Source organism: Antrostomus carolinensis, unplaced genomic scaffold (assembly GCF_000700745.2).
Source record: "Antrostomus carolinensis isolate BGI_N321 unplaced genomic scaffold, ASM70074v2 scaffold23212, whole genome shotgun sequence".
NCBI classification, from domain to species: Eukaryota; Metazoa; Chordata; class Aves; order Caprimulgiformes; family Caprimulgidae; genus Antrostomus; species Antrostomus carolinensis.
In genome coordinates this window covers 5,368-76,959 of record NW_010297894.1, presented here as the reverse complement: position 1 = coordinate 76,959, position 71,592 = coordinate 5,368, and the positions used below count along the sequence as shown (strand labels likewise).

General features: G+C 44.0%; 1 protein-coding gene across 2 annotated transcripts; it reads left to right on the top strand.

Moving 5' to 3' along the window:
* The first annotated feature begins 33,202 nt into the window (after nt 1-33,202).
* Nucleotides 33,203-60,846, top strand: HTR4 (5-hydroxytryptamine receptor 4). 2 transcript variants are annotated; one of them, XM_010162281.1, is made up of 6 exons: nt 33,203-33,216; nt 39,248-39,259; nt 42,804-42,929; nt 43,954-44,154; nt 58,364-58,517; nt 60,274-60,846. In XM_010162281.1, the coding sequence occupies exons 1-6, from the start codon at nt 33,203-33,205 to the stop codon at nt 60,844-60,846; spliced, it is 1,080 nt and encodes a 359-aa protein (XP_010160583.1). The 2 variants fall into 2 exon arrangements, with proteins under 2 accessions (XP_010160583.1, XP_010160584.1); XM_010162282.1 differs by lacking the exons at nt 33,203-33,216; nt 39,248-39,259 and adding an exon at nt 37,396-37,421.
* Nucleotides 60,847-71,592: the final 10,746 nt, after the last annotated feature.

Genomic DNA, 71,592 nt, shown 5'->3' with positions numbered 1-71,592 from the left:
TTCATAATGGGAATGGGATGTGGTGAAGCAGTAGAAGGACTGGCTGAGGCAGGGGAAGCAGCAGATTGATGGAGAGGGCGAAGCGAGCGGTTGTCTGCTGTATTGACCTGTATCTCCCTCTTTAAACAGAGCCTTGAACATCACTGCTTCAGGAATAAAGTACTGTCTGCTGTGAGCACAGACATCAAAACCTGGCCTCACAGAAAAGGGATCTCAGAGATCTCACTGACATTTCCTTTTGATGCTCTGCACAGTCAAACAAGCAGTTCACAGTCTGTGAAGTCGCAGAATTACACCTGAGGGAGCACCTTCCCCTGCTTTCAGAAAACAAAGAGGGGATGGGGAGGAAGATGCCTGTGTTGCTGAAAAGCTTTAAGCCAGTTCTGGACAACTGAAAGGCTCAGAGGGCTCTTCCCTTCCTGGCTTTCAGCCTGCCCTCCTTCCCCTCTACCACCTTCTCTCCTCAGCAGGAGCCCAGGCTGGAGCAGGAGGAGGAGGATGAGCAGTAGGAAGGCTGCAGCATGCACAGCGCTGCACCAGAGCAGGGCTTCAGGCTGGCACTGCTGGCTTCCCCAGGGCTTCTTGGGGAAAAACTGGGACTGTGCTTGTAATTCAGAAAGGCACCTCTGGCTGGCTGTGCTGAACAGAGGAGAGCATCAGCTCAAAATGTCTTGTCTCTGTTGGACTTGGAGGTATATAGATTTTTTTTTTTTTTTTTTAAAAAAAGCTATTACAGCATGATACTCTGCCTGGGGTACAACTCACCGGTGCTTCTGCCCATTACTGGAGTCATCTTCACCTCCTTCCCCCATTCCTTGCTCATTTGAAATTTGCCTTTAGACATGAAGAAGGCTAGGTCCTTATTCCCAAGGCAGGGAGGGAGGAAAAAGTTTTTCTGAATGAAATACACAATTTGGAATTAAGCAGCTGTAGTTCATCCTCACAGCTCTGCCTCAGCCTCCATCTCTGAAACACTTCTGGCTGTTTGGCCGGCCTGGCAGAGTGCTCTGAACTGCACGCTGACAGTTAGGATTTGCTGTTGTCACTTACAGCTGACTAAAACCCTGCCAAAATAATATTGCCCTTGTTAGAGAGATGCAAATTGGTAGGCATTTTGATTAGGTGTTCTCTTGTCACTGGTGGCTGTTTAACAGGGTTGTCTTGCTAGAGCTTCGTCTTCATTCTGACCTGTGTAACAGGTCCAGGTGGCACCTCATGAGGAGGCTGTTATTCACCAGGCATGTTCCGAACGCTCCACCAAATCAGCAATTTGTATTCTTTTAATTGGAGTAGCTGAGAGAACTATATGGAAAAAGATATAAGTGGGTTTAAAAAAAGGCAACCCAGACTGCCAAAGCTCAGACCATTCGTGCTTTTGAAAGCCTTTGGTCTGCAGCTATAAAATAGCCATATTGCTGGATAATTTATATGTGTATGAATGCTTTATGGGTCTTATGTTCTCTGTCTTGTGGTCCTGATGTAAATATTGGAGAAGTAATTACCTAAACCTTGTTACCTGTGTGGCTTTTGCATGTGACCAGGAGCCACACGCACATCCAGAGAGGATGCAGAAATAAAACTGGTTTGGGGAAATTAGTTCAAATGGTGCCAACACATTTGTGATCTTCAAGGTCAAGAGTAGAAAGCATGTGGGCTAAGGTTCAAAATCCCAATGAGACACAAACGCAGATTGTGATATTCATAAATTTACAGTCTGTGTGGCTCGTAGTCACATACAGAAGCCCTACCTGTAACAAGCTGCACTGCAAGTGATGTAATAACCTTGACCCATTATAGTAAGTTTTAACAAATCCTGCAAAAATACTTTCTTGCATCGGTAGGGATGTTGGTAAAGATCTCAAGGAAGTCAGGTGTGCAGGAAGGTTTATTACAGAAGATCCAAACAGTTATAAATCCACATCTAACAGCGAACTGCAGACAACCTCCCTTGTGACCTTCCCTTCCCAGCCTCTGCTGTAGACCATATGCTCTTCAGTCTTTTTTGTTGTTATTTGTTTTTTATCACAGTTGTTTTAAATCATGTTGTGTCCACTGGAGTTTCCTGAGCTAGATGAAAGTGGTGTGTTTGTCTAAAGGCAGCTCCACGGTGCAGTGAAGTGCCAGGAGGGGTGGTTTGCTGTACCCTGGGCAGGAGATGACTGGTGGGCAGGCCAGGCAGTGCTTCCTCTGTGGGGGCAAAGGGCTAATGGCTGCATTGGAGAGATGTCCCTAATGCAGCTGAGAACAACATTCCTGTCTTTCCCTTGTGCTGAAAGTCAGTGAAGAACAATTTTGCTAGTAGAATGAACTGAAGCACCTGATTCACTTCGCTGTAGCTTAAGGGGGCTGTTATTCATGAGCATCTTCCAAAAATCTGGAAGTTCCATGCGTTACTATGAACTCATTATGCATCTGAAAAAATAATTTGGGAAAAAAACAATATTTATGCATTCTGTCCAGTTTACCTGTATTTCTGGAAATAAAAAAAACCCCAAACAAACAACAACAACAACAAAACCCAGCAAAAACCCCACAACTTTGAGGCAACCAGCTTACTTACTGTTAAACTGTTTTAAGCTCCTGAGCACTTGTGGCTTGTTAGGATTCATGGATTCTTTTGTCTTTACCCCTCCATGCTGCTGAGCACAGAGAACAAACACAACTCAACCTGAGAAACTAATAAATGAAAAATGATGAATGTTGATGTTAAAGTGACTATGTAGTGCTTTGTATTCATATAAACTCTTTGTGATGAATACATAGTCTATTAACGTCCAAAAGTATGGTAAAAATCAATAACTTGAATAACTTGATACCAGCACTCAAAGATCTATGAGCTACAATTAATTTCTAAAGGGTTTAGAGAGAGGTCATGGCCATAGTACTGTTAGCTGGATCTCTTGTGCTGGTGGAAATCACATTTAATTCTAATGAAGGAAATAGAATTAACTGATGTAGTGGGAGAATCAACTCTGTCGGTAAGATTTTTTTTTTTTTTCCCCAAAGGAATAATTTCTTGAACAGGCATGTTAAGACCCATTGAGAAAGTGCAGTATTGCTGGAGCAAAAAGATTTTAGGGTAAAATAAACTATTAAGCAGAAAAGTATGTGACAATATATGTGTTCTGAAGGATCTTAAAGGATTGCTGAGAGCAAAGAGCTTGTGTGCTTCTCAGGGACAGAGGTGATAGGAGAAGATTCCAGAGAAGCATAAATCACACTTTCCTTAGATCCATCTGGAGAAAATGACAAGTCTCATCCTGAAGAGTTTTCTTAGGAATGACAAATAGGAAGGAAAAAAAGACCAAAATGACAAATAACTAGTTTTGAGTGACTGTAAAGGCTTGCTTGGCTTGGAAGTCATTCTTACACATGATTATTTTGTCTGTGTTTCCCCTTGAGAGACCATAAACTTGTGTCCTGAACATGTAACAAGCCTTACATGACCTTCTCCTATTTTTTTGACTTTGTAGAGTAGGGAAGAGGTGGCAGTTTTGGAACTAGTGTCTGGTAGTAAGGTGTGAGATGAGCAAGAGCATGGTCATTGGAGGACTGCCATCTCCTGCTGCACCTGGCAAATCCTCTGTAGAGGGTACGTATTTCTTGACCCTCATTCAACCCATCTGCGAGATCTGGTGTTTTATATTCTCTAACAGAGACCAAGCAAACTTGTGGAAGCTGATGGCATGTTCCCACCAGCGGGGCTGGGAAGAGAGTGTGGCTGTTCTTGCTGACTTTGCAATGGATGATACAACACAAGTTGAAGCTGTCTTTTGAACTTAGACTCTGGGAAACAGCTAGTGAATCCCAAGAAGGATCTGGTGACATACTGCAAATGAGCAGTACAAGGGTTTATCAGCTTTTCAGGTGAGTTAAGCTTGTTGTTGCATCAGAACACAAAATGTGCAGCAGAAGAGACTGAGCAAGCTTTTTAGCTGTGAAATATAAAAATGAACCATATTCGATAATCTATGCTGGAAGGAATTGCTCATGAAGGCAGTCTCATTGAGGCTTTTTATCCAGTCTCATGTCTTAGAAATACAGTGTGATTCCTTCCACCATGGCACAGAATTACCACTGAGAGCTCATTAGCCCGTGTTTGTAGGGGAGGTACTGGAAGTATGGTGAACTTCAAGAAAATTATGGGGTTTGTTACAGCAGGAGAGGATGAAACTTTTTCCCCTTTACACATGCTGTCCTGAGGAAACACCTTTTTTCTGCATTTTCTGGTTTCTTCATCCATGAGTTTTGGCAGGTCTTTAGGGCACAGGAAGCTGAGGGCACTGCCAAGTGCATAAGAACTTAATTTATTGTGCTGCCACTCACACACATGTCCACCAGGCTGCAGGTGTGTAGGAATGCACACACAGGAGCACACTTATGGTACCTCTGAACTGAGACCAACAAATGCAGTTAGCGTACACTGCTGAGGCACTCTCCTGATAGGAATCGTGCTTCTGGCTCCGTGGTCTGCTGCCCTGTTTGGACTGATGGTGAGAGACTTGGTCCTACCTGAAGCTCACCTGAAATTCAGGTGAAGTTCTAAGCTGCTGTAGCTTTTAAGTTCAAGTATTTTCTTGGTGGTTTTGTTTCCCGTAAGATTTCCCAATGAACACAAGAAAAGTCAGAAGAGGTTTATACTTTTCTCCCCTCCTCGTTTTGGACAAATACAATTCGATTGCTTAGTGTCGTGATTTACTTTTGCATAAACAGGAAGTAAATCTTAGTTAAAAGCCTGCCATGCAGTTGTTTTAGAACAATCCTCCTCCTCCAAAGAAGTGTCGCTGTCCAGAAGATAGAAGTTATATTATATTTAATAACAGAATATTACAAAGTCTTATAAAAGCTTCTTAAAGTTACACAAGTGTTAGTAGCCAAAGTTCCAAAGCACAAGTTCATTTGCTCACAGAGTGAGTAAACATTTTAACAGTTATAGCCATCAAGAGCTGTGCTGGTATTTAGTTTATTTATAGTTGTTTGATCGGATGAATTTGGAAAGACTTTGCTGGGTGCAGCAGGGAAAGTTATGGCCACCACGTGGCTGGAGGGACTGAGCTGAATGGCAATCAGACAGCAAACCAAGAATTACAAGTTCCAGTTGTGCAGTGTGAAAAGGCTCTGGTAGTTGATTCTGGCACCCCATGCGCTGACACTGAGATTTACTGCCACAGCTCCGCATTGCAGGAGAAGAAGGTCCTGATCTTTTGTTATTTTGGGTCAGTGGCAGACCCATGTGCAACCTGCCAAGTTTATCATTTTGGGGGACCAAAAATATCTTCAGCCTTCAAGTATCTGCCAGTTGGGTCAACGGAGATGAAGCTCTGGGCAGGTGAGCTGCACCAGGGACCACCTTTTGATGGCTGGCATGGGCTGGCTCCAGGGCAGTTGGGCATGAGATGTGTGTGGTCCCAAAGCTGCCTCGCTGTACTGGCACGAGCATACCTGGGAGGGTGGTCTTGGGTGAGCGCTTCCAAAAGCTTCAAGATGGGATTGATGTAAACCCCTGAGCTTGAAGCAATGTCAGAGCTAACAGAGTCATGCTAGTGCTTTGCTTTCTGCTCTTAGCTGTGTGGGTGGTGAAACAGTCATTGGGGGAGACATGGGGAGCTGGAGGTGCAGCTGGAGTAGATGCTGTGCCAGGTCATGCCCAGATGTACAAATTGGAGCAAACAGAGCACAGCCAGGGCAGCTGAGTGTGCCCCAGGACAGCCCTGGGCTCACCCAAAGCAGCTCAGCTGCACCCAGGGAGCTGAACATGGACCCAGGGAGGGTCAGAGCACAGCCAGGGCAGCTGAGTGTGCCCCAGGACAGCCCTGGGCTCACCCAAAGCAGCTCAGCTGCACCCAGGGAGCTGAACATGGACCCAGGGAGGGTCAGAGCACAGCCAGGGCAGCTGAGTGTGCCCCAGGACAGCCCTGGGCTCACCCAAAGCAGCTCAGCTGCACCCAGGGAGCTGAATGTGGACCCAGGGAGGGTCAGAGCACAGCCAGGGCAGCGCGTGCAGATGCTTCTCTTGCACTGGCATCACTGGGCTTTTCATGCTGTAAACCACACTTTTCCTTGCAGACACATCTGTAACTTTCCCGTCTTGTACATTATACAAAATAAGGACATAGGGTTTTAAAATTCACTTTACGATAATGCTTGTTTAAGCTCTCTGTATTGAAGCTGACTGAAGGCTGAATGAATGGTGCTAAGGATGTAGTCACTTCAGGGTCGTGCTCCACAGATGCTCATCTGCAAACAAGCTCACAGAACCACAGGAATGAGTTATCTCCAGGATAACAGGGGATACCTCCAGGCTGCACATCTTAAGGAATTGCCCAGGTGGTGATTTAGCCACCTTTTGGCAGCAGCAGTTCTTGGCCGTGCGTTATGAAGGTGCACGTGCAAAGCCTCCATTTTCATACTTTCCCTGTGGCTCTTCCTGTGATGTCCCAATTCGGCTCTCACCCATGTCCTGAGGAAGCCCTGGCAGGGACTTGAGATTTCCCATTAGCATCATGTGAACCAAGCCCCTGCTGACTTTCCCTTCCAGCTCTGGGAAACACGTCCAGGGAGTGTGGATGGAAATGCCCCTCAGGCAATTATCTGTCTTTGTTTCAACAACAGTGAAATTTCTTTCCTCATCTCTGGGCTGTGTTGTGGACCCTTAAATACTGCAGCTTTGGATGGAAGGAGTCTGGCAGACACATCTGGAACTTGTTTCAAAACAAGAGCATTTATTTTTGGCTAATTTAGTACTTTGCAACTTCTTAGGACAAGTAGGTTTTTTTATTTACTTTATGATAGACTGTGTAAGTATGAGTAAAAGTTGGTTGTTTCAGCAGCAGTGAGGAAAATATATATAAAAAAAGATCCTTTGGCAAACACCCACACAGAAGTTTTTAAAAGCAGTCTCAAAATACTAAACTGCATCTGTAGGCTGCAGCTTCTCCTTCTCCAGCACCATGTATCTCTGTACTCCATAAAGGGAGTACAAAATGACAGAAAATCACAATAGCAACTTTTAAAGCCACATTTGGTGTTTTTATAAATAGCTACACAATTTGGAGAGCGGTGCTGTGTTGTCCCTGTGTTGCTATACTTGCTGTACTGCCATGTACGTGCCTGGAAACAAGAAGGAGGAAACCATGTTGGCTGGAGCATCCTACAGGTGTGCTGGGCAAGGTGTGAATTCCCCTCTGCACCTTCTTAAGGGAAACTTGCCAACTTCTGCCTTCCTGTTCCTATATGGCACAATTCATATTCTCTGCTGTTGTTTAGAGCTGGTCAGGCTCAGACTCCAGCTGATGCATTTTCAATACAACAAGAGTTTGGCATGAGTACTGAGACCTGGTACCAATATCTGGTATTTAATGATATTGGTACATTGCCTCAAAGACATCATGTTCAGAAGCCCCCAGCCTGCTCCCAGAGCTCCAGGGCACTTGGGATCCTCAGCACCTGCCTCGCGGCCACCTCAGTCCATGCTTCCAGCTCTGAGGACCTCCGCTGAGCTGGCAGTTTGCTGGCCAAGGTGGTGGCTGTCACATTTGCTCAGCGCTCGTGTCCGTCACTCGCCATGAATGCGTGAGGCATGGCTCCGAACCCGCAGGATCTGGCGGAGCAGCTGGTGTCACTAGGGACTGTTTGCAGCTTTGAGTCGAGGCTGAATGGGAAATCAGCTCTGTAAACACTGCCAGAGCAGAGCGGGTATTATTTATTTAGTGCGATAATGCAACAGCAGTGGGTTAGTCAAACAGTAATTAGCAACAGGTCATGCTATAATTGGATTCTGTTGCACTTGCCTACCTCTTACTGAATGCCACCAGTAAGTCATCAAGTATCTGGGGTACGTAGGGGATTAGTTTGGGAAGCCAGTGCTTTCAGGCACAGTTAGGACTGTTTGGGAACATGCAGATCTTTTTCTTTGCCTTCTTGCTTTATCCTAGCAATTATCGTAACACAAGGCTCTGAAGTGGCACTTGCTTCTCTCTTAGTTGCGTGAAATCTTGAACAAAAGCTCCAAACAGCTCTCTTGAGTGATTAAATCTCATCTGAAAGAGCTTGAAGTCTCAGAGGGTACAAAGGAGTAATTCTTTTCTCTCCTTTTAGAAAAGGGGGGAAAGGAAAGTTCTACTCCTCAAGCACAGGTTTCTATTTTACTTTTTTTTTTTTTCCTTGCTTTTTTAAGAATCAAGTTTCCACATTTCTATTGTCTGAACATCAGAAGTTTCTCTTGCTTAGACAAGTGGTGAGATTTTGGTGCTTCAAATGTGAAAAGAAAGAAAATACCTCAATCAGTTAACTGCGTTGATGGGGTTTTTGCTGAATCTTCCTTCCACTGAACAATTTGCTGTGTTTAAAGAATGAAGGACTGAAATCAATGACTAGAGATGGCAAATAGCTACTAGGTAAATGCCACTCACATTAGTGGATACATTACTCAATATTCATGCCCTTGGATGCTCCTGCAATGCCTTCACATTGCAATTTCATCTTTTCAGTCATAGTTTTCCTCTCGATTAGCTAGACTGTCCAGAGTGGCTCCCAGTTCTGCTCTCCATTCATCGGATCAGCTCACACATTTTGCCTTGCCATTATCTGCAGAGATTTGCCTCCTGATAGTAGGAGTGTGTTTAGTCGTGCTGCACAGCTTGACTGCGGTCATAAGTCAGAATCAGTACAAGTAAAATATGTACAATTGTCTTCTTACTTGCCTGAATTCACCTGGTTTCACCTTTCAGCCCCCAGAATGTCTTCTGCTATTGAGATTGCCCCATCGCTAGGGTCCTGTTTCTTGAGTACCTCCTTGCAGGGCATACTCAAGTCCTTCTTTAGCCTCTCCTGGTATCAACTAAGTAGTTTACTCTCCAGAAGTACCCTATGGTAAAAACATCTCTTACAGTTCTTTCATAAGGCTCATGGCTTTTCTCCTATGCATTTCCAGCTATCCAACATCTTTCTTACATGTCAGTATCAGCACAGAGTAAGGTACTATAGCAGCCCCATACCTACTTTCTCATTTCAAGGTCCTCCTGATGATTATATTAGCCACAGCAAATGGCAGCAAGTGCTTGCACTGAGCTGACAATGAGCAGGGACCTCATGTCCTTTTCAGAGTCATCTTTTTCCAAGGCCAAATTGCCCCCATCCTGTAAATACTGCTTTTATTTTGGCTTCCAAATATGTTGCCTCACTTGGCTATTGTACGCGGGCAATCCAGATACTCTACCATTTTCCAGCTGATCAGCCTATCTTTTAATACTTTTTCTTCCCAATATACTAAAAATCAACCTCTTCTGCAGCCTACAAATTTGGCTACAACTTTTTCTGCTTTCTGACAATTTCCAAGCTTTTACTATGTATCCACAGTTACCTGCTTTCCCTTTCTTCTCAGCACAGAATTTTTTGAAAATACTGCACAGCTGTGACACCAGCCTGTGCCTCCCTGCAGGGTTGTTGGCATGGAGGCTTCTCTGTGCTGCAGGACTGACCTGGTGGTTATCTCTGTCTTCTGTTTACATCCTTCCTTTGGTTTTAGCTCACTGTTTTCAACTGTGTTAAAAACATCAGATAGCGTCCAAACTGTTTAATGCACATGCCCGTCTCTTCATATATTCCTGCTTACATGAAGCAGGAATAAACATAAAGAGCTTTCACGATCACTGTTTCTTACTCCAATTAATGTTTTCTTTTAGTGTAGCACCATAGTGTCCCTTGTAGAAGTCTTGGCCAAATGCAATCGCGCTCATCCTTTCTTCTAGATGGTGCAACAGGAGGAGAGAATAACCCACATACCAGCTGATGCCTCGTCCAGGGTAACTGCGGCTTCAGTACATCGTATCTTCAGTGGGCTACACATCCAAGAGTCCCGCTGGTATCACCAGGAATGAGGGCTGAAGCCTTCTGCATTCAAGTTCTGCCAAATTTTCAGTTCCCTCCTTTGAGGATCTCCTGATTCCCTGAAGAGCTGAAGGAAGCAGGAGGATTAGGAAGCCTGCACTTGACTAGCAGTGCAAAGCCAGACACTATTACCACGCTTCTCCCAAGGGAAAGCAATGGCACAAGGTACCTCAGAGGGAAGCTGACAGAAACCAGCCTGAGGACGTTATTCAGAGAGTAGCAGCCTGAAATGAGCAGAATTTGAAAAATGCACTTGTTCAAAGTATGTGTGCTGGAAGAAATAACTGTTCTCTGTGAAACCACTGAAAATGAGCTGCATGACATCTCGTAGCTGCCAGGTGTCTGGTGCCAGGCACAATTAGTGTCTGGACAGCTTATTTTACCTGGAAAATCTGGCTGATGAGAACTCACAGCCCACCTAAAGCATGTCTGTCATTCTTGCTTTGGAAATAACCATTTGAAAGAAGTTTTTCCTGCGTGCTCATTTATCCTTCTTCTTCCCATCAGGAGTGCCACAAGGCTCACAGCTTTAGCCCACCAAAGAACAACCTCCAGGGTCAACCCTCAAGGTCTATAGCTCTAAGTTTATTGTTTTCTTTACTTTTAATGACCTGAACAAGATTTAATAATTTTGTAATTTAGTTCAAAAGAAGTTGAAAACATCAGCAACATCTTGGAAGGTGCTGAACTCAGCATAGTTTAGCAGGGAAAGACACATCCTCCACACACATGCTTCCTAAATAAGGCTCACCAGACCAAGCTTCAGCTGAACACCTAACCAGCACTGCTCCTGGCCCCAGCCTGCCCTTTATAGCCTAGGAGGGCTGAGCCTGGCTTGCAAATACCTGCTCTGTGATGGGATAGCCTATTGCTTCCACCTGGAGTGATGAGCTGGTAGAGCCTGCAGTTGGGCTACAGGCTGTTGTTTGAGTGCCAGTGCAAGGGCAGTTGCATGCATGGCTGCTGGCACAGCATAGTTAGACACTGGGCTCACAGTGATTGCTTTAACTGCTTTCTCTCAAGAAAAAAATGCATACTCTGGTTATTTCCCTCTGACTGCCACCAGAGAAGGTCACTGCTGTGTTGCTGCAGTATGTAAGTACCTACAATCACCTCAAAATAGTTATGTTACTGCTATGAAATATTTGGAGCAAACTCTTCTGTAGGTAACATCAGAACCTGTGTGCTGAGAATGTATTGTAGAGCATTACCTCTTGCATCATCTCCATCTTTTTAAAAAGTAATTAATTAATTAACCCCTTGACTTTCCCTGATGGTACCAGCTTCTTAGCCAGAAAGATGATGGCTGTGCACTTTATATATTTTCTACAGATCTGGAGAATCACATGGTCTCTTGGGGACTGTAATCATTTTAGCTTGCTGTTCAACTCACTAATTTTTTGAAGTGAGCCAGGGGCAGATCAGGTTTAAGATGAACATACTCATCCAGTTTTCTCTCTAGAAGCTGTCATCCTTTAATGGAGCATGAAGAAATGGCAGCAGAGGCATGAGTCAGTGGTTTAGTTACATATATCTGCAGCTCAGAGCTCTGGGGATTTTGTCTCTCCTTCATTTTCTAAAATGTCCCGTGGAGCTGTGGTGTTTCCACCCCAGTGCAGGGGCAGCAGAAACTTTCTGGCTCTGGTCTGCCTGTGGCAACCAAGAAAGTTGATGAGAAAGTGTGAATATGATGCAGTGAGTTAACTGTGGGATCAGCACCCTCACTCAGAGGGATGTGTCTGTTGGCAACAGCTTCACACTTGCATTAGTTATTTGTCTTAACCCCCCACGCGTAGAGAATTTTGGGGTTTGTTTGTTTGGGTTTTTTTTTTTAGCAAGTGCTTGTATCAGAGCAGGTCTGTTGGCACCCTTGGGCAGGAGGGGATAAGGTGTGTGCTTGTAGGCTTTCATGCCATGGGTTATAAATTTTCAGCTAAGCCTCTGTGAGATGTCTTCTGCTGCAAAGTTATTCAGACAGATGCACCCCAAAACTGCCAATCAATAGTCACTTTGGTCAGACAGACAGAAGTAACAGGGGATCTCTGATGCCTGAAATCTAAAGCTTCACTAAGCCCTTTGCACAGCTGAAATCACAGAAGATGTAATTTAGCACAACCCTACTGATTTCTCAGTCATAGTTACATAGAGGTAATTACAACAGAGATACATAAGCCAGGAAATACTATTGTTTCTGCTGAAGTCCAGAGGTTGCAGAACCATAAACGCAGTGACTGGTGTGTCTCAGCGCAGGACTTCAAAGCAGGAGGTTATTTCCTGCTTGCATTTCACAGGCTACAAAACTATCTTATGAAAGCAATAAAAATAAAGCAGAGGAATTTTATTCCAGTACAATAAAGTTATAGTCATGCATGACCTCCAGATGGGGAGTGGAATGTGTCCACCACACAATGACCCATGGAGGAGATCGGGCAGGGTTTGAAGGTAATGCAAAAGGCGAGTTAGGCTCGAGTCCCTCTCCTTGTGCTACAAATGAATCACGGTGCCTGCAGTGCGGTGGCAGCCTCAGAGGGCTCCTCTGCAGAGCACGATAAGGAATCCTTCCTGGCTTGCTCATCCGCTTTGACTCACGGTTCCCCTCCTTGGCCCTGGTGATGCAGTGACCCAAGTGGGTTTGCAGGCAGGATGCGAATCCAGTCAAGGAACCTGCTTTTACAGGTGAAAAAAGCTTGCCTGCACAGTCGGCAAAGCAAAGAATAGTATTGTGTATTGAAATGTGTTAGCTGGGAGTGACTCCAGGCTCTCCCTGTGACAGATGAACCTGCTTTGGCAGGGGGCTTGGACTAGATGATCTCCTGAGGTCCTTTCCAAACCCTGTGATTCTGTGATTTCAGTGCTTAGTGGCAGGGGGGGGGGGGGTCCTTTCCCCGTTTTTTTTTCCCTTGGCTGCCTTATGGTGACAACTGCCAGCATGTACTCGTTAGCAGAGCTCAGAACAGCGCAGCAGTGTATCTCTGTGATAGGATGAATGCCCATGGTAATGTGCATTTTCCACGGGTCATTTTCTGTTTGCGTTGGAGCAGGGTAGCTTTTCAAACAAGAGGCTGGAGCCTTAGGCTGCTGTAAACCAGAGGGTTACATTGAGTGACAGTCACTGCCCATCACTGCCTGCCAAGTTCCTGTTGGGGTATAAGCTAACCTCTGCCATGAGACCACCAGCACTTGTCTCTAAAGTTCATTTTCAGTAGGAGAGCACTATACTAGCTAGTAATTTATTAGAGAATTGGTAAAAGCAAGGATCTTGGGTAAAGCGTAGAGCTGCTCTCGGCTATGGCGAGCACCAGGTCACTGTGTGTGTGCAGCCATCGGCAGTGCTGAGTTGGTGATGGTGCTGGGTGTCCTGTAGCTCATCCTGCAAGCTGCTCGTTACCTTCAGTGCCATCACACCATGTCAAAGCTGGAGGATTTCCATATTTTCTAACATTTATAGTGCACTTTTCTCTGCTGTGTGTTCTCCTTCTCAATGCAAAACAAGTCAGGTTTATTTGACTGCAGGCACAGAAGGCACAGCTGGTGCCTTCCTAGGGCAGTGGTTTCCATACCCTGGGTCTGTGCTGGTGTGAGAACAAGAGTAGCTGGAAAGTGTGTTTTCTAGGGAGGGAAAATTTACAGTGAATTATGGGGAAGTTTTATAACAAGTGAGCAAGGAGGAAATGTCATAGCCCTGTACGAATCCCCATCAAACACTCATATGGTTTTTAGTCTTTCATGGTGGTGAGGAGCACTAGCATTCTGGCTTGTCCTTATAAACACAAACCCAGTTGCGACAGTGTAATGGAAATCATGCCCAGCTGTGTTTCTGCCCATGCTTCTGACGCACTTGCTGAACTCAATCACCCTTCTTACCTTCATTTGTTGATTGGTATCTCTTATTGTATCTCAGACCTTTTAAAAGACCCACAACCTCACGCTGGATGTTTCTCTTGGCTTCCTATATTGAGGGTTTGATGTTGCAGTAAAAGATTTGGAGTGTTTTGGTTACCAGCTGATGGTAAGTGCTATAAGGAGAGCAGTGAGTTGTGAAGTTTCATAATACGACTGTCACAGTAAATAATCCCTCAGGTTTTATAGCTGCTTTCTCTCCTCAGACCTCTTACACAAACATAGCATGGTATACACAAGGATCTCGTATGGATATCTCTGCACTGGAAGGAACAAAGACACCCTTGAACAGCCCGTAGAAACTTTATTGCTGTAAATATTTGATCCAAGTTCTGGTAGGCAGAACTGCTTCCACATGCCCTTTCCAAGGGAACAGCCCTGATATTCTGATGAATGTTAGTATCTCTTTGGCACTCAGAAGTGGAATTTAAACTTTTATTTTGGAAAGTGCAGAATACCTTGGTGTAAGGTTGAAAAGGCACAGGGGTGACAGCTGAGAGGCGGTGAAGGTCTGGTTGACAATGAAGAAAAGCCCGTCTGTCTGCAAACAGGTGAGTACAGGGTGCTGGCTCCTGCTGTGACCTGTGTGCTGCCTGTGACTCCCATGTCCCTTGGGAACACAACCCTGTTAAACTTGATGCCTGTGGTTTGGGTTGTCAATCCAGAGGCTCTCTCTGTGAATTTAAAGAGCTGTTTTATAAAATAACCCTTCAATGAAAGGACATTTCTTTTCCCTTTTTTCTATTTAAAGCTGGACTTCATTTTCTTTTTCAGGTGATGTGTCATGTCTTATCGTTTTATTTTTCCCCGTTTAAGCAAAGTGCTACATTTTAACCTGCTGGAGTGACATTTGATTAAAATCAGTCCAGCCATCTGTCTCTGCTGACACCTGAGGGACTTCTTATCAGCTTTGTCCTTCATGGGGAGGAAATAGACAGCAGTGACAGAGAAGGCAAGAAGTGCTGTGGAAGGGGGCAGTGCTGTTATCAGAAATGGGTGGTGGAAATGGAGCTGGTTTATCTGGAAGTGGACAAGTTGGATCACTCTGGTATTTCCTACTCCTCAGCTGTTGTCATGGGCAGGATATTCTCTTGCAACACTTTTTGGTTTTGGACTGCTGTGTAATGATGAGTATGAAGTTATCTTTGGATTGAGGTGACTGTCACTCCGCAGCATCAGTTAATGTGGCCTTGGAAGCTTTTGTCCAGTTGGCCTCTACTAACAGCTTCTCCTTCTCTGATAAAGATGAAGATGGAGCTATGATAAAAATCACAACCCCAAATATGAAATGTGATGGGAATCAAGCAGTGGCTCTTTTTGTTCAGTCATAGCTTTAATTTGGCAGATGTTCACTACAGAAAGTGAGCCTTCCTGAAATCACAGATTCACATAGTAGTAGATTCAAGTTTATGTTAGAGTGATTCCTCTGGTGTCTCTCGGGTATCGCAAATACTGGATGAAAGCTAAATGACTCCCTGTACTTCCAAGAACTTATACTCTGAGTTGTGGAGGACAGCAATTTCTACAGGCTCTCCAAAAATCTACATCTTTTTTTATCAGTCCACTGCTCTGTGTTACCCAATAACAATGGGTGTCTGCAGGACCTCTATGCTGAAGTCAGAGGCTGCATCAAGTCATCATCACTGCATAGAACACCCTGCTCAAAAGTCAAAGCTGGCAAAGGATGGGGGGCGAAAGGACATTTTTTACCTTACATTTATAAAGAGAAGAGTGAAGTCTGAGAACTGCAGTGATGAAGTCCAATTCTTTGCAGAGAGCATGAGACACTCAGAGACTGAATATAGAGGAGTTTATATCCCACTCCCTCTTCTGTGGTGCAGTAGAGCAGAAGGAACAATATGATGTTTGTCTGTAGGTAAAATGAAATGGGCCTTTCAGACTGCTCAGTCCACCCTAGGTGCAACTTCATTTAAGGTGTCACAAATGATGAAGCAGCACAATCCAGCTCTGTAGGAAATGAGGGTGTAAGTTTTTCAGGAGAATGATTCAACTCTTCTGTTGTGACAGAAAGTGGAACTAGATGGGGCTTGAGTGGGATGGAAATGAATTGGATGAAGAATGTGTCAGTGTCTCAGTTAACCAGTGCCTTGCAAGGAAGATGTCTTGCAAAACTGGCATGGCTATTGCTGTCATCTAGTGGGACATTTTCGTCTCTACTGGGCAGACCAAGGCCACCATGTAGAGCAGGTGAGTTTGTGGTCAGTTAAGAGACAGGATTAGCTGTTGGCCACCAGCTAACTCCTTATGGTCTCTGAGAAGTGAATTATTGTTAATACCTTAAAGCCACCAGGTAAAGTTTCCCCAAGAGTCCCTACAGCTTCATTGGGAAGACAGGTTGGTTTATCCATCACCTCACTGGATTTTCCCTTTCCTACACCCAACCACCGTGGAAGCGAGGAGAAGGGATGGAGGTAGGGGAGCATCTACTAAGGTGCCTTGGTGGTGTGTCAGATGAAGGAATGAGGCACAAGCATGCAGCCGAGTTCATCTTGACAGATGGATGCTTTCTGATTTCCCTGAATGCCATCAGTGCAGCTTTGCTGAGGCGTTTTACTGGATTGCCTTTCCCAAGTCAGAGCCAGTCCCCTGTGCAGTGATGACTAGGACTAGTCATACACATATGGTATATCTGTCTTGCTCTTTTTTTGGTGGCAATGATTAATGGAGAGTAAAATAAGATGAGGATTTCTTGCTAAAGTCTGTGGAGCTGTCATGTCAAGCCTGCTGGAGATGCTGTGCCTGTATTTTTTTCCATTGAAAAAGCTTGTGCTTTGCTGAAGCGAAAATACTGCCAAGAGTACTGACTTCACTTAAGTTTCTCTGTGTGAACAGTTCTTTGCAAAGGCCTTTTTTCGTCTGGTTTGTGTTTTTTTGTTTAAGAATTCCATGTTGGATTTTTTTTTTAATTCAAATATAGAAAGTTTCAGTTATTGTAATAGTCTCTGTGACAGCATGATTGTGCAGATATTGTGTAACTTCAGTGCACATAAAAATTATGAAATTTTCCAGAAAAATAAAGCAAACAAGATGATCCCAAACTGGAATTTTGACATATAAAATCACTGAAAAAGTTTTCTTCCATTTTGTAGGAAGCATCAGAATTAAATTTGCGCTGACACCTGAAAGGGTGAAACCATTTCCCTTCTCTTCCCTGCCTGAATTTAGCCCCTCATGGTAGCCAAAGTCCTTAGGTAGACTACTGTGGTGAGCTTTTCATTGCAGTCCCTGGTACCAAATCTAAAGAGAACACATATGAGAAGGCTCGTTTTGAGACGTATGTGGAGTGCAGAGGCTCAGCCTGACTCTCCTGTCTGGCCAGCGGAGTGGTCCTGTGTTTCAGCAGTTTTTTGCCTGTGAGAGCAGCTGGGAACCCGATTTGTACAAGAAAACAGACCTGGAGCCCCACTGGAGTTCCTGGGCAGGTTGAGAGTGGGGCTGCTCTCAGCAAGCCCAGGATGGAAAAGCTCTGGAGCCCAGGAGAGGAAGACCATTTTTTGGTTTGCGGGACCATTGCCCTCAGCCCATGCTGTAGAGCAGGGACTGCTCACGAGCTGTTGGAAGCTGGATGTTCACATTCAGAAAGCACAACTGGGCTGCAATGATGTGTGTGGCTCCTGTAATCACCATCACGCACAGCAGCAGAGAAGCTCTTTTGTGCTGAAGGGAATATATATGTGATGGGCTGAATGGTATAGGGTTGAGTTAGGAGGTCAGTGTTATCTTTCCTAGGCAGAGCACAGCTTCCTAATTGAGTATGAGTAATCACTTTAATAACAAAGAATAGCACCAGACGCTCTGTGAGCCAGATATATTTACAGAATAACTCGTGGAGACTTTTTTTATTACATGGTATTGATGTAATTTTTCTTTCCTTGTTGGGACTCCAGTGACTACAAGTCTAACCACTGTGGTGTCATGGGGAGAGCAAAAGGGAAGGAAGATCCAATTTTAAAATCCATTACAGAAAAGCTGACAAAAGCTAAATAATGTCATTGGTTTACTATCCTTTCATTAAATGTTCATTATATGCTTCAACACATGGGGAAAGATGAAAGTACTAACAGCCCCTAAAATACCACAGGTCTGCTGTACAGTGGTGGGATGTTTCCGATCCCGGAGGGCTGTGGAGTATGTACTTTAAATATGTTACCTGTTCAGACACAAATGTTGCTTGTTTCTATATTTGTGGGGAAAAAAGATAACATATTTTTGGAGAAAAAAAAAATGTTACAAATAATTTTAGAGGTTTTTTCAGGGCTCCAGAGCTTAGAAATATGTAAAGAATTATAAGGAAAAAATGAATTGTATGGGAGGTGTAATATAAGAAATGCGGTTGCTGGCTGTCACACAGTGAGATGTAGCTGGGTGTTTGTATACAAAATTCCTAGTTTTATCAAAACCTGCATTTTTTTCCTATTTTGTAATAAAAATGTTATTTCTATTGTATAAACAAACACAAAACAAATGCAGAAAATATTAATTGAAACAAAAAAGGTTTTCCTGTGGTTTTAGGTGTCACACTTGCTGTGACTGAAAGAACAGTAGTGCTGGTGCCAACACAGAAAATTACATTTTGATGAATAGATAACACAACAATTCTGATTGTACTGAAATTGTGAGTTTTGCTTGTTTTAGAAAGCTTCCCAAGAGACCTCTTAAATCCCAATACTGAAGGGAGCATAAGGGACTGGGATAGTGCAGATAGGTGACATTTTTTCTGTCTTCTCTTATTCCTACCCTCTGCTCTTGCTGGCTCTCCCCCACACACACGTTTCTCTCGCAGTTCAGAACTGCAGCAGGCATGAACTGCAGCAGAGCAGCTCTGTAACTCCCCACTGTAACATCTCTTCTTCTGCATAGCAAAGGAGCAATTTCCCCTGAATCTTTGTCAAGAAAATTTGACCAGATTTTCCTTGTGGCATATCTCAACACTAGGATCAGTTTAATATCTATATCTTACGTCCAGGGGCTGCTCCTGCCCTGGTGTGAATCCTCGTGGTGGGGTTCAGTCACCCTCTTTGTGCCCCCACGGTAAATTGGGATGACAGCTTGCTTTGGAAGGATGCTGTAAGGCAGAATTAACCAGTGCTCACAAACTATGCTGGCAGGCAGCGGAGATAGGTCAAGATCTCATGAGTTTTTATTGCAGTTTATCAGCATTTGTTTCATGTTTATTCAGATGTCCCCATCTGAAATAAAGCACCGTATCAAGTCCTATTCTGATTTATTTCCTTCAGAATAAATTGAAATGCATTTAAAATTGAAATTAATTTAACCTGTATTCCAAACAAATTATTTGAACTAAGTGGTTACTTAAAACCTTTTTAAAAGATGAAATAATTAGGTTTCTTTTTGTCCATTTGTTTGAGCTTAAAGTCTATTGGTTGTATATTGACATCCCCAAAGATCATCTTCCAGGATATTCTTTCTGCATCTTTGACAGGCAACTGTCCCAGCAGCCTGGAGGCATTTTGTTCTATGGAAGCATTGCAGAGCAGGAGCACAGGAGAGATGGCTTGGGTTTTTTTTTCCTCCCTAAATTAAAGTTGGAGGTCAGTTCTTGGGCAGAAGTGACTTGATCAGAAATAAATTTGCAAAATGCAGGGGTAGTTTTTAAGTCACCAGATTCCAGAGTGCCTTTAGAAACACCAGTTGAAGGCTTAGGCAGTGAATAGTGGACAAATTCTGAAGGTTTCCACCCTCAGATAAAAACACCCTTTTGACTCGAATAAGCTTTGCTTGCAAAACTATGTCTAGTCTATACCTACTGAAGTACGAATTCTGGTAAACACTGAACCAGGCCAGGATAGTGGGCGTTCATCTGCAGCGCAAGCCTGGCATCGTATCTAGGAAGTCTGAGTCAGTATTATTACAATCTTTTCTTTGAATCCAAGTAACCACAATGGCATTATTTGCGTTTGAGTTATTATTAGTAGCGCCATGGTGGTGGCATTATCCTTGGTTCTCTGGAAGCCCAACACAAGGGGCAATCAACAACCTGAAGTGTGCAGAAACTTATCTCATTTTTTCCACTGGATTAACAGTAGCAAATGCACAAACTCTTTATTAAGACGGTGCATTAATTTCTTTGGAGTCATGATGGAATTTTGATAGAATTAAAAATCCCATTAATATTTATATCACTTAATGTTACTGGGAGTAAGTACACTTATTTTAACTTGAGCTGCAAATCATTTAGTTCTTTGTAATTACAGTACTGCTATTAAGTATTCATAAGACTGTACAATATAGTGTCAGAGGAAACCTATTTTAATTTAGTGGTAAGTCAATGTTTTAATTTTGTGTAAAAACAGAAACTAATTTACCAGGCATTCTTGCTTGTGTTTTCCCAGACAGATTTTGCAAGCCTTTTTCAGTTGGTTGTATTTGAACTACTTTTTGTAGCTTTGAAAGTTTGGAAGTTACCATGTGAAGTCTTAGGTCCAGTGCCACTTACACGTGTGCATGATATAACATGTAATTTTGCATGTAAGCGTAGACTGGAAGAGGTCATTTATATCGCAGTACTCAGCTCCTTGGTGTTGCCAGAATTACAACATAACATATTTTCATAAACTTAATAAAAAGTTGGCCTTGGAGAACAATTTTCAGGAATGGTGCCTGTATTAATAATTTATATTCCTTGCATTTATGTCTGGAAATAAGACTATTTCAGCTGTGAGAGTCTTTGAAAACATACATAGATGGATTCCTCTGAGGTCATTGGGGGTTTCACTTGCAGAAGAACAGGACAGATTGACCAAGGGTGTTTTTATGTGTATCCCTTTCCACACCAGCACCCAGAGCTCACTGGGTACAGCATGATATGCTCTGTGCACTGGTACGATGCTTCGGGTTCGTGTCTTTTGAAATTATTTCCCTACTTAACTCCTTTATGGTAATTAGAGGGAAGGAGCTGCTACCATTTTGAGGAGGCACTACACAGAATGGGATTTTTCAACAAGTGACACAAGATATTTGCAGAGGACTGTAACAGATACAGTCGTAGATGTGCTCTGTATCCTGTGCATTGGTTCTTATGACTTCTGCCTAAGCTGCTTCTCCTGACCCTTATGGAAACTGAGTATTTGTCCAGAAGAGCCTCTTCCCTGTGCCAGTGTAACAGTCCTTACAGCATTTTCCTACCTTGCTGCAGTTGAAAAAATACTCTGGGAATCTAAATCCCAGAAGTTCCCAGGAGAAGTGATGATCACAGAGTGGATTAAGCTCATAAAAGGGCATTTTTTTTTTTGTTATTTTCAGTAGAGCCAGTGTCCCACTGGGACCTTGGAGCACTGTGTTAGCCCTGAGTTATGCATGAATGGGTCAGCTATTCACAGCCACAGAGAGTTCTCTGTCACTTCAGCTTGGTTTCATGCCTCCAGGCACGCACCTTAGTGTTGTGAGATATAAATATGTCCAGGTAGATAACAGAAAATTGTGTTATGACAGCTCTGTGCAATGGTATGACTTCATTTTGACATGTCTATGTAACTTCTGTTTTCAAGAGAAGCCAGGTGAGAGGGGCAAAATGCAGTGCCTGGGTGTCTTCACTGGGGTGGGTGTGCATCCATGAGATATCCTTTAATTTGTAACTGTCCTTTCTAACTCTCTCCATTGCAGGACGAGGTCTCTTCTATGGACATTGAACTCCCAGCTACCTATGCCTATTGCCTGTGATGGAAGAACTTGATGTTAATGTGAGGTAGGATAGACTATATGGCTCCTTCTATACCACATCTCTTCCAACTGTTGAGCTGCAGAGGGGCAGCAGCCATGTGGTCTGTTTACAAAGCTGCAGGATAGTATTTTCTGTTTGCCTGTGGATGGTCTCTGCTCATGCAGCAATGCCTGGTTTGAGGTTTCCTGGACCTTCTGTGAGGATGTAGTATCACTTTGTTATTTGTGTACATGTCAGATGTGGCGTAGCCAAGACAAGGACTTCCTTGCAGTAGGATGGATAGGACCGCAGCAAAGATCAGGCACAAGTCCATCTGCACCAGCTGATCTTAGTTTTTTTTCTTTTTGATGCAATGATCTGAAAACTTGCAGTCTCTTCTCTGCTGCCTTATACCGAGGCAAGCAAAAAAATGACGTCTCTGAAGTAATTTCAAACCCCTGGGCACACTACTGGTATCAGCAGGAGGCAAATTTCAGTATGGATAGTTTTGATCCTGAAAGTGTGGTGCCAACAGAAGTTGTTCAGAAAGGTCAGAGATACTATTTGCAGCTGTCCCCGGGACACGAGGCTGGCATCAGCTCTGCCGTTCTCCCTCAGGTGTGATCTTTAGGGTCTTTCTGTAGGTCTGGGATTTGTCCCTTTTGTTTCTTGGCCTTTTGCCTGGCCAGGCTGCTGGTGATGCTGAACTGTGTGGAGAGCTGAAATAAGACCTACCAAACCCACTTCATACAAGAATATCAAACTTCCGACCAAACCCATGTTGCTGGCGCAGACACAGAAGGAAGCAATATTCCAGTTGCAATGGGAGGTGTACACTTCCACAAAGAGTTTTCTTAAAATTCACTCAGGAAGTATCTTTTCGATGTCTCAGGTTTTTATTTCTGGGAGTAATTCTTCACCCTTCCTCTGCCTGGACACTCAAGTGGCAAGTACATGGGGAAGTGTCTTGGAGAAAATGTCTCTGATAGAGACAGATCAAATATATGGACTCTGGTCTTCCAGGAAGCCTTTCCCTAATGACTTACTGAACAGAGATCAGGAGGAAATGCAGTACAGAACAGGGAAGAACAGGGTCTGACACCTCAAAGGGGATCCTGTCATGCCACCCTGTCCCCACAGCTTTCTAGCTCTTGGGCTTTCAGGTTGAGATTTGCCTCTGTGCACGCCACAACCCACTCTCTCCAGTTGTGTGCACAGAGCCAGATAATGTGTGTTCAAAGATAATTTCTGTTCTTAATGAGCCTCCTCAAAGTGCTGTACTATCAGAAAGAATATCTCTGGTCTTCCTTCACCTACTCAAGTGTCAGGAAAGTCACCAGCAACTCCAGGTTGCTGCTTTAATGCACACTTAGCAGGTCACATTTATAACCCTGTAATCAATGCTGAGTGGTAATGTGTTTTGCTTAATGAAATTTGTCTTGCCTTTTTAATACCAGCAGTGTAGTTAAATGCGTAGGCTACTGCTGTTTCTCTGTAAAGGGAATTAAGGTGCTGACACCAGGCAATTTTCCATAAGATCTTTTCCTTCCTCTAAAGACACTAGGAGAAAATCTTCTGTTTCTCAATATGGTGAAAAAAATTCCCCACTATACATTTCATCATTCATAGAAAGAAAATCTGTCAGTTCATAAACACCAAGGGGCACAGTGAAACTGGCTTAGTGAGTGTTTGAACCACAAGTGCCTGGGCACAGGGAGGTGAAGTGGGACATTGTATTTACTTTACCTATACATTTTGTTCAGTAATGGTGCTATTTGCCACCAGTAGAGACAAACACTGGGTATGTCTGACACAGCATGGATGTTTTGAAGTGATCTGTTGGAGTTTCGTAATTCACTAATTGTAGGAACCAATGGATTATTACCTATTTATTCGTATTTTTAAATTTTGCTGTAATTCCAATCAGCCCTAATCCTGGTCCAAAAAACCCCAAAACCAAGCCAGCCAAAACCTCACCCTTCCCCCAACAACCAAACCCAAATAAACCTGATTCCTATCAGAATTAGGCTTTCTCTTCTTGTTTGTGATACTTTCCAATGCATGATGTAGCCTGAATGCAATGAGAAGTGTTTGGGAGGAAGGGGGTTTGGGTGCCCGGGGGTATCTGGAGCATGGGCAGAGCTGGGTGCTCTGCTTCGGTCAGTTTGCCCGTTGCACAGGCCTGGGAAAGGTTTTTTGGAAGGAGTCCCTCAGGAGACTGCTTCCTCTTGGAGACTGGTTAGTGCAGCTGGCTGGTGTTGTCTGACCCTGGCAGAGCAGTGGGAAATTCTCGTTTGGTGAATTATTTCATCTGACTTCCCGTTTAGATGTTAAAAAGCAGCACAAGGTATTCCTGGGTATCTGATGAATGAAAATCCATGGGAATTTGAATGCTTTCCTGAATCCATATTGATTCACTATTCCCCAGCTGTTTTGATCAAACACTGGTCAGATCTCCCTTTGTTATAATTTGGGAATGATTTTGTATTCCTAGAGGCTCTTTCTGAGCTGGACTAATACAGTCTGGCTGTGGGCATGGGGCTCCTGCCCTCAGACAGGTTTTGGTGGGGGCCTCAGAGGATGACAAGTGATGAGCAGCTTCACATCTCTGTAGCTCCCTGAAGCATTGCATGCAGATTCAGCTGTACAAATGATTTATTTCTATGGAAAAATTTGGTTATGAATTTTACAAAGGCTGCAGTGTGAGGTTAGAGAGATTCCTGGAAATTTTAGACAGTCTGCTTTGGGATTTGCATTTATGACAGCCAAGGGGGCTGGCAGACCTAATTTTCTCTAATTCTAAAGTAGAAAAATAAATGACCTTGCAAATATTTCTGATTTATATTTTACAGAATTTTTTAATTTCATGTGACTTGGTGATTGTTATTGGACACATTTATTAGAGGCAGTAGGTTAATGAGATACTGTCAAGTGGTTTGGAATGAAAACTTGAACCCTTGAATTGGTTAGACTATGGAAAAAAATAGCTGTTCCCTTTATTCTCTTAATTTCGAACAACTGTATTAGTTGGGCACACTACAAACAAGAGTAGAGTGGTACTTCCTGCCAACCAGCTCTAGCACAGCAGGCATGTGGTGAACTGTAGGCTGTTTGCTGCTGATGCCCTCCAGCCAAAGGGCAGGAGCATCTGCAGATGCTTTCACTGCTACCTTCAGTGGCACAGAACTCTTCTCCATCTGAAGGCTGTGACATGCCAATTTGAGTCTTCTGTTGGGAGCAAATCTTCAAGACTGATTGATTCTCCCCACTGTGACAACTGAAGTCCCATACAAGCTCAAGCACTAGTAGCCCTTGTTGTTCTTCAGGTCCATAGCTAGGAGGGGAGAATTGGAAGAGCAGCTGCCTGGCATTTATATGCAGGGCAGGGTGAGCAGAGCTGTGTACTGCTGGCCTGGCCAGAGCTCTTCTCAGGCCCTTGGGCAACAAGGAGGAAGCTCTGCTGTTTCACTGGGTCATTCTGAGTGTGGTCAGGGCTGTTCTGTGTATTTCACACTGTATAAAGGTTTCTTGCTTCCTCAGGTGTTGGGGAGAGGCTGTTATGCTCTTGAGAAATAAGCTTTCAAAAAAAAAATCACTACAACGTTCAATGCGAGTAAATAGCTTTTATATGAGCTTTTTTATTGTAGCTGTTGGTGAAAGCAGACTCCCTTTGCTAAATCAACTATGGAGAAACAATGCATTATTTGAGTTTGTCACAACAATAATTGCTTTTTATTTTTAAGCTGAGCCCCCAAACCAGTTGAATTTTAGATTGATGTTAATTGCTTGCAAACTTGGCTTTATCAGCTTTAGTTTTCTCAGTTTGTTGCTGAAGGTATTCTTGAATTGGCTTGAAATACTCTGAAAAATGCAGAGCCCTCCAGCACTACTGTGTGGGGTTCATTAATCTTGTCTTGACTTTGAGAAATGAGAAGCAAGTTGAGGGAACAAGGAATCAAATTGGTTGAATTAGTTGTGTTTGTTTGGAAGCAAAGAAAATATTCCATTATTTAACCCAGCTGCTGTTCCCCAAGTCCTCATACAGAGGTGTAGTGAACATTATTTTTGACAACAGACCTTCTTGATGATATGTCCTCTTGACTCAGGTTGTTTGTTTGAGTGAGCCACAGTTCTGGAGCCTTGCTGTGTTGGCCCAAGAGACTCCTTTTTCCATGGACCACAAGAAGCTGTGCTGTTGATGGCTGGCTCTAAGATGAGTTGGTTACCTAGTTGGTACAGTGTACCAAAGTTGGTATGTTGGCAGGATGGCTGACTGCAGAAAGAGGCAGAGAAGGTCCTGGGTCTCCTCTCCCAATCCAGACCTAGGAGAAGCAGGAGCAATAGTCAGTAGTGGAAGAGAAAGGGACTTGAAGAGCTCCATCCCTGAACGCCAGGGAGGAGCAAAGGGAGAGGAGCTGGTGTGTGCCCTCAGTCCCTGTGCTCCCTTGCTTAGGACATTGGCACCTTGCAATGACAGCTGAGGGCAGCAAGAACTGAGCTGTGAGGCAAGACAGGCAGAAAACTGGGCTGAAAGCAGAGGTGGCCATTTGGGCAAGGGGGAGGCTGTGCCGAGTGGCTGGAAGAAAATAAATGTCTGATTTAATGACCCAAACTGGAAAACGGAAGGGTTTTAGGAAAAGAGCTTGTGTGCTCTGAGTGCCCTGCCAGTGGGGGTTCATGGAAAGCAAACAGCTTAAGATTCCTCCAGCAGGTTGCAATATAAGTGTTTATTCCTATATATACACAGAAGCTTTTTTCAAAACCTCTCCAGCTTCTGCACTTTGAGTCATTAAATCATTGTTTATCTCAACTTCTTTGATCACATTTCTGTTTAGGTGAGAAATACCAGGCTAAAATATCATTTAACAGGCCAGAATCAGCCTAGAACACTCTAATTTTTCTAGTCTCCTTTCTAAGGGAAGATCAGCTCTAATCTTCCTGTAATACCCGCAGCATCCATCCAGAAAGGTGTTTGTTCACGCATTGCTGTGACAGACATACTGATTGAGAAGATGTTTTTACAAAGACCCATCTTCCCTGCCTGTGTCCCCCAGCCAGGAATGGTGCACTGATCAGAGGAGCACGTAGGTGAGAGCTGAGTGTTTTAATCCCTTGGTGTACAAGTGATATAATGTCCTGTTCCGCTTGCTGGGCTGATGTGGATGAGCACATTTTCTTCTAAGGATAATGGCAGGCAGAACACATAGTGACAGAAAAAAAGCAAAGCAAAACCCTACGGATCCCTTATGGGGCAAAACTTAATAGTATTGATTTACTTCAGCTGGAGGTATGACCACATATAAGCTGTGCTGTTTAACAAAATCAACCATTTGATAAGTAGCCCTTTGAAAGAAGGCCAGTTGCTGGGTTTGTAGGGTTTAACCACTGTGTGACTGGCCACTTCCTGGGAGTGCTGGGGTGGTTGGGCACAGCTGGGACACCTCAGGAGTCCACAGGCTGGGAGTACTGAAACAAAAGCACAGGGAATTTCTGAATTTGCAGCCATAGACTTTGCAGAGAATTTCCTATCTGCTAACACTGGGTGCAAGAAGAGGGTCTAAGCAAAAGGGCACGTAGAAGTAAGCATGGTGCAGAGGTTCACTTTCCTATTTTTGTGCTAGCAGCCAAAAATCCTAGGTAGCCAAAAAAGCCTTGCAAAAAAAGTTCTCTCTGCCAGATCCTGCACACAGCCCAGGCGCAGCTCAGCAGGAGCAATAGCTGTTATCAGCCTGGGTACTTTTCATGTTGCTCAACTTTTTTCTCAGTTTCTAGGGAAACACTTTATAGTGCTATATTTATCGGAACGTCTTTCCAAACACCTCCGCCAACACTTAATTAATGGAATTTTAAGACTGGCTCCAGCTTCTGCAAATTAATAGTGTGCTCCCTTATGGCAGCTGTGGAGCAAGTGAGACATATATACTCTCTGAAATACGTTTGAGGGTGCGGAGGCAGAGGGGCTGCTCCACAATTTATCTGCATGTGCTGAGCCCCCCCAGGGAGGTAAAGCCATCATGCACTTCTGCGATGTTTCACTTGGCTTTTATTAGTGTGCCCTGAGGAATCTGCACAGATGAAAATGCCCTTGACAAAGAGCTGGGCCATAAAAATTAAGTTTTTGGTGTCTCTCAGCACAGCCATTCTTTAGCTTCAGTGTCTCTGTGCAACACGGCAGCTATTGAAGATCTGGAAGAGGCTGTGGAAGGCTGTTAAAACAGTCCCAAAGCCTGAGATATCCCGAGGCAGACCCAGCTCTAGGGCTTGGGAAAAATGGGCAGCTGCCCTAGAAAGCAGCAGATTGCCCAGAGCAGGAAAATGGGCTGGACCTTGTTGCCAGCTTTTGCCCATGCCGGCTGCCTGGAAGGGCAAGGCTGGCAGCTGTTGCACCAGAGGCTTTCCAGGACACCTTTCCAGGACGCCTTTCCAGGACACCTTGTGTTTTCAGGGCTGACCCTTGGCATTAGACTGGCAAAATTCAATTTGTCTCCATCTTTGGGACTTATCAAGCCAGCCATTCTCAGAGGTCAGGAGAGAGGAAGCTGGGAGGGGATATTAGGGCATCTTGGGAGACAGGACTGCTGCAAACCTGGAGCTGTGTGGGAGGCACAGGACCAGATTAGCTGTGTAAGAATTAATAGGACACCATGAGTCATATTGACAAAGCTGTGTTTCCTTATAGAACAGGCATGAGGTAGTGTCTCAAAACCAAAAGGTATTGGTGGGGCCATAGGTGGAAATCTGATGGCTCTTGCTCTCCTCTCAGTGAGTTCAAATTACCTGACCTGCTTTTGGACAAGTGCAGGAAGACAGTCCTCAGGTCTTGGGTAGACATCTCTGCTGGGAATGCTGCCTTGGGAATAGGGCTGCGATGCTGAGAGTTGTGGTGAGCTGTTACCTACTCCAGATCCTGCTGCAATCGTGTCTGCAGCTGCAGAATGAGCCATTCACTGCCTGGGAAAGAGCATTTCTACTATCTCAGATATGAAAGATGCCGCAACAAAACATTTTGTGCTGTTTGCTTGGCCGTGTGTCCAGGGCCTGCTATCAGGTAGTATAAATGACTGTTGATAGACTATTGCCTTGGAGCAGAGTGCATCTACGATACAGATAAGAAATATGCTCCTCTTCTTACCTAATTCAGTCTTGCTGCTGTTTATTTTGCCTTTACTGTACTGTGGCAATGAATCATCAATGATGTGACTCCCTGGTCTGGCAAACAGTCAGAGGTCTGAGCCTCAGCCACTGGATGAACTTACTGTCTTGGCCCATCTGTTAACTGAAGACTTGCCATCATGTGTCCCCTGAGCAGCAGCCTCTGCCTCCCCAAGGTCAGAACGTTAGTTAAGTAAAAGTGGCTGTTGTCTGAACACAAGCTTTCCAACTGATGGACAGGAACCCTGTGAAGCTGAAGCTTTCAGGGTTGTCTTTGGCTGTTTGAGGGTGAATCCATTGTAGGGCAGGTTATTTTTTTTAAAAAAAGAAAACAAACCAAAACAAACCCTAAAAAAACCCCCAAAACCAAAGAAAAAGCCAACCAACTGGAGGCATGCTGAAAAATGTAGCAAGACCGGGCTCATACTTGCAAAAGGACTTGCAAGGAGGCATGTTCAGCTCTTGTGCTTGTGTCCCTCAACACAAACCAAGAAACTGGAGGCCAGAATGCTCTACCTTTAAGCATGTGAAGAGGTGAAGGGTCTGCCTGTCACAGGTGACAGTTTCTACTCTCTGTTCAGTCAGTGGAGGCTTACTACAGCCTTATGCAACTCAAGTCCTTCCCAGGATATGATGCCTGGACTGCAGGGAGGATTAGATCTTAGGCTTGCCAGATGCTCTTCTGTTTCTCACATTTGAGGAACAGTGAATCTGGAAACTTTTTTTTTTTTTTTTTTTAAAAAAAAGCATCCTTGCAGAAAAAAACATTAGAAACAGAATCTCAACATTGGAGAGGGCTGCTGGGGACAGGAGCTGGGTTTCTGGCCTTGTGCTGGTTTACCTGTGATAAATGGACTGGCAGCTGACCTTTCAACTGCACGTTGGTGTTGCTGCAAGCTCAGAGAGGAGGAAAGGAGAAAGGAAAGTGTTCTGCTTGCTGTTAGTGAGGGATGGGGTGAGCAGGATGCTGTTAAATATCTGGCTATCCATCTGTTGTTGGGTCAAAGCGAAGGAGAGAGTGTATTGAGCAGGGCCTTTACCTTCCCCATGCTCATGAGCTCATGCCTGTATGAGAGCAAAGGAAATATGTCATGGCTGTTTTGGGGTCATACCTGTCTTCTGTCACCCCTCCCTGGATTGGACACTTACCTCATAAATTGCCTTTAACAGTGCTGCCTAACAGTAGGCACAGACATTTTCCTTGCTTCTCCAGTGCCCCCAGAGCTTTAATAAACCCAGTATCTGCTTGCCCATGCTACGTGAGCCCACTGCCCAAGTGGGAATATTGAGTCACTGCTACAGCATGGTACCAGATAGATGTAAAAGCAGACTCCAGTGGTTATAATGCTGGGCAAGAGCATGTCCTGATGACTCGAGGTTCTTTTAAAAGTCAGTCCAGAAGTCAAATGTGTGTAAACAGAGTACTTCACTTAGTCACCAGTTCCTTAGCCTAATCTGGAAAATCACCCCAGCTCCCAGAGCTCAGATAATATTTTTTCCATTTCCTTATCTCCAGAGTTGTATCTATTGGCATTTAAGTTCTGTTCAACTTTTTCTTAAAGGCCAGGACCTGAAAACACAAAGTCTTGTTTCCAAAGCCTCCTTTCCACCGTGAGACCAAAGGGCTGTGGTGATGGGCCAGCTCATCACTCACTGTCAGTAGACTAGTCTGGAGACCTGTACAGGACTTGCTGTTCTCATGAACTTCCTGAGAGCTCTGAGGACTTATCTGAAAACCGGCTTCTGTTACAACAGGGAGTATAATAGGTGAATAAATAAATTCAGCAAAAGAAGATAGGCAGGAAGGACCTGGTTCATGTTAACTTAGTCAACATGTTCTCAGGACTTAGAGCAGAGTGTTGAGGCAGCTGCCCAAGACCTGTGACATGTTTCTGAACAGTCTCAATGATTGTCTCGGCTATTTGGAAGACTAGGGCAAGTAGAGAATGTCACAGGAGGCCAGGCAGATTTTGAGTTCCTCTGTGGAAAGGAGATGGTGAGGACATGGGCCATTAACTTTCCAGCCTCTGCCAGAGAAGCTGCTCTGGGGCTTGTGCATCAAGATATGAACCTCCTCTTCACTGGTACACATCCCTGGAAAATTAATAGACTACCTTACTTTGGGAATTAAACTGTTTTTGTGGTATTTTGGGTCATACTAGAGTGAAAGAATGCTTTTTTCTCCCTCCATTTCCAAGCAGCTGGAATAGATTTGGTCCCATTAGTGCCATTATTTGCAATTTCCATTTTTATAGGCTGTAATGGGAATGTGATTCTCGGGCACAGCTGGCAGCTACAATGAAACACAGGGTTTTTATTTCTTGCAATTCAGCTACTGTTCAGTACACTTTCCTGAGCCCAGCAGATCTCGGTCTAGTCCAGTGCAGGCACCTAGTGTTTTCGTACTGCTTATGCTGTTCTCTATAAGCCACGCTCAGAGCCCTTATTGATGCTGTCTTCTTGCAGCAATGTGAGGATCTGTTCAGAATTACTCTTGGTGACACACTGTAAACCAGAAGTTTTCATTGGAACTCAAAGTTGTAAACTGATGCAGCTAACAGTGCCCCTCGCCTGAAATACCTGTTGAAGTTAGTAACATAGTTTAAAAGGCCAGAAAATTAACCACAAAACAAACCAACTTTCTGTACTCATCCTCAGTAAAAATGCACTGCAACAGCTTTCCAGAAATGTCACTAATTAAGATTTTCAATGCTTTGTGATTGGCAGATGCTATTAAGTTTCTAACAGCTTTGCAGACCTGTAAGCAGAGAATTTAAGCCCAAGGGGAACGTGTTTCCCTGTTTTCCCCTGGATGAGCACTGCCAGGGATCGGCCACCCCAGGTTGGGATCCAGTTTCCCTGCTCTGATGAGGAACAAATGACCTACAAAAACAAATAGTTGTTATGGTCAGTTGTCTTTTTTTGAGCCTTGTGCTTCTGTGCTTTGTTGGTCCCTCCTCTGATGCTTGAAAAGAGCATTGTGTTTGCAGTGTCATTTTCTAGATGCTGGGTGCAGAGACCTTACCTCTTTCTTATTTGCTTATCTCAGAACTTTACAAATGGGCCCACAGGATACAGCTGACATGCTCAGTCTTTCTTCCTCCACAGGCTTTTAAACCCTCAAACTGATCCTATGTTTCTGCTCTGTTCTATAAAATTTCAGCTCTGCAAGCCTTTGCTTGTTTCCAAGTATGTCTGGGCAGTAAGTGTTAATTTCCAATAGGGCTCTTAGTTTGTCTTCCATTTTGATATGGAGCTTCATGGATTGTTTTCTAGTGTAAAGCACTTATCTGATGGTGTTGACCCTTGAATGGGACACTGTGAGCAGTATCATTTCGGTGCTGCTGGCTATATCTTTCTGTTTTATTCTTGAGCTTTTCTTTTCTTCTTTTCTTTTTTCTTCCTCAGTTCTTGGACCAGTTTCCTCAGTCAGTGGTAGGGAAAATTAGAGACCTGTGGTACCCAGCATACTGGTGTAGTTTATTTGCAAGTGGTTAGTTCAGACTGAAGCAGATTTTTAAAACAGCCTACAGTGAGACCACTGGGAGAGGCAGCAGCAAGCTCCCGGTTATGGATCAAACTTGAAGTTCGTAGAACCTGTGAGTGAACAGTCCATACCTGATGCCATGAAGTAACCTGTAGGTCATTTCACTTCCTTGTGGGAAAGAGGGTCTCTGCCTTCACATTGGTCTATTCTTCATGAAAGTTGTTTCTAGGAATCTTTGTCAAGGGCTTCTGCAGACGAGCACAGTGAGACATTGCTCCTGGATGCCCTTGCACTTGTTAGCCAAAAGAGATCACAATTGAGCAAACGCTTCCAGAGCTTCTTAGTCTGGCCTCAGAAATATGTGCTGGTGGTGACTCCTGGGTGGGATCTGGGCTGCATCTGAGCTGAGTGTCTGCACTTACCATCTACAAAACAGTCCCAACTGTTTGCTTTTCCTCTGTCCTGCTCCTTGCCTAGGTTGACATCTTCTTTTGTTTATTTGAAGTGAGAAATGTGATGAGGCTTTTGTGGAGAGTATTCAGAACATGCAGTTAGCTGGGGACATAGAAGGAGGTTTAAATAAAACAAGAAATTTAAGCGCTCTGTTCTTGAACCAAGGACTTCCCATGTGCTTGCTTTGAAAAGGCACCTATCTGGAGCCTAAATACAAGAGTGAGGTTCATACAAAATGAGCTGATGTTCATGTTCTCTGGAGGAGAAGGTATCTGGCTGCTACCTCTGGAATTAGCTTTACCAAAGTCTGGTCTTTATGGTAAAGCTCAAATTGAGGTAGTGGAGTTGAGAATGAATGACATATCAAAGATGACTTATCCAGCTTGACTGGGGTTTTGTGTCAGGCACAGTGAACTGGTAGGCCAGTTCAGAAATTGTGGCACTGGAGAAGGGACTAAGGAGACACACCATTCCCAGGGCACACAGGTCAGTCACTCAGTCAAATATTTCAATGGGCACACAGCTTGGAAGCTGAACAGATGAACTCCACCATGCTGTGCCTTAAAAAAAACCTGTTGGGACGTACAGTCCTATGTTGCCTTCAAAAAAGAAGTAAAAGTACCTCCTGCTATTGTCTGGTAATGAATGAGCTGGAGCTGGTTTCATGTGGCTTAGAGTCACCTGGGGTGTCTTGGAGGTGTCTCAAATAAAATGTATTCCAGAGATCAGTGTATTATCTTGTCTGTGCCAAGTCTTCCATTAGCAGGGGTAACAAGAAGAAACTCTTTCATTCCTCTAGATTCTTGAAACTGGGAAACTGTCCAGGAAATATTAGAAGTTGGACAGCCAATAGCTGTATTTGTCTTTTATTGTCCAAGATGTAAACAAGCAGTGGGATAAGTACGCAGCTTGGATATTTTAATGTACAGCCTGATGCCAGGACTCTTCCACTGGTCTTGGCTGAATGCCTCTCATCTAATATTTCCCTGACTGCAAATATTGCTTGCAAGAACAGAGCAGGACCTTCATGCTTTCTGATTTGAAAATCTTGCAACCTCTAGACTTTCGTATCTTTGATGAAAGTGTTGTTGCCATTATGGTGTTTTGATTGATAAAGAGTTATCTTTGGGGAAACAAATGTGTGTGGATAGGGCAGAACTTACTCTTTTGTTTTAATGGGAAAAGTTATAATAAGACAGGGAAACAGAAGCTTTTAGCCCAGGAGCAGCAGCTCACTCTCGAAGGGTAGCAGGCTGGGTGTGATCAGTCTCAGTGCGTCCCAGTTTTGCACCTGGTTATTGCAGGAGGCATCGCACAGATTTCTGTGAGAAATGTGGGCACTCAGAGTATGTTTAGCACGAGTCTAAATCTTGATTTTTCCAACTCACTCCCATGCCAGAGGAGATTGTGTCATAGATCTGCATCATGTTATTCCCTGTTTCTAAACTACTGAGAAAGCCTTGAGACAGTTGTATGTGTAATGGTGATATCGCTTATGTCTCTGTAAAGTAAAATTATTTTATACAATAAGTGAATTACAGACATTCTTGTTCAGAAATACATACTAGACTCTGTCTTCGACATTTATAGAATATGGAAGTGAAATGAATGACAATTAATGGGAATGCTGCTAGGAAGTAAGGTACTTCATTAAATCAGATCTCCTAAGAGTCGCTATGTTGTATTTGTCATTTGAACATACAGCCTGCTTTAAGACTTCCGTATAACATGAGATAGGCAAGAGAAACTTATCTGGAAAACAGAGGATAATCACATTATTAAGATGGAATATACACCAAAAGTCAGGTCTATTTTTGTGCTTCTTTCATCATCTTCTGTTCTTCATTAAACTGATGTGTAGTTTGGTAGATGTGGGGGACTTCTGAGGAGCAATTCTAATTAGGAACTGATCAAGAAATTTTTGATTAAAGGCATGTTTGATGTTTGGTTTTATTCAGCATTTACAAAGGAGAAATGATTGTTATAGCATCTCTGCTGCACTTTGTAGTGTGCCTAAATTCCTACCTGTGCCTAAGGAAGATACTTGATTTTTTCATAGTTATAGAGCATTTAGTAACCTCCTTAAAATAAGTAGACCCTGCACATCTGAAAAGTATTGTTATGTTTATGTGAAAATAAAGGGGGAATATTCAGCATGTGAAGGAGACATTGGGAATAAAATTTAAAAATTTGAAAGTATATTGTAAGGAGCAAAACATAGTGCCAAAGTCCTGCAAACTCCAGTTAGATGTGTAAGATGGTGATTTGTGATTGCACAGGGCTTTGCACAAGAGCTCTCCTGAGGTGGTTGTTAGTGGATCCCAAATAGAGTAATTGCAGCAGTTGCCCTTCTTCCCTGTAAATACCATGATCTTAATCTAATGCTAATTTCATAAGTTAATTCTAGCTTATATTTTAGGTGACAGTCTAGTGGTTTTAAAGGATTGTACTTCAATGCATCAGCCTTGCAGCAATATCCTTTCATATGTGGGTGTAAATTATGTAACACTTGATCTGCTGCTTGGGAAGGAGCAGAGCCAGGGTTGTGGTGCCTGGTGCGACCAGTGTGGATGGACGTGGCTGCTGGATTCCTGTCTGACTTCCCTGCAAGAGGGGAGGTCCTAAGTTTAGACAGTGCCTGGAGACTTACTGGGTCTGGGATTGTTTCTGTCACACATTTCCTGTATAACTGTACAAGCTGTTGTCTCTCTCTTGAGCTCTCAGACCTTCATCTGTATGAAGATCATGTTAAAGCATTGCATTGTTCAGGATAAGTTTTCAGCCCCAGATCCAATTTCCATTCAGAAAAGGCAAGAACTTCTGCTGGTGTAAGCTAGGGAAATTACATGGAGCAGCAGAAACTTTGGGTTTTTTCATGGTTGGAGCCCCTTGTGCCTCACCTGTCAGCCCAGCTCTGGGCAGTCTCAAAGCCTGAGGTGCGTGCAGAGCTGGAGCCACTGCTCTGGCCCCTATAGCTCCTGAGGTCCCGCAGTGTCTGGCAGCTCCAGCATGCACCCACTTCCAAATGGGAGAGTGCTCCTGGCACGTACTGATTGACTGTGCAGCCCACACACAGCAATTTTTAAAACGTTTAAATAGCCTGTCTTCTTTGCTTCATCTTGACAATTGATTTTAATCAGTATTATCAGCTGCTTAAAACACTGAATTCTCTGAAGCCCTATAGCATTCAGCCTCCAGGAGATACGTGGAGTGGAGGTGCAGGATCGGTGATCTCATCAGTAGTTTTGTCCAGGAGGAAGTGGCCTGAAGTCCTTGTTTCATTGTTCAGGACCCTACTTGGGCTGCTGCTGTTTGCAGTAGCATTGTGAGTTTTCAGCCCCACACTATCAGTGGAAGCAAGCTGTTTTGCAGAATGTTTCTGAGGTTCAAACCACCATAAAAGGAGAAAACCTCATCCCTTCCCACCTGCCCCACCACCACAATTTATCTGGTTAAAAAAAAACACAACCAAAAAAACCCAGCACTCCAATAAACTAACTGTATGACTGAGTTATTTTGATACGTGGAATGCTGTTTATTTCTGGCCTGTCAATACTTTAATTAATTTCAATCTGTTTCTAAAACAGAAGTGAAGTACATAATTGATTTGGATCTGTTAGAAGTTGTCCTGCCATCTGCACAGTCTGAAGTGGCACAGGCAGTGTACTATTTGAAGACACTAAAAGAGATTATATGCTGCTGGATTACTGCTGACTTCTGATTAATATTTTTAGGTCGCAGAAGAAAAGAATATGGTAACAGCTGGAAAGCCATAGATCAAATAATATCTTCCCTATTGTCTTGTTTCTATGCTGAGACATGCGTTGTTAGGTTTACTCATAAAATAACATAGCTTGATTTTTAAGTGTTTAACACTCAGCCTCTGATTTTATGCCTGGGAATAATCAGGGGAGTAGAGGCAAATGACAGCTTATTTGCAATTAAAGACCTACATGAAATATAATGTCAGCTGGAGTTACAGAGGGAAAAGCCATGACTTGTTTGAAAACAAAGCAGACACTCTTCCATGTCTTCCCCATAGACTGAGGCCACTGTTAAATCAAGAAGAAAGTGCTTTTCTAGGCTACCACTGCTCAGAGCTTTTAATCTTCCTCAGTGAGAATTACACACATCCCTTGTTATGAAGTGCTCACTATGGTCCTTGTCTACCTCTAGGAGATGCTCCAGGTCACCTTTACAGGCAGAGTTACTCCTCTCCAGTTTGGAAATGGACCATCCAGCAGCCTCCTTTTTGTCAGCTGCACTCCTCTGCCCCCCAAAGCAATGTCTTATTTATTCAACCCTCACTCTCTTTCCCCTCTCCTTCACTCCTGCGGGAGTGTCTGTGTGGTGCCCAAGGTGCTCCCAGCACTGAGCTATTTATTAGTGATTGTTTCTTACTGCAGTGGTGGAGAGGTCAGGGTGTGACATGTGTAATGAAAACCAGAGGAGCAATGTGCGTGATCTTACCAACGTCACTGATCTGTGCAGTTTAATTGGTGCATAAAATATGCAAAAGCACTTGAGGTCATTTAGAAAAGTTGAGGTGTTTACAGGAAAGTAGAAATTGAGCTTGAAAAAATAATTACACTTTTTTTCTTCACATTAATGACTATACAGAAGAGCCTTTTAAATGTGTCCATATATGGGTTTTAAGTATTCATTTCACATCAGTATTTCACCTTTTTCCTTAAGCGATTTCTATGTTCCTACTAACTAACAATCATTTTGTCTGAATCTCATTTCCTCATAATAGCAAACCCATCAATCTCTGCTTTATTAAACAGGGAAGCATGCTTGGAAGCCAGAGCACTCAGATTTGATCAAAGATGTTATGCAAACCATTGATTTTAATTTACAGCGATATCCACTTCTTCCATTATTAACAGCTTTGAATTACTGAGACTGAATAATTAACAAATATTCCTACTTGATGATAGATTATTCAAGAGGCAGATGTACAGAAACATAGCCCAGATGAACATCCTTCCTGCACCCCTGGTGATGCATGTGCCTATTTAATGTTCCCCGGGGGAGCAATGCCGCACGGCACGAGAGAAATACTCCTTGGAGAGATCTCTCACATGCTTCCAAAACAATTATCACAGCAAATGCTCCATAGACAAGTGTGCCAGTGTATGTTTCTGACCTGCTGGTCTCTGTTTAGAGCCCTGGGCTATGGCCAGCCAAGTCAAATGATGCAGACCAAGATGTGACCACTTTCAGGGCAGGGTTGCCCTTGTCCACCAGATGGGAAATGTGAGCTTAAAACATTGCACTGCTTCCTGGCTGAAGCTGAAGCACCTCTCAGTTGTCATGCATCTGGTGAAATGTGGCTCAGTGCTGGCCTCCTTTGGCATTTCTAGAGGTTGTTCTGATGAGTAAAACTCAAAATCTCTCTACACCAAAGACCTGAGGTGGGTAGTTCTCTTCAGTGTCTGTTCATGTGCACAACTCCTTGCAGCTGATGAGGCTGCAAGGGATGGAGGTCTCTGTACCAGGCAATAGGCTTGGTCACTGAGGAAGATGTCTGGGAGCACAGAGCAGATCTAAATCTTCACCTGCTGTTATGGTCCCTGTCCTTCTTCACAAACCCAAATTAGAGGAGAACATCTGGGATTCTTACAAAAGGAGATGGCCAATACCTACCTTGCAAGGACAAATCTCCCTTCCACCCAAAACCACACCCCTCCCCTCGGGGTGTCATTGCTTAGCAAAATCCAGCTGGAATTCAGTGTCAGTCTTCTACCCCAAAGCACCAAACTTGGCCAATTATAACTTCTGAGTTAGAACTTCAGAGTTATCACTTCCTTGCAGCTGTAGGAGTTTTCTCTTCAATGCAGCAAATCCTGCTGCTAAGGAAGAGCATAGAGGTGTCTGCAGCTATTTCTGTCCTAGCTGCCTGGTGAAAATCATCATTTCTCTCCACCTCCAGAGCCCTTTTCTCTGGCATCCCTCAAGCTCGCTCCTCCCCTGAGTCCTGCAGAACCCCCTTGCCCATGGGGATGGGAGCAGCATGCACTGAGCAGTCAGCACCACGCTGGGCACCTGGCTTGTCCCGCTGCCCTGTCTTGCCCGGCAGTGAGGCACGTGGGTGACAGAAGGCATGTGGTGCTCCCGGGGAGCAGGTGCAATGTGAAGAGCCTGCCCTGGTGCCTGGGGACAGGGCCATCCTTTTGGTGGCAATAGCAGGTGGCAGCCTTGACGTTTGTCAGGGTTTCCTGTATCAGCACAACTGCTTTCTGTCAGGAGATGAGTGGGCAGTTCCGTTCACCCATGCCTGTGCTACATGTGGTATTGATGACTGTGAAATATCTGAGTGCAAACCCATCGCCTTTAGGGTCAGAGCAGCTCATTCAAGGAATGGGTCAAATCAAAGCTTCACTCCTCCTGTCTAACCCCCTCTGTGGGATAAGGCCCCAGCACATCCTGACACCTTTCCCCGGGCAGCACAGCCACCACCCTGAGAGCAGCATCCTCGCTGCAGGGAGGGGACAGGGACCTCTCAACAGGCAGCCTCCAAACCCTGGAGTTTCCCCTAAAAAAAAAGCCAGCAGGCTTGGTCACCAGCACCCCTCCCGAGGCACTGCATGGTGGAGTGAGAAGCCTTGTCCATGGCTGATGGCCGGCTCACCCCCTGGCAGGGTTCGGGAACCAGAGTGGTGTCTCTCCTGCTCTGTGCACAGTGCAGATGTGAGGTGTTCAAATAACACAGCGATGAGAATTGTTTAGGAACAGCAGAAGGACAAGCAAAGCTAGATAAGACAAAATATAAATCTAACTCAGTCTGGCTCTGTATAAACTAAACCGTCATCATCCTCTTTACCGCTCTGCCAGCACGTATGTGCTGCCGTGCTCACTTGGGAGGAAAAGGAACATCTTTTGTATGGCACTATTCATTGAGGCTTGACATTTTGTTTCACAGAGGCAGCCACGGAACAGTGTTAGCCTATTGTGAAAGCTTATTTAGACAGGTACAATTACAGCTCGGCAGTGAAGGTGCCTTTGATCCCGGCATCCCCATTGTCTCAGAGGATTTTCATCCCACCTGGTACCCAGCTAGAAGGCTTTGGCTGAGACCTGCCTTTGAAATTGTTTCTTTTCCATTTCCCTTTAATTTTTGTGGTGTTGTCTTCTGCTGATTATAGAATCACAGAATCATAGAAGGGTTTCAGATGGAAGAATCCTTTAAAGGTCATCTAGTCCAACCCTCCCTGCAGTGAGCAGGGACATCTTCAACCATATCAGGCTGCTCAGAGTCCCGCCCAACCTGACCTTGAATGTTCCCAGGGATGGGGCTTCTACCACCTCTCTAGGCAACCTGGGCCAGTGTTTCACCACCCTTGTTGTAAAAAATTACTATGAGACCAAGGAGGAAAGCTTCCCAGAGATAATATTCACCATGTTCTGAGAGTTTGAAAGACAGACCAGAGAGAGGAAGGCAAAGGAATGCACCACGAACTGTTAAACCCAAGTCCACTGTGTGGCACACCTTTGCGGCATGAGAGAGCATGCAAGGGAGGCACTGCTATATGCATGTAGGCATTTCATCTCCTATGGGCCACTGGCAGACAGAATGATAGATGAGGCAGATCCTTCTGGTGGATAGGTATTTTTTTCTGTCACATGGGAGGAAGTATGACTGGAACAGTGTAGGCAAATTGCAGGTAGCAATTGCAGTGTAATTACAAGAACTGCAGACACAAAATCCACTTGTAGCAAGAGTAGTCCAAGAGCTAATGACCCAAGGTGTCAGGAAGAAATGCTGTCCAATAAAAACTTGGAAAGACATATTTAGTTCAGACAGAGCCTTGTCAACATTTCTGAATGCACCGAAGGATTTGTCCAGAGCTACCAGCTTCTTGGAGCCTTAATTGCCCTCACTGAAGTTGTGCTAAGTTCAGTAGACAACTTTTTCTAATTAACTGAAAACTTTCAGATGCTAAATAAAAGCACATCTTGACTTTGCCTTTTTCTTACCTTAGCATCCATAATTGGCTTGCACAAAAATAAGTGTCTTGCTGGATGCAAGCCCATGGCTGTGTCTGACCCCTTCAACATAACCCCAGAGACCTTCCTGCATTAGGTAGGAGTGGATTTACTGACATAAGCACTGAAAACCAGTTGGGCAAAAGCAGCAGTAATACCTTTACCTCTGGGCTGGGGTCATACATTCCAACACAGGACAAAATCGACTTCCTTACTGGGTACCCTTTGCCCTGAGCCACCCATACCCCCTCTCCCCGTACAATGGTACCCCAACAACCTACCTCCAGAAGGACATGTGTCTGGCAGTGCTCAGGGTGTTTTTGTCTGAAAACCTTGTAGAGAGGTGGGAAACACCCAACTGTCCACTCTCTGTGACATTTATTAATCTCTTAGTTTTAACACAGGAGATGATCTGGAATTAAAAGCTACCTGTGCTCTCACAGATGAGAAAGCACTATTAGCATATGGACATACATTTATGAAGCTCAGATATGCAGTTGCCTTGGACCTCTTTCTTATTGTAGCCATATAACTGCACTTGTTTTTGAGCCTGCATATATCTCCCTAGTGCTGTGTTTTTCTATGAAACTAATGTGAGGCCAGGGCATCTCCTTTCCTCTTCTTTGTTTGCTCATAAACGTATTCACTCATCTGGATGAACCTCTACCCAGTGATGTATTTCCGGGTAAAACACTGAGAGTCAAGGAATTCTTAAGATATTGTTCATACTCAATATGAAGTGTCCAACTTCAGCGAGCTGTGACCAGACCCACTGGCAGTGGGCGAGAAAGTCATACTCAAAAGTGGCATCGGTTTTAGGGAGAAGAATGAAGATTGTGATTAGGTAGAGGTTCCGCAGTGCAGCCTTGGGGTGAAGTCAGTCACTAGAAGCTTATTAACACAGCACAGATAGTGGAGGCAGGACTTTAGCAGTCTTTAATCTTTTATAGCTTTGCAAAAATCAGGAGAATTCAGTGAAATAAAGTGTAAAAGTCTGGAATGTATTTAGTAAATAAAAAGTGACCCCAGAGGAAGTCAAAGTGCAACAGAATAACAGTTCAATTTTTCAGTTACCTGTACAATCTCACAACGTTAATCCTGGTGCCAAATACCAGCTCCATATGCTGTGAAAAAACTTCCCTGATGAATTAGTGTCAAGTGCTGCTCTTAATGCCAGTTTATTCCTAGCCACAGCAGGTAACATGAACAAACACCCATTCTCACCTGTGTAATGTAATAGGGAAGGTTACACAAGCAGGTGAAGGTTTAGGATGGATTTTGTTCTGGGTGCATAATTAGAAATAGCTTTAAACAGAAACTGGCTCAAAATTTTGTAATAAAACCAAGTTTATGAGGAATTGAATGCTATTGCATGCTGTGTATTACCTTCCTGCTTTGCAGGCTCTGAGAAAAACCCCAACAACTTGTTTTGAAACACTTAACAATATTTGTAGAAATACAGGCTTAAAATATGTCCAGCATTGTGTTTTCATGTTATCCTTCCTTTTTCTTTTCTTTCTCTTCATTAACTGAAAAAAAAATTATTGATGTCAGAGCAGGAGGAATTTGGGCACTTCCTTTTAATTTTTTTTTTTTCTTTTCCCTTATCCTGGCGAAGTTACCAAGTGAAAAATAAAAAAAATATGCCAGACTACCTCTTGTTCACTGCACAGAAGGAAGGGAAGAGAGAACAAGGGAAAAGATTATAAAAGATTATGCAGAAGATTTCAAACTTCAAGGTGTAAAAAGTTCATTTGAGGAAAGCCTTGGGAAGAAATGGAAAAACGCAGGGAAAATAAACCCAAAATACTTCTGCATACAAAATAACATTATTTATTGGGGTGAAAAGAGAATGAAAACATTTTCATCCAGAGGCTCTGAATTGGAAGGAACCTTCAGAAATCGGGCACAGTTCACTCCAGCTCTCAGAAATGGGTTCCTCCATGGTACGTGTCAGTTTATCCGCTGCTGGCGTACCCGGGTGGCCGCGGGTGTTGTGGGAATCCTCTGCCTGTGCCCTTTCTGCTGGTGAACACAAGCCTCGCAGCTTTCCCCACAGATACAAAATGCTCTCTGTTAACGGGAAAGCTGCTGCGCTGCGACAGGTGTGGGGATGCTGCTCTCACACGTGCCAACACGAGTGCTGGTGCCAGCACCTCGGTGCTGCCCAGACCATCCCCTCCCACTGCTGCTGCAGCTTCTTTTCTTTTTTTTCTCTCCCCACTTTTTTTTTTCCTCCTGTGTGCTCCCCAGTTCGAGTGAGGGCTTCGGCGTAGCGGAGAGGATCGTGCTGCTCACCTTCATCTCTGCCGTTATACTGATGGCCATCCTGGGGAACCTGCTGGTGATGGTGGCCGTGTGCCGGGACAGGCAGCTCAGGTGAGCCCACCCAGCCGCCCACTGCCTGCCCTTCTGTAGGGTGGCACAGGGGATCATCCCCTCGCCTGAAGAGCCCCGTGCCCGCAGCTGAGGCCATAGACTGCTGCAATGAAGGGTGTCTCTGACCATGCATCACACCACAGTGATGCCAGACGCTCACACTGGCCTCAGTGTGTCCTTTAGTATCCATCCTCTACGTTTTTAGCACTCTTAGTGTAAAAAAGCAGATAAATCAGTGAAAAACAGAGCTAAGCAGCAATTCCTTGGAGAAGCAGGTTGGCCTCTACCCCTTTTTCATCTCAAATTTACTAACAAGCCCAGCAGAAAACCACACAGATCAAGGTCCTGTTGCAGTGATGCTGCACCACCGCAGCTTGGCAAATGCTGCCAGCGATTTGGGGGTGTCACGGACAACTCTCCTGTCTCAAGGCTTGCTGCTTTCCCCAGGAGCTGTCAGACCAGCCTCAGGAGCAGAATGAGATATTCAACAGCCTCTATTCATATTCTGCGTGGGATTTTTAATGGATTTAATTCTATTTTATTGTTATAATTTAAAAAGTACTCTTCAAGTTAAAATTACAGCTTCAGCCTAGATTCTTCTCAGTGCTTTCTGGAAGGATTTTCTTGATTTATAAGTTTAAATAAAATCTCCCTCCTCCACCCCAAACTCTCCAATGCAAGCTGTGAGGCTGAGCCACATGCAGAGGCCTGTGAGCATCTATTTGCCTCTTTTTGTGAGCAGAAAGATACGTTTCTGCAGGCAACACGTTAGATATTTAGCTGTAAAAACCAGGAATAAGCTAGGGGTCACCATGTAAAGTAAGGAGTACATTAGAGAGGACCTTTGACTGTGATCATAGAATCATAGAATCGCTTTGGTTGGAAAAGACCTTTAAGATCATAAAGTCCAACCATATAATGTGGTGGAAGAAATTACACCCAAACACAAGCTGAAATCTCTGTCCACATATAGAGGATGCTGCACTGAAACTATTCCACCCTAATTTTGTGATCTGTCTTGCAGGAAAATCAAGACCAATTATTTCATTGTTTCCCTTGCCTTTGCGGACCTGCTGGTGTCAGTGCTGGTGATGCCATTTGGAGCCATTGAGTTGGTTCAGGACAACTGGATCTATGGAGAGATGTTCTGCCTGGTCCGAACGTCCCTTGATGTCCTGCTCACCACAGCATCAATCCTGCACCTCTGCTGTATCTCGCTGGACAGGTATGAACAGAAGAGCATAGAGAATAACCATAGTTGCTTAAAGTTTCTTCAGTGTTGTTGCTCGTCAGCAGCAGCCAAAGGGCAAATACGAACCTACCAGGAATGGTACAACAATGAATCTCTCCCAGTAACTGATTTTGTAGAGTTCTCTGAATCCTCATCAGCTCAAAAAAAAACCAAAAAACTTTGAAAAGAATGGGACTTATACTGATAGAGCAAGTTGGGTTCTCGGCAGCTTTGTGTCACAGCTCTGTTTGTGTTACCGATCAGATGTGGCACAGTTTCTTTGTCAAAGTAAAAAAAGAAGATGCCTTAAAAATGTATCGAAAGAAAATACCTGCAGCTGGAGGTGCATCATGCACAGGACAGTGTTTTAGCAGGGCCATTGCTCTCCGTTACACTGTCAGGTGCTGCTCACTGCCAGGGGCACAGGGAAGCCTTGGCTGGCGCAAGGCTTGGTGTGTTGTGCTGAGCCCTGTCTTCCCAGGGACTGAAACACCAAACTATCTGGCTTTCTCTCTTTCGTCAGAAATTATTTGACGTATCTTTCAAGTGCTATCAATCAGAACTGTTCCTCCTGCTGCTAGCAGCCATACGGGCAGATGAAAACTGGTATCACTAAATGACACATTTATGACATGTATTACTACATTATAGGGAGAAAAATATATTCTTTAGGCTGCTTTTCTAAGGCATCCATTTGAACATCCCCACTAGTGAGGGCTAACAAGGAGGTAAATAAAGCTGGTGAAAAGGGTACATAGGCTTTGTGGGAGATCCTAAAAATTTTCTGTTCTAAACTTTTCTTGCAAAATTAAAGCCAAAATCCTAAATAGTTTATGGCAAAATATCCTGTTTTAGTCTTCTCTGCAGTTTTTTGGGATGAATGGCAGAACTTTCCATACAGAATAGCAAGAATTTTTCATAGGATAAATGCTTAGAAGAAAACATTTTGACTGGCTATTCTAATAAGCAATATTTAGAGCTTTCATTTGAGTTCTGTGCAGAGATTTCAATACCTTTTTAAATACTATTACTTACTATTACTAATACGGCCAAAATAACCATAATCATTCTCGTCATCATGACAATTGATATTTAAATAGCATCTTTCATCCAAAGAGTCTGTACCCAGCCGGACTTCAAAAGATACTTGATTAACTTCTCCACTGATGGGCAGCACTCCTTTGTTGTGGGGGAGAGGGGCACTGACACAATGCAGTGTTGTAACCAGAGAGGAGCTGACGTGTAATAGCTACAGCGCGTTTCCTTATCTGGAATTTTAGATGGCTGGAACACAAATAGGAAGCTCATTATCTTAAAAACATTGACAAATTGCCACTTTGAGGCAATTACCAGTAAAGCAGACGTTAGGCACTGTGCTCTGGATGTGACCTTGTTATATAAAATGTTGGGGTTTGATTCTCCAGGCTCTTAATTAAATGTAGGGGGTCATGTAGAGAAGGGAACAGGAAGGGAAAGTATTGTTTTCCCCCCTCCCTTCACAGCCTGATCTCTGACACCTGCAGGGGATGGAGAACCCCCATGTGGGGCGTGCAGAAGGGAATCTCCCCCTTTTCTCCTGCCTGTGCCACCCTTTGCCATGTCATGAGCTCTTGCTCCTGCTGCCTGTCCCTGTCGGTCCCTGCGCTGCCGGGACAGCCTCACCTCAGGATGGGGAAGGGGCTGGGGTGGCCTCGGCTCTGTGACTGCTGAAATGTGTGGCTCAGAGTTGGTGTTTTAAGGATACAGAATAGAGATCACAGTTTTATACAGGAGGATTTTCTTTCTGTAAACAGACCTGAGGCAGAGTTTGCAAACGCCCAGCTCAGTAGAAGGAATTGTAAATGGAAAAAAACCTCAACCAACTGAAAAACCCCTAAAATAAAATGGATTAGATTATTTTATACTAAATGAAATATTCAGAGCAGAGTGTGAACACCTGCAGCTCCCCTCTTCCTTCTGTGCTTTTTTATTTTCTGCCCAGGGTTTGTAGAATTCTCTCTGCCAGCTGCAGAGCTGCCGCAGCAATGGGAGAGCATTGCTGCCTGCAGTGATGTGTAGATGATCCCCCTTCTTTTGGAGAGAGGGAAATGGGGACCTGAGTCTGGGGACCCCCACTCCACCCCCCTGTCCCAAGCCAATGCTTTAGTCAATAGAATACTGCACAAGAGGAGAACAGATGTCGTGAAAGAAAGCAGGAGCTGTAACCATGTGTTGGAGGAAACAAATTTTCCAAGCCTGTTCCATGTGTTCTGAGGTGGTCTGGGGAGGGTGCAGCCCCCCTGCACTGGGGTCTGAGGGTGATGGGCACTGTGTTTGATTGAGCCCCGTATTAGCATCATTCTATTTAAGTGATTAAACCTTCTGTGATAAAATTATCCTGTTTTTAAAGATTTCTGCTTACTGAGTGTGTATTTGAACATGCTGCTGGTACAAAAACATTCTTCCTGTTTCTTCAGGATTAAAAAGATTCTTTAAAGTAGAATGAAAAATTGGCATACACTGGCTGAAAAAAACCCCACATCCACCAATCTTAGTGCCAAACTGATTGAAAAAAAGTGTTTAGAGCTCTGAATTTGAAGGTCTCAAGAGCTGGAGATCATATTAAGTGTCACAGCAAAAAGAAAAAATCTTTCAGGAAGTGCCTGTAAACTTTTTCCTCATGAATGCCCTGACAGAGAGAAATCCCCCAGTATTTATCATCCCCCCAGTACTGGCCATGTTAGACTAAAGAGCAGTCAAATTGCTTGAAAAGAAGCTGAGGTTGAATTAATTAATGAGCGATGGGTGTGCTGAAAACCTCTGCAAGTTCAGGGGTGAGGGAGCAGAGCTGCACTGTCTGGGATGCAGAAACACAGCAGTGATTTTTGACAGCTGATAAACCTGAAATTTCCAGATCACACAGAATGATTTCAGGACACACAAATGCTTTTCCTCTTTCACATGTGTTTACCATACGTGTGCTGTTCTTTGCTCAGAGAGAGAAAAGGTTCTCCAAGCTGGTGGCTGGATGTAGCCTGACATGGATAATTAATGCAGCCTTTATTGTTTACTTGTTGCTTTCATGCTGAAGAGTGACACCTCTGCAGACTAGCTGCAGAGCTGATCTGAATTTTAGGTAATTCTCTGGTACTGTGTTTTTCTTGTTTCTCTTCTTAAAATGGCTTTATTGAATGCTTGTTAGAGCAATGGCCACCACACACAACACTGTTAGCAGAGCACTGACAGTCACATCCCTGAGACAGGCTGCTCCTCTCCAAAGGCATTTGAATTTGCCATAGAAACTTTTCTCTGTCATCTAATCTCTGCAGGGCATATAGAGCTCTCCTAGCCATTCAGTCTTGCTGTAGAAGTTCATCTTAGATGTTGTTTTAACTCCATGGGTAATCATTTGGAGCTTTGCCACTGTCATAAAAAGCCAGGATTTCATCTTAGACGTTTCAAAAGGTGTATTTCTTCTCCCAGTACAAGAAGACACAGTTATGTCTGTGTTTGCTGGCAGTGAGTGTCAGCTGAAAGAGAAAGCCCAAGATCTCCTGTCTCATGTGAGGAGGAGAATCCCAAGTCAGCCGCATGACTTTCATTGCTTTCTGTTTGATCAGGAAACTCAGTATGAATCTGATTGCATTCCAATTCTACAGGCTTCTGGGTTCTCCCAGGACCAAATGTTGAGTTCAGAGTACCCACAACAGTGCTCGAGGCAGACCAAGGTGCTTTCTGTAGCACTGGACTAGCTCTCCTGAACTGCTGTAAATGAAAATATTATGGAGGTGGGTCAGTCCCTAGTCATCTTCCTCTCTTAAAGCTGTATTTCTTAATCTGATTGGTTGACTGACTGATTAACATGATTTTCAAAATGCAACTTAGTAGGACACTGGTAGGGTACTGTAGCCATTGCTGAAGTTGTTTAACATCCACCTGGACTTCGCCCTTGAGCACAGAGACAGTCCTAACCTGACCAGGAATCTGTGCTAATTCATGAGCTCTTTCATGTCCCAAACAGTCTATTAAAAATACTTTCTTCCTGAATTGCCACTGTATATGTTATTTTACATTTCTGCAGTGCTTGCTCACTGGCATGGTCTGGCAGCCTGATTAGGTGAATCAGAAAACATATGATATAAAAGCAATTGCTTTTTACCACACAAGCAGCAGACCCTGATGCCTGCAGATCCAAAACCTGCTACCCCTTACCTCTCAACAGTCTCAGGTCTAAACATTAACAAAGACCAAGGACATTATTTTTTTTTCCCTATTGGACCTGTTTAAGAAACCATTTTCTGATTGAAATTAAACGTGAGGTCTTTCCCTCCATCTCTCAGATGAGGCATTTAGGTGGAAGAAGACAGGGAGAATGTAGACATTTTGACTTTGGACCATACCACATCCCCATGGATGTGCCATGGTCTCTTTCTTGCATTGTGGGGGAAATTACGCTTCTGCCATGTCCTGCTACGCGTCACCTGGAGACTGTGACAGTTCCACTTCATTCCTGTGTCCTTTTTGCAGAGATTAATTCACTTTTGCTGCCATTAAGTTGGCTGCTGTTCTGAAACTCCTTGGCAAGCAGAACAACAGGGATTTTCAACACAGCTTGGGTGAATACAGAATAATAAATTCATTTTCCACACCAAAAGAAGGATGAACCCCACCTTTTAAACTTGCCTTTTTCTTCTTCGTGATGTGCCAGCCCCTTGCTGTGACTGTCCTGGGAGCATCACTTCCAGATGTGTTTTGATCTGTGATCACCTTGAGAAGAGCAAGGAGAAAATTTTGACCTCACTTCTCTCTGTGCTAGAATTGAAAAGTGAATATATCCAGACTTCAGTAACATTTGAATAGATATAAATACAAAAAATTTCTAAATTTCTCCTTTTTCTCGGGCACTGTCCATTTTAAAAATCCTTTTCCTTTTGCAGACTGAACCCAAAAAGTTGTGCTGTTCCTGGTGCATATTAGTTAAAATGTGGGTACCCGACAGCGCAGTCTAATAGAGATTAATGACAGAGTAACCATCCTCTAACCCAAATGAGCACTGTACCCAACATTTGCTGTTCACAGCAAGGATGTAACAGGCTAGCAAAGTCTCCTAATTTCTAACTGCTGTGCCAAATTTTCCTTTTGGGAACTGGACTACAGGCTTTCAAAGCATATCTCTCCCTTGCCCTGTGCAAACATTAGTTGAGAGTTCTAAAGACTTCCAGTTAGTTTATTTTTTTGTGGTATTCTGCAGTCATCTCCAATAAACTTTCAGGTCAGTTCAAAATACTTGGATTGTGAGTAAGAGCAACGTGTCTTTCTTTTCCCCTCTTGTCTGCAAAGCTTCACACCTAGGCTTTAAAGGTTGCTGGCAGAAACTTGTTACAACTTTTGTTTGTTTTGGAGTTGCTTTTTTCCTCAATGAGAACTGACTTCCAGTGTTAAGAGAACAGAACAGATGAGGAGATAGTGGTGGATGGCCCTGAGAGGATCAGGGCAGGTAGATGAATGCCTGGGTTTCTGCACAGGGCAGGATGACTCAGCCCATGGTTGAGCTGTTCTCCATCACCTCTGCTCCACCCATCCTGGCAGCTGGGTTGGAGGGGCACTGACAGCACTGCTTCCTTCACAGTGTTTTATTTAATTTTTGCTAGCTCTTGCCCTTCTGTTCATTCAGACTTTAAAGGAGTATGCTTTTTCTAGCTGGTGTTTTTTCTGTGATTCATATATTTCCTGCCCTCTGTTTTATTTTGGGGCATACAACTGTGGGTTTTTTTAAAGAAGCTGGGGGTTTAATTTAATCCTCAGGACTCAGCTTGGAAAGTCATTCTGTTCAACATTCTCAGAAAGTGTTGCTTGAAAAGCCTTTTATCTGATAATATCTTCTATCTGTTTCCATTACTGCCTCTGGGAGGGGGAAGTATTCAGGCTTTAATTCTCAAAGGCATTTGAGAAAATCTGGAGAAATCACCACAGGATAAACTGATCTTACCAGTCAGATACAGGGAGCAAAGTACTACAGAGACTTAGAGACACTCTTAGTCTCGTCTGAAAAAGTGTTTTTCCTAGGTGTCAGAGATATCTCAGGACTCACAGAATCCAAATTTTGCTGTCACTGGGTTATGCTTTTTCATTGTCCCTTTGGTATTCTAATATAAAAGAAAGATTTAGCCTTGAATTATTTATTTATTGCATACGTATCCATTCTTTGTGCCTATGCAATAAAAATAATTGCACTGCATATAAATAGACCAAGAAGCTATAGTAGAATCTTCAAATACAGTTAATATGTCAGGAAAGGCAATTTTCTTCTCCAATATTTGCAGTACAATTTACAATACAAATATTTCTCAAAGTCTTGTGGGGGTAAAAAAACCCAAAAAACAAAAACCAACAGAGAAACAAACAGGTCCTGAATGTCTGTGTTCTTGGGCTTAGATGCACATCTGGCACCTCTGCTCTTCATGCAAGCAGAGCATCCTGCACCTCTCTGTGCTTCCTGCAGCTCTCCTGCTGCATCCCAGCCCGTGAAGCTTTCCTCCCAGTCTGTGTCTCTGCTGGGCACTGGGTACAGTGTTTGCCTGACAGGTTCGAAACATTTGCAAATTTGTTGTGTACCACGCAACAAAACAGACCTAACTGTGTGTTTGTATATTCCACACTAATGTTACTGGAATTCAAACATACCACATAATCACTGCTAAATAAAGGCTAAAGCAAAGCAGATGTATCCGAAGAGTGTTGGAGCACCAGAGTGACAGATGCTCGTTGCACCATTTACAAACATTAATTAACATTAATGTACTGTTCAGACATCAAATTAGCCCAATCCCTTGAGAGAGATGATGCTTTAGAGATTCCTGAACACCCGAAGCCCTGGTGCTCTGCAGTGGAAGTCCTTCTGCAGAAGAACCCCCTGCCTGCTGCCTCCTGCTTCCAGCGCTGCATCCCATAGCTCTCTGTGCTCATCTCTTTTGCACAGGTGATATTACAGCCAACGCAGCCGAGGCACAGGGGGATCGACTGACTCACCAGAGGACGCTTGGGCCATAGTGGGCTCGAGGTTGGGAGCTTGATGTCTTTCTCAAGGATGGGGACAAAGCAGCTGTGCCCAGCTGTGCTCTGTGAAACATCTGCCAGCTAGCCAGGGATGGGGGGAAGTTATTAGTGGGGAATCTTATTAGGTTTTAAATAGCTATCAGTAAGTAATGATTAGGCAGTCGGCAGTCTGATTATACGACACAAATTCCAGCTATAGTTTTGAACCAGGCCGTAAATCCCCCATGCCCTTTTCATCTGGAAAGGCGTCTGATCTCGTGCAGCTCCCTGGTGCTCAGGTACAGAAACAGAGAACCAGGATGGAGAGGGGCTGAGCAGGGGCAAATGGAGACCATCCACAGGGGATGCAAGGCACGACACGGAACAGCAGAGTTATCCCTGTTGGCACTCGGCTCAGCAAGAAAACTAACGGGATTTGCAGAATTCAGGTCCAAGAGCATTAAGAAAAATAACAGAGCAGATGGCCATGGCACAGCCTGAGGGATGCACTGTCCTTTATTAATCTTTACAAACCCTCTAGAAATATGGTAATTTATTTTCCCATTGTTGCTGCCAATAACTCTCTACACACACCAACCCACACGGAGACCATGAAGGAGTCCTCTATCTCCATTTGGCAACATATGTTTGTTTGTTTTACTAGCTAAATTTATCCAGTTCCAATTAACTGTTCTCTTTAGCATTTTTTTCAGTGTAATTATCTCGCCACGAGCAGGCCATTGTTTTTGTAATAAGAATTTAGTTTTGTTAGATATAATCATTTTAGGATATTTTTTTTTCTGGACCAGCGATGCATAACTTTATTTTATTTGGCACAGTCAGAGACCATAGCTTATTTGCTCAGTGGGAAAAAGGAAAAGAGAAAGAGCTGTTCTCTCCAAAAAAGTGTAAAAATCTGGTTATGCAGAGACCAGAATCTGGTTTGACTGAAATATCAGCAAAGCCAGTAGTTCTGTTTTAATTTTGTGCAGGCACAAATACGTTTGAGATCCTGGCTCCTTAGACTTTGTCACTTGGTCAGGGTTCAAATGAAGACTCTGGCCCAGTCTGGGTTAAGTGAGGGAGAGGAGGAGTGTGCAAAACTACGCTCAGGTTTGGGTTTTGTGGAGCACGACAGAGTAGAGACGAAGGGGATCTTCCAAACTAGCCAAATCCTTATAGACAACTTGTGTCCTGCGAGAAGAAGAAGCTTCTGAAATAAATGTCCTGTCACCCACAAGAGTTTTCTGTCAGTGTGGTTCAGTGTTCCTTTGGTGTTTAAGTCATAGTTCAGGAGACACATACAGGCACAGAGCCTGTGTGGGCATGCTTGTTGCACCCTAACTTTGGGAGAGAGCTAATAGCACCCACAGTTTTCCCACCCTCTTGTCTTCTTTTTTCTAGATTCTCTAAGCAGGGTAAAAAAATTACTTGGTATAAATATTCAGTAAGTTTTCCTTGGCTCATTTTGGCCCTGGTGATGATAAAACATATGGTATGTACGTAATTTTATACATGCACATGACACCAAATGGTTTTAAATGTGGGCCACCCACAGAACCAGTCTGTTTAGAAAGCTGGATGTGTATTTGTCTGTCTGTGATATCTAAGGAGCTTCTTTCAGGGTAGTGGCTACATACCTGTAGCTCAAATCTAATTGTATTGCAAACCAGGCGGGTGCTTTAATTTTTCTCCAAGGGCAAGGAATTATCTAATGCAGCTACGTGGTTATATTTCTGTAATGCCCAGAAGGCAAGGAAAGAGCAGCAGTATGGTTAGAGCATCACTGATCGAGCGGCAGGAGCTGTGGCCTCCAGGACAGCTCTCTGGAGATGTGCCCAGGGCAGCTTTTATACCACCATGGGCTTGAGGAGGCGCTTGGATGTCCAGGCTGATGGGTGGCCAGATGTGCTGGCTGCTGTTTCACTGCTTGCTTCTCTTTAACCACAGAAACTTGTGTATGTTAATGTTACTGGCCCAGCTGGTTATCTGGATTCTTGGAGCTTTGATTTCAGTCTTGACCACAGATGCCAGTCACAACTGGAGTCTCATCATGTTGGTGCTGGATGAGTATGCAGATAGTCACTACCACAAGTAGCCATCCTTGCCATGGACCACAGCTAAATGATGTTGCTGACAGATCTAGGTCACCTGTCCGTTGAAATGCAATGCTGTTTCTCAGACCTGCCACTTTTCCTTCTTGTCTCTAAGAACCTAGAAGCTGTAAACTTGTATTAACTACAAGTGTTATCACTTAAAAGTTGATGTGCTTTTCAGTAATGGTTTGGTTTTTTTTCTGTTTTTTTTCCTGGAGGAAAGGCAGGGTGTGATACAAGGAGTGTGCATACATGTGTGTGCATGTATGCATAGGATTTTTCATACAGGCAAAATGGCAACAGCAAACACCTGTGATTTACAGCACTTAAATTTCCATTAAAGCCTTAGACCAGCACAGCAGATTCAACATTCAGCCATACAAGGCAAGAACATAACTGAGGTTCGTTTTCTGTGTATTTTCTCTTTGGCTTCACAGCTTTCCTTTTATCTGCCATCTCCTGTCTTCACATATGCACAAGTTTAACATGATGCAAGCTGTCCGTGATCCTGCTGCTGAGGAATGCGATATTATGTCTTCTCTACCCAAAGTGCTGAAGGCTGTTAGGTACAAATGTGTTGCTGATGTACAGTTCATCAGGCATTTATATCTGCTTTCTGATTTTACTTGTAGCACTAGCTGTAAAGAGGAGCTCACCGGCAGGCAAAGCCCAAGTCCTGTTGGGAAAGGGTAAAACATTTTGCTCTCAGAGCTCGTGAGCACTGTGTGTATGAGGCTCCTCCATGTAACTGTGGGAGCTCCTGCTGGTGATGCATGTAGGAATATGGGGGAAATGACACCACAGATTGGGGGTACCTTGTGCGTTTTTTATAGCTTTCATGAACATGATAGAAATGCACCTGCATCCCCTCAGAGTTGCTGAGAGAGTGTTTGTAACACGAGGTCCATTTTTGGGAAATTATTGACTTGGCAATAATTGGTCCCTCCACATACATATCACTGGAACTTCCACTGGAAGACCAGGGAGCATCACATTCATGTTCCTTGAGACAGTCTGACCACTGCACTGTTTCACGGAGCCACCAAGTGATGCTGGGCAGGTCACAAATCCTTGGTAGCTGGACAGATCTGCAGTGGCCATAAGAGCCATGGATTTCTTCTTTTGAGCCTTCTGTAAAATGTTAGCAATTGATTCATTCATGTGGCAAATGTCTGATATGGGAATAGAAAAGTATTATGATAACCTTTGCTTTATGAAGCTGCTTGGAAGATCTACAGCTCCAGGAAGGGATTCTTGTCTTTCCCCTTCAGTGAAGAATGTCATAACAGAGGCGGAGGAGAGGATGTGTTTCACATCATCTGCTCTGCTGTAGGTAACAAGGAAGTTAACATTTTCAAGGAGCTGCAGAAACATAGGTCTTGGCTGATAATAGTAAGAATTAATATTTAATTAAACTTGGACATGGTATTAATCATGAGCATGTATTACGTGTTATATTCATTCATCACACTGTCATACCAGTACATAATAGATATTCTTTATGAGCACAAGAAAACAGCTTTAGCTTGAAAGGAAGCAGAAATGTAGAATTAAAAAAAGTCTTTATTTCAGCTTTTGACTAAAACTATTGATAATCTGAGAGATATAATTACTTTTTTCTCAGTGAATAAATAGCTGCTTAAATGCCCAAACCATCACATACATCAAATCACCAGCTACTGCGAAAATTTATGTGACTTCAATGACTTCTGTTAACATGCACAGATCTCTTTTATCTGACTCTATGGGCTGTTGGATGGAAATCCTGCTGAGCTATGGAACAGTGGATGGTGTGCTTCTCTGCCTCCCTTGCCATCAGCAAAACTGTCACCCACACTCTGGTTGTGGAACCTTGTTACTGGTAATGGTGTAGGGCAGGAGGAACCCAGCTTGACTTTCTGAACACAAGGGAAGTCATGGTAGCGGCAGATAGCAAAAAAAAAAAAAAAAAAAAAAAAAAAAAAATCTTTTGACATATAGGTTGAAGTAAATTGCTGCTGAATCACTGGGAGGGAAGAAATATTAGAGCTTAAGATGTCATTTTTACAGGCATAATTTTAACACTAATGGCCTTTAATAGCATATACAAGTCAGTGTAATGCTGTCAGCTGCAGCAGAGATAGAAGTACAGAAATGTAATAACTCAAACTGCTTGGAAGAATTGTTTTCCTGCTGTAGTTAATTAGCAATTGTGGTTTTCCTTTTCTGTTTTCTTATTCAACTTGTGAAAGGTAGCTAGTGTCTTGGTTGTTCTTTCCCATTTATTTATTTAATTTCTTCTTTTGCCCTTTCTGCAAATAAATGTAGTCTCTCGTGACTTGCAGTAACTTGCCATCAGGCATGTCACAGGAATCCTTTGATGTCCAGCACTGGGTAGCACTTTCCAGTAGGTGTCTTTCATATAGTAAACAATTAAATATGCCAGAGATATCTCCCTTGTGTTTAGAGTCAGAAGAGCAGTTGCACATAATGCCCGGAGTAGCACCATCTGTCCTAATAAGCAGTCACAAACATTACTGAAAATACCTGTTTGAATTCAAAGGGTTAATTAGCACCTGGGGGAAGGAAATCTGGGGGAAGGAAATCTGGAGATTAGGGGGAAATCCAGACTCAATAAGCTCTAGCAACCTGAGACAAAGTTACACAAGCATATCATAGCTGTTATGAGGAGGGCAGTTATGCTAGGAACAAAGGAAATACTTATTCTGTACTCATTAAGAAGTACAGATATCATTAAGATATTGAAATCTGACCATGATGGTCCTTGTTGTCTGATAGACGCAGAAAAATTTAGGTTGGAAGGAACCTCTGGAGGTCTCTGATCCAGCCTTCCTCTCAAAACAGGCCAAATTCAAACTTAAACCTGTCTTCATTTAATTAAGTCACTCAGGGTCTTACCCAGGTGAGTTTTGCATGTCTTTGAGGCTGGATACTCTCATGCTCAACTCGTGATCTAATGAAGGCAAGCTCCAAAACTAAGTAAATCCTGTTCCTGTAAATTATTCAGATTCTCATTCTCCCTCATGGGAGGGATGTGAGGGCTGTGTTAGTGGGGAGAGGAGTCAGACCCACTGACTGCTGTGGCTGTTAGCAGGAGCTCCATGAGAGCAACATTTCACCCAGTACTCTAAAAGAACAGTTACTGTCAAACATACCATTTCTTTGAAAGTGAAACTTTTCAGAGAAACAGGCTGATTTTCATGCACACAGAAAACCAGAAGAGAATGTAGAAATGATCAAATTGAAATAGTTGAATGCTTGTTTCAACATTTTTCCCTTGTGACATTTTGAATCTTGTTTCAAAGAGACTTTTGAAAAGTGTTTTCTTTTGACACTTTGATATTATTACAACCTTTTGTGTGGAATATATAATCTGTTTTTATCAAAATAAAGCAATTCAGTTGACTCCACATGACTTGTTAAAAAAAAAAGGTCTTAAGAAATTCTGGAAATTCTTATATTTCTGTGCCTGTTTAGCCCAAAACTTTTGGTTCCCACCCAAACTTTGATGAAATAAATTGCACCTCAAGGACATCTCTCATACATACGTATAAACTGTGTGTATGTGTGCGTTCATATATGTCTTTCTTTAATGTGCTGCAGACATCTCAGGTTAGTGGTCCAGCTTTAGTGTGTGTTTGCTAATTTAATGTCTCTAATTCATGATGCTACTGACCTCATAAAATCGACTTTTATCGGCACTCAGCAGTGAGGCTCTCTCTCTATGTCCACATTGTGCCTTGATGTGAGGCTTGACTCAAAAAAATCTCTGGCAGAGATCATTCATTCCCTTTATAAATAGTTTTTGAAACTGTGTCCTCTTCAACACAGTGCTGATATCCTGTGGGGCACCATATTGCAGAACTTCTGTGCTCACTAAATCTGGAAACTACATCTGCCAGATGATCATTATTAATTCACTAAGAAAATGTATACATTGGGCACATAGATGAGTTATATATTTTGTTATTTAGAAGAGCTGAGAATTTATGGGCACTTTGCGTGCCTCTGGACCCCAGTTCCCTGCCACAGCAGTGAGGACATCAGTACTGGCCTGTCTTTACAATGTGTGCTGAAATCCAAAACTCTATAACATCAAAACCATTTCATTGGGAACCTGAAGCAGACTGTCAGGTCAAAACCAAAAAAAAAGATCTTCAGTTGGATGATAGAGTTGCTGATTTGCTATGTTTATGGGCATATATTAATTTTGGAGCAAAGAGATTTACAGTTTTAGGTTTGATACACCTTCCTGCTGTAGAAATCTGATAGCAGGTGGGTAGCGTGGGGACGAAATAGACAGACGAGTTGATTTTGTATCTCTCTGAGAAGACATTTTCAGTTCACAGCCAGTTGTTATTTTACGAGCAGGGATCTCTTATACTATGAATATGTTGGATGGATCAGGAGGAGAAAGGAGAGCACAGGGCATATCCCCTTGATGGTGAAAATACTAGAAGCCCTATGCAGGTATTTGCCCTGTCCTTGTGGCAGAGGTTAAAGCCCAGCCAGGAAAGAGGCTGATTCCTGGGAGGTAGAAAGGGAGCTTGGTTACGGAAAAACATACTTAATTTTACTGACATTTTCACAGCTTTGAAACACTTCGTTAATTTGCAATAACAGCTTTTGCAGTCTTGTCAAAATAAATGTCCATTGCAGTTAGGAAAACCCCCAAATTTACTCAGTTGTGGCTAAGTAGAAGGAAGGTGGACTTATTAATTGTGGTAAAGAGGGCACAGACAGCTTTGTCACCAAGTGTGGAGGGAGAGGAGGGCTGAATGTGAAGTCACTCCCTTGCTCTGCAACCTCAGACAAACCACAGCATTAATTGGTGCCTCATTTTCCCTAGCTGGAAAACAGAAAATATTGGCTTTTCCCTGCAAGGCACTATGAAACCTTATTTACTCATGGTGTGAAAATATCCTGAGCTTCTTGTGTGAGAGGCAGTCAATGGAAATAGGCTATAGACTCATTTTTTTCTCTGTTTTGAATGGCAGGAGAAACAAGCTGGAGAAAATGCTTTTCATTTTTATTTTTAGAAGACCTGGAAGTCTCCTTTGATGATGGTTGTTCTCTCACTTGTCTCCTTGCAGGTACTATGCTATCTGCTGCCAGCCTCTGGTTTACAGGAACAAGATGACTCCATTGCGCATCGCTGTCATGCTTGGAGGGTGCTGGGTAATCCCGACATTTATTTCTTTTCTCCCTATCATGCAAGGCTGGAATAGCATTGGCATCATTGATCTGGTGAGTAGCTGAGGAGGTATACCAGCCTAGTATCGACTATATTCAGTGCTGTATATTCTTTCAAAAGCAATATGCAAAGGAAAGAAGGTAGGAGAGGCTGAAGGAGGAACTTCTTGTTATCAATGCAAAGGGGCTGCTGAATTTCTGGAGAGTGTGTTTAAGGGTGTTTGCAATGAGTCTGTCCGGGAAGGACTGTCACAAAGACAGTGGTGGCTCTGGGAGAGGATTTTAGCTGCGTCTGCTCATCGGTTCAGTGAGCAGTCCTCTAAAAACGTGCCAAGCCCCAGCTGGCTCCCAACAGGCACCTCGGGAGCCCTTGGTGCCCCTTGGCCTCTGCAGCTCTCGGGGAGTGCTGGCCACTGCCAGCTCAGCCCAACAGTCCCTCCTTGCCACGCTAGCAACCTTTGGAGAGCCAGGAAACCCAGACTTCCCCAGAAGGGATGGTGCTTTGGGCCAGTCCCATCAATATCCCTTGTCCTGGCGTAAGCCTTGAAAGGGGGAGAAGGTGAAGTTCCCCTGTGCAAGTCATTTCAGCGAGAGTCAGTTTTCCCCACCACAGTCTGGCTTCGCTTGCAGGATCCTCTCTACAGGGCAAGGAGTTGAGAGCTGCAGATCTGCTCTCTTTCCAAGCTGGAGATGCAGGAATTAAAAAATGGCAAACTGTGAAAACACCTTATTTAGAAGAGCTTATTTAAAGAGATACAGCATCTTCTGTGCCAAGTCTCAGTCAAGGAGCTATGAATACTTGTTGGCTCATTGAGAATAACAGGTGCAAGCTGCCAAGCCTCTAGACAAGGCGATAAAGCCAAAATTGCTTCCAGAAAAGCACCTTTAGGACATGCAGCTTGTAGAAAATGGAGATGCATTTTGTTTATATAACAAACCATGTCAGGTATCTGATTTCTTCCAGTCATTTCTTGCCCTCACCTTTTCAGAAAAGACTCAATACCCAGCTGGCTGTACCAGCCTTTCTAAATACCAGTGCAAGCCCTGCCCTTCCTTGTAACTTGATGGTGTTCACTGTGCAGATTTCAGTAGCTGCATGCTGAGCGGTAGTGCAGAGTTCAAACACCACCTAAAAATCTTGTCTGTCCCAGTTATGCCTCCTGCTCCCCCAACTCACATGCAAGACCCCCTTCTTCTGCTGTCTCTGTTTCATCACAAGTCATTGACCAGATCTCATGCTGCGGACTCAACCTGCAAACTTCTCCTGCTTGGTCTGCTGCCCACAGTCCCTGTGTCTGGGAAGTTCAGTGTCACACCCCAGCCTGGAGGTGCACCCCAGCTGCTGCAGCCCAGTCCCTTCCCTGTTCTTCTGGTCCTTCCCTAATAACCCTATGGGATATAGCTGGGTGAAAGTTGTGCATCCTTGGTGTAAAACCATGCCCTGATGAACAGAGCACTGAGCACTGCAAAAAAGCATGGCACTAAGTGAAGTTATTCCCCTTTGCTGTGTCTGAACTGGAGAGTCAAGCTGATTTTCACTGGACAGGTTGAAGAATGCTCTAGGATGCTGGAGCTGCAACGTGGGCTGGTCCAGCAGACCTGGGGACCAGCAGGGCTGGAGACCCCATGGTGTGAGCACAGGAGAAGCAGCAGTGGGTAAGGCACGTGCCATTGATGGGAGAAGGGAAGGAGGAGAGAGAATCAGAAAGTGATGGTGGACTATCCTGGGAAACAAATTGCTGGTATTGGAGGAGAAGCACTGAACTTATTTCCTTCTTCTTTGTCCTTGTCCTTCCTCCTGCTGCCCCAGATACAGCAAAGGCAGTTCAACAAGGCTTCCAACTCCACGTACTGCATATTCATGGTCAACAAGCCATACGCCATTACCTGCTCTGTGGTGGCCTTCTATATTCCCTTCCTCCTGATGGTGCTGGCCTACTACCGCATCTACGTCACGGCCAGGGAGCATGCCCGCCAGATCCGGGTGCTGCAGCGCGCGGGGGCCCCCACCGACGGCCGGCAGCACCACCCAGACCAGCACAGCACACACCGCATGAAGACTGAGACCAAAGCTGCCAAGACGCTGTGCATCATCATGGGGTGCTTCTGCCTGTGCTGGGCCCCCTTCTTTATCACAAACATAGTGGACCCTTTCATAAACTACACTGTGCCGGGGAAGCTGTGGACAGCTTTCCTGTGGCTGGGCTACATCAATTCAGGGTTGAACCCTTTCCTCTACGCCTTCCTGAACAAGTCTTTCAGACGTGCCTTCCTCATCATCCTGTGCTGTGGTAATGAGCGATACCGAAGGCCTTCCATCTTGGGGCAGACAGTCCCCTGTTCCACCACCACAATAAATGGATCAACTCATGTGCTAAGGTGAGTGTTTCTCCAATGCTCAAAATGCCTGGGATCACTAGAAAGAGTACTTCTCATGAATTATTGTAAAGGATTGGGCTTGCTTTCCATTTGAAATATCTGATGGATTAACTGTTTAAAAAGGGAGGGGGCAAGAGAAGCACCCAGAAATCCTTAGGGTGCTCAGACAGCCTGGGCTTGTGCATAACATGTAAGTGTTGGCATGCATGGTTTCTCTGGAGGTGTGTTCAGGAAAGAGTTGGGACAGTACAGAAGTCATGTATGCATTTTGACAAGCCCTGCTCTTTTGTCTTGAGAGGAACAACTTGATGCCACAGGGAGCACCTTGGGGCAGTCTGCCTACTCCATCTTCTTTAGCAAAGGGATTGTGACAGCCCCATTGCCCCTTCTCAGGTTCTGCCTTTGTGGCCCCACCAGCCACTGCTGCATCTTCTGAACTAATGAAAGGCAAAGGATGAAATTCCCCAAATGCCCTGACCCTGCTGGGGCACTTCAATGGCTGTCTGGGAGGATGGGGTGCTTGCCTTTTTTTTTTTTTTTTAGCAGCTCAGAAAATGCTGGGGTGTCTGCCTCTTACCAAAACCCAGTCAAAGCCTGCCCCTGCTCGAGGCAGCAGCACCCAGCTTTGCAGGAGCCCTGGGAGCTGAGTGTGCCTCACAGGGGCTACAGGATGTAATCCTGTTGGTTGGCATTTTGCGGTCCTGGTGCATTTGAACCCCACACCTCACCCCCCCCACTCCTTCCCCCCCACTTCATTTTGCACCACAGTGTTCATTGCAAGAGGAGAGCGTGTGGACTGTGCACTGCTGGGGTGCAGAGGGGTTTGGAGGGCTCTGTGGCCTGAGACACCCTCTGCTCTCTTCTCCTCAGTGAGAGGAGAGGTAGGAGGCAGAGCACAGGAGGAAGGCAGGGAAGAAGAGCTGTCTTCCTTATTATCAGAAAAAACTGCAGTCTCTGAAAAAAACCATGGGTGTTTCTATGCAACTGTCTAGAGGAGATTTGGTTCTTTTGGTAGATGGATTCATGGCTCTTCACATGCAGATAAGGACTTGGTAACTGTATTTGTGTTCAGAGCTGAACCCGTTTGGATATTTAACACAGACACTGAGCACTTCCCAGCTGAGTCTTATCTGCTGGTTTGCCCCAAGCTCCTTTCTGCAGTGATCTCTGAAGTTTTGGAAAGAGTCCTTGACTGTATAACGGATGGGAGACAGGGCAGGGCTTGTCAAAACCTTGAGACAGACCTCTCAAGCTTTTTAAGTCATGAAGGACATTACAATGTATTTATCTTATACTGATTAAAAACTGTTTGGGGGCTATGGTCCCAGAGTCCTCTGTCTGTGATGGATGTGTGGCACTGTGCCACCTCAGCCTATATTTCTGTCAGAGCTATGCTCCTGAGGACAAGACAGATGCTCCTCTGCTGTGGTTAAGAGGATTGTGAGAGCAGTCCTTGTTGGACACTGCGTGCTGTCCTGCAGCGAGCCAGCCGGTACCGCTGTCTGGGGAGCTGCAGGGAGCAGTCCTTGGAACGCGCCCCTTTGTGAGGAGGAGCGAGCTGCTAACCGGGGTGGCTCCAGAAGGTGCAGGGGTCTGCCCAGTGGCCTAAACACAAAGAAGGAGGAGTGGTGTCTATTTTGGCTAGTAAGTACAGCAACAGGATGCTTTTTGTTAAGTATACGAGGCAGAGGGACAACAGGGAGCCTCTCAGGTGTGGATTGGAGATGTAGAGGGCAGGGAGCACATCAGCCCAGAAGGTGAATTGCTTCAGTCCATCCTGATGTTTGACCTTCAAGTGTTACAGATGGCAGTGCTGATGCCTCCTCGTGTCTCCAAGTTGTCTCACTGCTTTTGTACCGTTATCTCTCTGTGAAACCTCATTGTCCTGCCAGTGCCCTGCGGGACTGATAGGCTCAAACCAGCACTGCCCTGGGGACATTGGGCAGTGGAGATGCGCTCCAGAGCCAGCAGCTAAGGAGGCTCCGCACACCTCCAGGAGGGCTGAGCTGCTGGTGGTTTCCTTCTGTCTCTGCTGAGTGTTCCTGAGCTAACAGACTCCTCATTTTGAGACTCTTTTTAAACATACAGATTTTAAACATATCGCTGTCCCTGTGATGGCCAAAGCAGATGTGAAGAGTCCCCTTCCCTCCAAATCTAGAGGTGGCCATGGTCTGCGCCTCCCTGGCCAACTAGAGAGGCTCTGGTGGGCTGCGGTAAATGGTGGATCCCACCATGAAGCTGAGATCAGGCTTTCCTCATTTCTAGTTTCTCTCTCCCACTTGTATCACTCTGCTCCCACTTACAAGTTATCCACGGAAATGTTTCACAGTCCTGTCAATGTAGATGTGACAGCCATAGCAAAAGGCCCCATAAGAACCAAACCTGCACAGGGCATCTTGTCCACTTCTAGCTTTTATGAGTATTTTTATGGATAAGAGCATGCTGCCTCTCTTCAGCGTGCTACAAGCACAAGTCAGATTATCTCCTTCCAGCTCTGCAGAAGGCACTTGCTTCCTGCAGCCGCATGCCCTCCTCGTGCCCGAGGGATGTGGCTCTGCACATAAGCGCTGCAGAAAGCAATTATTTTCTGTTTTCCTCAGCTTTGTAACTGATGACGAAAGTGTGACTTCTTTCCCTGGTGCAGATTATGCACTGATGATGACAGAGGTGTGGGGATTAAAGGAAAACTAAGTGTAGGCTTTGGACAGTTAACCTCACTTGAGGGATTTGTATTTCTTCAGTGCTTCTCTCTTAGATGCAAAAAACACTGGAGTCAGCATGAATGGAAGAGAAATTAAGTGAGGCAGGTTCTCTCAATATATAACATACATTTGCTTTCCTGGCATGGAAATACAAGGGGTTTGTGCCCAAGGGCTGAAATATTGAAACCTTCCTGTATGGTTTGGCTTCATATCAACCCAACTGAGAAGCTGCGTAGGGGCTGGACCTGGTTCACACACTTCTTTTCCAACCTCAAAGTTGTTTCTTCCTGACCAAGAGTTTCTGCAAATGAGGAAGTTGTTCAAATGGGATTTTACAGCTGCTTTTTGTACCCTGGCAGGGAGAGCAGTGAAGAGCAGGACAGACCTTGTGCTGAATCTAGGGCAGATTTCCTCCCCGAAAAACCGCAGAGATTTGCAAGTTTGTATTAAGCTGACGTGAGTCATTTAGCCTCAGAGGGATTCAGGAGTGGTTGACAGTAGGACTGTGATTTCTAACTCCTCTCTACTTCCAATCTTGAGAAGATCTGAACTTTCCTTCAGCTCTACCTCTCCGAACCATTCTGGTTTTGCTCACAATCATCTCAGTGGTACGTTTGCAAGTGCAAAGAATATGTTTGTCATAGTTAAAATTCAGGCTTTTGCTCTTGGGTGTGTCTGACCTGTGAGAATGCCTTGCAGGGAGGGAAGACATTTCTTCTTTTTTTCTTCTGATAACTTTAGTGTCAAAATGTTCTGACATCCCCATTTTGGGATTTTTCACATTTATATTAGGAATGGGAAAAAAAGAAGAAAGAAGAGCAAAGCGCGATAAAACACGGCAGTGAGAAGAGGCAGACGCCCTCACCACACACAGACTGAGAGACCGCTTGGGAGACAGTTCTCATTCTTTCTTTGGTTTTAATTTATTTTTCAAGTGATCTATGAAGACTATGGTGCTCTGGGTGACCCAGACAGGGAGATACTTTTTACAGCACACTTGGGGCGAGACACAACCCCAGTGGCAATGGGGCGAGCGAGCAGACTGCACAGTGGCTCGACCATGATGTGAGGGTGACCACAGCTTGCTTAATCCCCTGGAAACCACCCCACTTTGTCCCAGAGTCACGAACCAGAAGATGGGAAAGGATTTCCTGTCACCCATTTTGTTCTTGAACTCTCCATCAGCTGGTGTGAGAGACACCCATCCCCCGGGCGGGCTGAGACGTGGCACAAAACGTGTTTTGGAGATGTCATGAACAGCCAGGAGATAGGATTTTTTCAGAGCTGGATGTATGTGTACGATGGGAAAGATTATTAGAATTAAATATTCAGCTTTGAAAGAAAATTTTGATTTGCCTGTTTTCCAAGTTTGCTTTCTGCAAGTGTAGGAACTGCCAGAACCCCCTTTTACTGCTGGATATTCTTCTATTTCAATTCTGATGTGTACCATCAGCCGCAAAATTCAGGCAGGACACATGCAAATAGTGAATTGAAATCTACAGGTGTGGCTACAATCCAAAATTCATGCCCTATTCATTTTTCAATGGCTGAGATTGCAACTCACATGTCCTATACAAAGGTTTGTTTCTCTGGTTGCAGCAGAAATTGTGTAATTCATTATAAATATTTGCAATTCATAGTTCTAATAACCTACAGTTTCAAATGTCATTCATTGAAAGGACTTGAGAATCATTCTGAATAATGAGTGAATAGGAGAATTTACAATAAGCACTCAGCTAGCTTATGGCAAAAATTAGTACAATAATTAACTTCAATAGATACGGGTTTCTGGATGGCTGTAGCGTGTGTTCAGAAGTTCTGTGCACCATGAAACTGGAAGCAAAATGCCATAATCATCTGAAAAAAGCTACCTTCCCCTTTAAACATATTGCTTGCATATCTTTTGTCATGCATAGATATTTATTCAACACAAACCAACAAACTTGTGTCTTCATGAACTCTTGTACTGCATAAGTGGATGGGAACCCAGATCAGCATTGCCTGATTTCTTGGATAAAACAAGTCTTAAAATTTTGTCACAACAAAGAAGATGACTTTGGGTAAAATATAATTGAGCAATGATCAGAGTAGACGAACTCTGGAACATTTGGGTCAAGGAGGTTGCATTGGTATATTCCCCATTTCCTCTCAGAAGTGCACTGTTCAGCACAGTACAGTGTATTAGTCTCTTCAGGGAAGGCTGTAGCAAGTGGTTAATTTACTCATTTTCTATCATAGAGAGGTCTTCTCAGACAGGGTTGATGCCAATTTTATTTCTCCAAAGTAAAACACATCCTGATTCTCCCTTCAGAAGAGCCAAGAGAAACAAATTGAAAAAAAAAACCAAACCAGCATGCAGCTTGGTGGGCTGAAAGTTCGTTGTCTTCATAAATACAAAATTACATAAATAACCCAATCAGCCCACACTCATGTCAGCACTCTGAAGGTGCAGAAAACGCTGGGAGAAGGGTGCAGTAAATCATTGTGTGCAGCCGGCACTTCAACACCAGAGCGCTGCTGCGGAGTCTTACTGGTCCCTATAGGGAACACGAGTAATTGTGTCAGCAAATCTCCTGAGCTGCAATGAGTCCCAGCGCTTCCTTGCTGCTGTTGGAACAGGCAACACACCAACTTGGGTCTCCAGTTTTTAGAAGTTTAGCAACTTCAGATCTGTTGGAATAAAAATAAATCCACCCTGATTGTAGGGAAGAGAAGTGAGCTGCCTTGGAGCAAAGGAAGAAGCGATGTGTGTCTGTCAGCAGTGCTTCCCAACGGGAGTGCAGAGGGGTGCTCCTACCCCATGGCTCGGTCCCCCTATGGATCCCTCCCACAGAGCTGCCCCACCTCGGGGCTGGAAGCCCCTCCTGGCATGCACATGCTGTGAAATGTCTGCTGTCATTTGGGGGGAGAGCTGTACCGGTGCCGGTGGTGTCTGCACAGGGAGTGGAGCTCCACGGGTGCCCAGTGCACCCACTGCTCCTGCTCCGCACAGCCAGACCCTCCTGCTGCGGGGGGTTGGCATGTGGGATTGGCAGGAGGGTCAGGGTGTGAGGGGGAATTTGCACCTGGGTTTAGATTTTTCTTGTCGCTTCCTGTCTGTAAAGGCAAAGGTAGGAGCTCTTCCTTTCTCCTTGCTTTTCGTGGCCAGAAGCAGAGGAGTTTGGGCTAGAAGCCACTGTGTACAGGTGGGATGGATGGGCTGATGGCATTGCATTATTTTATGCAGCTTTAAAACAGTGAATAAGTTAAACAGACCCAGCAAGTGAACAAAAACCATCAATAACAAATGTGCTATTTTAGCTTGCTTTGACCAAGTTTGAAATTGGTGTGGAAGTGAATCTTCACTGTGACTCAGTTTTTAAAAACAAAGGATGCATGTCTTTGATTTACTTTTTTTTTTTTTAATTTTAGGACTAACTGGAAGATGAATACCCTTCTAAAAGGGGTTTTTTCCTGTTTACAGAAACTGAAGAGATTTTTCTGTAGATGTTCTGTGATTTTTTTTTTCTTATCATTAAAGTATCATTTGGAAAAGAATTCTGGTAGCAGGATAATATTGCTATACAGTTATTTAGAACAAAATCAGGCCATTAGGGTTAAAATTTTTGACTGGCAGGAACTGCCTGGGAGTTTTAATGATCCTGCAAGATGGATCAGAGCTTTGACAGATGTTGTCATCTTCTTCACTACAAAGTGATTAGCCCCAAGATGGATCATTCAGACTTGATCTTTCCTTCATTGCCTCATAGCTCGCTGTTTCACACTGGGTTTCCATAGGCCATTTTGGAGGCACAATGTAAGCAGTGTATATTTTGCTGTGCTTGTGAGACTTGGAGCGATTGCAGGCTGCTAAGCTTTAGGGTATGTGTTGTAATTTCTTCAGCAGTTGCCTTATTAATGGGACCAACAGGCAAGAACTTCACCCCGTTGTGAATGTGCTGTTAAAGCACATTCCCACTAAACTCTGCCTAGGAAGTTTCTGATCAAAACATTAAGAAACACAAGAAATTATGACATCCCCCTGACATCTCTATCCCTTGCAAATTTTGCTTTCTTCTCTTTTTGACAGGAATTTAGCATAAACTCCCTGTTGAGAGACACAAATAATTTTTGTTTTCAGAGACACTGAAGAAATACTGCTTGGGTGCAGCTAATATCTTGCATATGTTTGAGCTGGGATTTTGATTCTTGTCCTTAATGGTAAGGATTTATTTTGCTTCATCTTAGCAAATAGATGCAAACATTATGTTTACATGCAAACCATCATGTTCCTGTGATTAAATTACTCTGATTAGCAGGCCTGTGGGCAGCTCCTCTCAGCTGACTGTACCCTGCAGGCACATTATCACATTGCTCTGTGGTGGCTGGAGGACCTGAAGGAACGTCCTCTTCTGTGCCTGGGAGAGCTCTGTCCTTAGGGACCCTCTGGTGCTTAGCAGGAGGCACAAGAGAAGCTAATTAAATTTTTCATTTAATAGACATAAATCTTGGTGGACTTGACTTTAATTGCAGTAGTGTCATTTTTCATCAGCTGCAGGTGCCTGGATAAGCCATGCGGACATCCTTGGGTGCTGTCAGGCAGCCCTTTTCACCAGTCTTGTACGATTTCCCCGTTACAAGTCTGCAAGAGCAGCATTAGGCATGACCAAAAGCGCACCCCATGCAGCATGAGCACTGCTGGAAGGGTGTCGAGCAGGTGGCCCCATGAGTCACTCTGAAAGTTGCTCTTTCCACTGGTACAGAGCCATGCCAAGGAGAGAAACCTCGTCACACTCTCCATCCCAAGGCGTGAAATAGTATATCAACCAAAATGTTTTAAAATGGTGACTTCAGAGGTGACAAAGAGTATTTCCTTCATTTAGGCACAGCCGCAGCGCTGAGACCTCTGGGCAGCCCAACCAGAGATTTCTCAAGGTGTGTTTTCCACTCTGATAGTTCCAGTTCAAGTATCAGTTCCCCACGTTGGCAGGAATGGCACCGCGTGGCTCCGTACCACAGCCCCATCACGGCCGGCTTGTTTCATCTAGCAGAATGGAGGCTGAGAGGGGATCTGACTGGTGTCTGTAAACACATTGCGGGGGTAAAGACTGCAAAGGGAGAAGAGTTATTTAAACTAAGGAATAATTGTGTCACAAGAACAAATGGATATAAAGTGGCCAGGACTAAATCTAAGCATGGAATTAGGCAAGACTTTCCAGCCATCATGACAGTGACCATTTGAAACAATCTCTTAGTAAGACTAGTGGGGGAAAACATCTAATTTTTTAACAAGCTGAAGCTTGATGAATTTATAAAAATCATCTAATTGTATAGTATGACTGTGATAGCAGGAAACTGCCTCAGGACCTCGCAAAGCCCCACTTTGGCCTTAATTCTGATCCTTGTGAAAACCAAAGCAGAATTGAATTGCTTCGGGTCTTGTCGCTACCTGACCACACTGCTGACGTGAACTGCAGCTTTCTCCTCCACCCTGGTGGTTTTCCATCCATCAGGGAACATTAAGAGAAAGAGAAATTGTCCCTATTTCCCAAAAGACCTCATAGGCCAGGTTCCTATGCTTCCTCCCTCACTGTTCCCCTCTGGGCAGCAGCTGCAATGCGGTATCAGCCACTGGCTGGCAATTGGGCTTTTCAAGATCACAGCCCTGTGGATCAGCAGCTTGGTATCCTGAGGTTGCCTCTGTCGCTTTCCCAGGATCTGTGTTTGGCACAAAATTGCACCCAAAGATAAATGAGAAGGAAGAACAATGTCCTTAAGTGACAGAGTTCAAACTGTGTGATATAGAATATTATACAAAAAATCTGAAAAGATGGGGTAATGTCTGTACCACTGGTAAACATCAGGTTATGAAAAGTAGATCTCAATTCTCCAAAGTAATTTTATGAGGTTGCGATTTGCAAGTGTGACACGTTTGACATGGTACCTACATCAGCATGGCATGTATTAACTAGATCACCCCTATAGTTTGTAAATCGTAATAAAATCATCATCTACTAGCGGGTGTATTTGTAGTCAGGATTCTTAAGGAACAGGTCTTGGCCATAAGCTGTTTACTTTTTATCTCCTCTCTGGAGAAAACCAAATAATTGCTGATAATATATGCAGATTGTAATAGATTAGAGGACTAACAGTAATAAGAATGAGCAGCATGGGGCTTCTCTGCACTCTGAATTACTTGGTTAACTGAGCACAAGGAAAATGTTTCCACAGCGTTACAGAAACATGGTCTTTATGGCTGTGCTTCTTGGCATGCTGAACACAACCTCAGAGCACCAGCTGATCTAATAAACAGCCAGCGTGAAACAGGCTTTGTTGCTGAACATCAGCTCCCACCTGATGCTGAGCCTGAAGGGTGAAGGTGGCTGTTCCCAGTGCTGCCAGCAGACCCAGCCCGGCAGGGCTGGCGATGGGTACCATGCTCTGGAAGGAAGCAGGAAAAAATCAAGTGTGATTAAAGGTTTCAAAAAGAGGCTGTAACAAAATAGTCCTGGCACATGAACTATTTATCTTGTGCTAGAGAAGGTTGAGAGATCAGTGTCTGTTTGGGTACAGAAGTCTAATGCACAGATGGTTGAGCAAGGGAAAGACCTGGAAGTTTAAAGTGCACAAACTTGATTTAGTAAGAGAGTGTTCATTTTTAACAGTGAAAGTCATAAGCCATGACACCAGATTACATATGCAGTTTTCTATTATTGGAAATTTAAGGTTGAAGATTGGCTTTCTTTGTACCTCTCTGGTTCAAGAATGTGTTGACCACAAAGCAAAAGTGAGTTCAGGGAAGACCTGCAGCCTGTTTAGTTCAGGACGTACCGGATGATGACAAGGGTCTCTGCTGGTTGAGTGACCTGGTCTGCAGGACAGGGATGCTGGGTGCCACACAGTTTCAGAGAGGAGAGGCAGCCTGAAGCCCTGGCTGTCGTGCCAAGGACAAGCGAGGGACGAGTAGTGGCAGCTGGGGAGCAGGGAGACAGCGTGCAGCACTGAGCTGGCAGGCTGGGCCACCGCCTAAACCCATCAGCTCTCAGCAGTGTATGGCTTTGTAAGGAGATGGAGTATTTTATTGGAGCCTGGTGTGGGGTGGTGAGTGCAAGAAAGGAGAAAACAACTTCCACCTCTGTCCCTGAAGTATCAGCAGAGTGTATTGGTTTGCATTTGGTTCAACACAAGGGCTCTCAGTGACCTTGAAATAGCCTCTGCTACTTCTCTAAATAAGTTTCTTTTGTGCCTTTGCTCTTATTTCCCAGTTTCTTATTCAGAGTGGGTATGTGATGGCATGTACAGTAAATACAGATGTCTCATATTCTGCCATTTAAAACTAGACTGGACAAAGTAGTTAAAAATAGTACAGGGGGACAATGTACCAGTGAAAAGGCTCAAACTGGGAAATTAGAGTATAGCAACTACTAGGTCTTCCCCTCTGTTGTTAATCTTAGTCAAGAGATAATTTGGTTTTCAATGAAATTTCATTAGCTACAAACCTGAAAAGTTATTCTGTAACAATATAGGAGATCGTTAGACTCAATAACAACTAAAAAAAAGAGTTTTGTAATTTCTTGGAGGAGCTTTCTTGTAATTTTTTTATGAAGCTTTGCCAATATTTACAATCAAACTTATGTTCCAACTTCCCTGGCATGATTTTACAACTTGGCATCAGACTTCTCCACAGTAACAGCCTTCTAGTGTAACATTCACAAATACAGTGGCTGGGAGTTGTGAAGTATCACGAGCAGGACACAGAGAGCTGTAAATATCAGGAGTGCATGATAGCTCAAACAGGAGATACGGGCTAAGTCAGGAAGCGCAGGGTGAGATGATATATTCTGTTTTGCAGGATGCAAGAGCAAAGAAGCCCTTGGGTCTGGGAATTTAGATGTTCCACAACAGCAGAAGTTATCACCATAAAAATAGATGGCAAAGGGCTCGGTTGTGTGTTGTTCTGTGCAGCATCAAACAATCTACAAACTAAAAGATAAGACATCATCTGCACAACTGTCTTGTTCCTCCTTTCCCCTCTCCCTCATCTGAAGAAAGATGTGTGCATTTCTGTA

Bases quoted from the DNA above. Each gene is read 5' to 3' on its own strand.
- HTR4 (XM_010162281.1), top strand. The intron at 42,930-43,953 runs GTGAGCCCACCC...TCTGTCTTGCAG, and splicing joins TGCCGGGACAGGCAGCTCAG to GAAAATCAAGACCAATTATT. The intron at 44,155-58,363 runs GTATGAACAGAA...GTCTCCTTGCAG, and splicing joins TGCTGTATCTCGCTGGACAG to GTACTATGCTATCTGCTGCC.